At 41.8% G+C, this 60,948-nt stretch overlaps 1 protein-coding gene across 1 annotated transcript; it reads right to left on the bottom strand.

Annotated features, from left to right (window-relative positions):
- Window positions 1-224: 224 nt before the first annotated feature.
- Window positions 225-60,474, bottom strand: LOC310856322 (exostosin-1a-like). The gene is made up of 11 exons (XM_083761683.1): window positions 58,583-60,474; window positions 18,579-18,672; window positions 14,597-14,704; window positions 14,311-14,430; window positions 10,817-10,949; window positions 9,262-9,380; window positions 8,560-8,655; window positions 7,163-7,252; window positions 6,740-6,900; window positions 5,503-5,674; window positions 225-4,804 (listed from the first exon to the last, which is right to left on the bottom strand). Exons 1-11 carry the CDS (start codon window positions 59,533-59,535, stop codon window positions 4,619-4,621), a joined length of 2,232 nt encoding a protein of 743 aa, XP_083617809.1. The 5' UTR covers window positions 59,536-60,474; the 3' UTR covers window positions 225-4,618.
- Window positions 60,475-60,948: the final 474 nt, after the last annotated feature.

Below are 60,948 nucleotides of genomic sequence, written 5' to 3'. Positions count from 1 at the left end.
TAGAAGATCTACAAGCTCACAATGCATCACAGCAACACCACCATTCAACTACTATAAAGCAGGATAAAAGAGAAGACATGACTGAATGACACCATGAGAGCTATACTGTCCGCTGCATATAATTTCAATTATTTGCAGTAAAGTTCAAATCATTTATTGCAATAATGTATTCTCATTCAATTTGAATCAGAATTCAAAACCCAACTTACTCATTTGTTGCGCAAAAAAATACTTTAAACTTGAGATTCCATTTTTTTTAATACATAATTATCCAATCCATAAGAACAAAAACACAAAAACACAGCTAATTTATCAAATCTTTTATTTCTCTTTTTATAAACTTGTTTGTTTCTTAAATGGGGACCCCCCGCCCCTCTTGCTTTCCATAAAAATTAGGTCTGCACTTACATAGCAAAGTGAAGGAAGCAGGCAGAAATGAAGTCAACTGTATGATAAATACCAAGTTTGTAATTTTATTATCTTTATTTCTATGCTGTAAAGAGAAGTGAATGTTTTGGAACTTCTGAGGTGACTTTTGGACTGGTCCTGACAATGTACAGAAATACAAGCCAGTGCCCAGTGTGTATGAATGCATGCATGCTTGTAATGTATGTATTATTTGTATGTATGCATGCATGCTTGTAATGTATGTATTATTTGTATGTATGCATGTATGTCTGTCTCAGCCAAACAAGATCCCCAAAAATGTTACTACAACAGAAAGGTTTGGAATGTCAGTAACCGATGTGTGGTGGTTTAAGTCTCAGCATTCCAGTGTAAAACAATGTGTGCCATCTGCTAGAGGACAATGATAAAAAGACAACAGAATCTACTATAAAAATAATACAGGGACTTGTTTCATGCTCAAGGCTGATGAAAAAATAAACTAAACTCAGAAGTGTCTTTCTTTTAAAGGCACATCAAAACAGTATATCACCCAAAAAACAACAGAGGTGGGAAGGAGATAAAAAACACTTTGAAAAGCAAAGTAAAAACTTATATATTGCACCAGTATACAGTTTAAGACGTTCAGTTTTTGTGACCAAACTCGGTTGTTTTGATAGCCCTATTCTTAGTAAATACTGGGATTGTTTATCTGTTGCCACACATACTATACTACTGTGAAACTACCACGTAGCTTCCTTCTATATTCCTTTGTCGTGCATATGATCACATACATTCATACTCGCCTTGCCTTTGTGTCTTTTACAAACATACATTCTCTCACTCTCTCACACTCTCACACACACACACACACACAATAAATATGGGAATGCATAGCATTCATCATATTGGGATGAAAAACAAAGCAAATAGAAAGCAAACCATAAATGATCTATTGGCACAACTTGAGGAAAAAGGAACAGGAGCGATGCTCAGAGAAAAAAAAAATACAATTTCTAAAGTTTTCTTTTATCCTATGTAAATACACACGTCAGAACTACTGTACCAAAGGAAGTGACAGGAAGCCGTGGTAAGCTTTTATACAAATCTTGCTGGTTTTATAGGGATATTCCATTGGCAGTTATAGTTGAAACTTGAAGATGCTGGAACATTTTAAAACATGGGTGCACACTGCAGTTTAAAAAAAAAATCAAAAAAACTGATATGACATGACATATTAAGACGAGGGGGGGAAAGAGCTTGAATATTGAGGAAAACCAATGAAATAAGTTAAAACTCTGAAAAAGAAGATTCAGTAATGAAGTGGTGTAAGGCATTCAGAATACTGTAATTTGTTGCAACCTCTAATGAAATGCTGTCATACCATTGTATATATGATTTCTCAGGGATGCTAAAACCATGTTGCATATTATGAAAAATGTTGCCTTTTGAACATGACTTGCAAACATCTGTGCCAAATACTGAATATGAGGCACAGGGCATTTTTAAAACCCTATGGAAAAAAACAATATAATAAATGTAATTATAAATAAAATGCCCTGTATGCCTACTTGAAATCGAAGAGTTTACTTATTAAATATATCATATTTTCCAACTGCTGTATATTTTACTCCATTATCTTGAAAACTAGTAAGGTGCACTCAGTAGAGTGCAATTATCTTCCAGGAGCCATGCTCTAAAAGCCATGAAAGAGTAATGTGGCATGTGATAACCAGTTGTAAATAATAATAAAATAATACCGTCCTTCTCTCCTCTGTCTCATACATGTCTACCTTTCTCCATCTTTCCCTTTATCTGTGGCAATGTGGGGCTGGTCCCCGTTCTTCCTCCCAGAATGTTCCCATGCAGTGAGGGGTGGGAAGGGCGGCAGAGGGGCTGTGGAACTTGAAGGTACAACAGACGTGCACTTATGAGAAACGACAAAAATAAAACCTTTGGCAGAAACAGAAACGCAACATGAGGATAATGGAAACAGTCAGTCCAAATGTCCAGTTTGCTAATTCACAATAACTACTACTTTTACTACTTTGGTGTTGAAACTTTACATTTCTCTAACTATAAACCTTCACGACAGCAGACAGCCTATTGAGCTAGGTACAAACATAATTTATTAAAAGGCTACAACAGTGAAGTCGGTTCGCGGAAGTTGTTGTAGGCCATGTAGGGATTATCTAACAAGGTACCACTTGACTGGGTAAAACCTTACATATATACTAAATTGTTTATAGGGTCAATATAAGTAAAATAGCCGTTCCATAGCAGTATCTTTTTATATTTTTCCAAAAAGAATACAAACAGCAAAAGCCAATAGCATATTACAAGTTATGAATCTTGAACCTAAGGCAATGAATACAATTGTTAAGGTTGTTTGCTGTAGTACATAAATAAGGCATTGTTTTGAGGTGGAAAGCCTGGTGAGGTTAAAGGCAGTGTTTGAATCTGCATACAGGTCTCTCGTCTTGAAATTTGTTTAGTTGTTGACCGCTTTAAAAAATATTGAGAGAATTTAATTTGCATGTAGTTGTTGACCGCTTTAAAAATATTAAGATAATTGAATTTCCTGGCCTGCTGTTAGTGTGCACAAGAAATATGACACTGATTGGCCTAATTGTATGCGAGATTAGCTGCAGACCTAAACAGAGACAGACACAGGGCTGAATACATGATCTCCTGGTGGAGATAAAGTGAAGGACATGGAGATATTATACAGGCTTACTAGAAGTGGATAAAACATGATATATTGGTTGTCTGCCTGGTTATGACAACAATGTCTCTTTCTTCTAGTATATTATTTTCCATGTATGGGAACATTTGGAAGCCTTCATGCCCACAGCTAGTGGCTAGTGCTTGGGCTACAAGAAGATGCAGCACCTTACAACATGGCCCAAAGGACAGGTGGTGCCATCTTGTGAGGTTCGCTGCTATTACTTTCAATGGCGTGACTTCACGTTCTCTTTATAATAAAGTTGTTGTCAATGTCTATAGTTAGAATGGGATCTATAATATAAGGGGGGGAAATAGTGACCACGCAACTTTCTGAACATTGTTACTGGCACAGTGGCTCCTCAACAAGCAAGCTCCATCTCCCTCAGTCAAGGTAACTCATGGTGGTAGCCTACTTCATGTGACCCCACGTCCAAATACAGCTCAAACTGGTCACCCATATCCTTAAAACAAAACCCAAAAATAAATAAATACATTTACTGACATGATGCACATTAGTTGCTAGAAAGAAGCTTGTGAATGAGTTTTGACTAAACTTGTGGAAGGGATTCATCAAAGTGGTGGATAAGAGCAATAGTTGTTACAGTGTGTTCTGGTGGGAAAATAATATACATTTTAATCAGAATGGCAGTTAATTCATGTTTGTTTGTTTGAGAGTAAATAAAGATCGGGTGGGGGTGCAATCATTGATATGAAGAATTGAAAATGTCCTAGAATACCCAAATAATTCACTTATTATAAAGAAAAAATGGCAAGTCATGATCAAACAAAAATAAGTGTGTGGGAAGCAGCAAGATGAGTCACATTCAGGACTCCCAGATCCAAACATTATCTATTACTTGAGGCACTGTGAAATTCCTTTCAGATCATCATTGATCGTAGCTCAGTTCTGTGGCTGACGGGCTGACGTCCCTCTCATCACCTTCTCCGCCATTGGTTTATATTAAGACAATACAGAGAGAGTAGTGCTGGGCATTCATTCACTGTATAAAAAATAGCTAATCACATCCAAAATAGTGTTATCCTCATCATTATGATTATCATTAATATCCTGGCAGCAAATTCTCTCATGAATCTGTGCATAGTGTACAGTACAGAAAAGAACCGTCTTTTCTGGTCTGCTGCAGCCTCTATATCCACCTCCAAAACTTGACTACTTCAGTCATAACAGAGCCCCCCTCCCCCCACCCGGTTTATAGTCTTCTGGTCTCTGTCTGTGCCTGGCACACATTTGTGCATTACAGTATACAAACTATGTCTTTGCAGCAGCCTGCGAAGATCACATTTGACCCCGACCAGCGCACCTCAGTGGAGGGAGGCAACGGGAGCTTCGAGAGCAGTAGAGGTGATGTCCTCTAACTGTCTTCTCCCCTTCCACCTCGTCCGTTCCATGGATTTATGAATCCGGGTAGGAGCGTTCTACGTGTCTGTCCGCACACCCCCCTCGCTCCATGTCTGCTGTGTCCAGAGAGCGGGAGGGCTCAGCGGGCTATAGCCTCTCAATGTCCCTGTACTTCTTCCGTAGTATGGATACTTGGTCCTTGAAGAGGACCGGGTCGAGCCGCATCTGAGAGTGGACCAGGGGCATGCTGCCAAACCAGCTGGCAAACTTGTTCATGCAGTTCTGACGCTGAGCGAAATGGTCGGGGTCGGCCCATCGAGACGCTCGGGACGTCTAGGGACAGGAGACATGGAGACGAGTTAGAGATCGAGAGAATACAGGGGGGATAAACATGATGAATAATGCACTACAAAATTATTCTGACCTTTAAGAATCCAGTGTGATCATTCATGTGTTATTTATTGAAAGACACACAGCAGGAAAACAACTTTCATTTTCAATTCACCAAACACTGATGATTTCTGGTTGCTCACTGACATGCCCTACTAGTGAGGGGTTGCGTCACAAGCCATTACAACAAGTGTCACATGAACTCACCCTGAGGTATGATTGTGGGAAATAAAAAACATAATGTAGACGTCTATGACATTAATATGTGTAAGATATTTCCTTCAATACACTTGCCAAGATGACACTGGTTGTAGATGTTGCATTCAGACTTCATATATTGCATCCTTCAGTCCATTTCCCATTAATCACACTTACCAGCTGCTTTTCTTCTTTTAAATAATTATACATTACTAGGTTTTCATTAATTATATTAGGTCTTCATCCAAGTGTTTTGTTTAATTACACATTAGACATCAGAAACAGAAGTGGGCAACTTATCCCTCTTACATTTATAAATGCATGATTTTTACATTTGAGCATGATATACAGTAGCACAAGAGTATTGCTAACCATTGAAGCCAATACGACACCCTTAGACTTAGAGAACACAAAGTGAACCAGTTCAACATAAACCATCTCACCTGCCCCATCATGGTCTCCTTGTATTGTTTCTTCTGCGTGACCTTAATGGGCGGTAGCTTGGTTACGGCTGACACCAGGAAGTTCATTAGGATGTCTTCACAGTTGGACATCTGATCAACCATGCTCTTCAGACTGGCGGGAAGGTAGGTGGTGTACAAGTAGTGGTAATATCTATAGGTGGGAGAAGGAGAAGTGGAAAGAATATATGAAGCCAGATAGGATGAAGAAGGGGAGACTAGTGTTAAGACATTCGAGCTCTTTTAAAAGAAAGGCAGTCAAAGTAAGGGAACAGAACAGAACAGGATAGAACAACACAGAATATCTCCCGTTTTATGCATGAGCTTCTGGAAACTCATACTACACAGAATAGAATCAATTAGAACAGGATAGAACAGAACTGAACAGGATAGAACAGAACAGAACAAAAAAGAACATGATCATTGATTGATTGATTGATCATGATCCATGATTTAATTTCTATGATCCTCATTTGATACAATCCCAATCCAATGTAAAATCCTCAGTGCGTATTTAACTCAGTGTGCAAATGGAACCAAATTGACCCACACTATCAGAGTTACAGTACAGACCTAAGGCCCGGGCTAGCGGTCCGGGCACCTAGGCTGGTAAGCCGTGTCGCGGGTTCGAGTCTCGATCCAGACGACCTTTGCTGCGTGTCTCCCCCCCCCCCTGTTTCCTGTCAACCTACTGTAAAATCCATCAATAAAGGCAAAAAGCCCCCCAAAAATATATCTTTATATATCCATTTGGACACCTGAGAAACTGTGGGATAGATAATTGCGTATCCGTTATTTTACACGACTGGTTCTGTTATCTTCCAAGTACAATGTTCAGGTATTTGTACTTTATTTGAGTATTACCAATTTCCAATACTTTACCTTCTACAACACTACACCTCGGATCCAAATATTGTACTTTATTTTACTCCACCACATGTACTCCACTACATGTATTTAAATATTGTACTCTTTTACTCCACTACATGTATTTCAAAACTTTAGTTTCTAGTTACTTTGTAGATTTAGATTATTATTACAAAATTACACTTCAGTATTGGTACTATTACTTAAGTAAAAAATGTGAGTACTTTATCCACCACAGAACAGAACAGAACAGAACAGAATAGTGGAGAATACATGGAGAGAAGAGTATACGTGTGGTAGATAGAACAGAACAGAACAGAATAGTGGAGAATACATGGAGAGAAGAGTATACCTGTGGTAGATAGCGGCTCCAGTCAGTACCATGGAGTAGTCATTGGTCCATTTGGAGGTGTAGCCCCATCGCTGCTTGGCGCCGTCCCAGAAGTGACTGCGGGCTGGATAACCAACAATCCTATCGGGGAAACTCTGCCACACTGTGAAGGCAAAGTCCACCTATAGGCCCCGGGAATGGAAAGAGAGGTGGAAGAGAGACATGCAGAGAGACAGAGATAGATGGAGACAGTCAATTGATCATTACAAATTTGCAAATAGAAGCTTAGGGAAATTATAGACAGACACCCCCACCCTTTTTAAATGAAATAAACAGGACAAATATAATATCAATGGTTTATTTCATTGATATGAAAGATAGATTTTATCCATCAGATCAAGACTAAGATATTGTGTAATAAATACACTTTTGTAGCTTTCTGACCTCTGTGGTGGAGAGCACTGTGTCTTCATCCAGACTGAGCACAGCATCAGTGGGGATAGTATCATAGGGCAGGAACCGACTGCTCATGACCTGCAGCAATAAGACACACACACACACACACACACACACACACACACACACACACACACACACACACACACACACACACACACACACACACACACACACACACACACACACACACACACACACACACACACACACACACACACACAGGGGCTTTTTATGCTGAGGAGATGGGGAGTGACACTCAGCAAAGTTTGGCAGGATCGGGATTGGAACCAGCAACATGCTGTCAAGCTGGATAGCTTAGGTACCCAGACAAACCCACAGCAGCCGTCTAGGCCACTCGTAATATTTCTACAGTATGGAAATGTCAACATAACATATAATGATATGATATGACATGACAAATGTCCAAAACAAATAAAAAAAATAGCTAACAAAATATTTGGATATGAAATCTATAAGTGGAGTGAATGTGCAATTCCCTGGCATGTTTATTCCCATCAGCCCCAAGAAACCCGCCTCTCAATGTTTATCTATGCAAATAGCTTCAGATGAAACGGTCTTTCAGGGCAATATCCAATTTAAGCAAACTGCATACTAAATTTATCTTCTATTCAACTAACATTGGGTGGGTTTTCTATCCCTATAGTCAGACTCATTAATGTGTTTATTTCTACATGTTAATTAAGTGCTGCAACTCTCTGGGTCATTACGGGGGCCCAGCGTTTGTTGACTTCAGCGATTAACATGCCTCATCAATTCACCCATCTCTGATGTTTGCATCCATTAAATGCACGTCTATTTGTTTAATTGTTTTACAGTGACTTTGTGCTATGCACCCATTAACAATATTGTGCTCATTCAATCGGTCTTATTCTGGGTGGCTTATGAGCTTTTGCGACACTTTAAATTAGATTTTCTCCCTACGACTAGAAGTATCAATGTATCATTATCATGCACAATCATGCATGTTAAAACGGGGAGGCTTGTGGAGTTTTATTCACATCCTAATGGTGCTCACAGCACCCAGTGAGAGTTAAAGTGACAATCACACTAACACTGTATGTAACCAATGTCCACCACGTTTATCTTTAGTGGAGTTTGAAGGCAGTGGTGTCCTAGTTTGTTGTCATTGCTAAACAATCCAGAATATCAACATCCATGCACTCTTGGCAGCTTAAGAAGGAAATTCAGAAGGTCAAATGATTTCTCTATCCATTTGCACTTGCTAACTGCTGTTATTCAGAGATATATTCTTAATTGATTTGTAAACTCAAGAATTTAACTACTAAGTGTGAAGGACAGATGCAAAATGGCTCTTTCAGGCAAAAACAATGGGAAACAGGACCAAAAGCTGTTGTTTTTACCTTATTTTCACCCTCTATGACAATGACTGGGACTGAAGTGCCAGGCCAGCGGTGTTTGGCAGGAAGAGGCTTGTCACAGTTCCATAGCACTATCACCTGCACACAGGGAATTTTCAAAATCTTAGTTTTGGCGAACGATACCGCCAATAATATATAATATATTATGTATGAGTATGTCCACTGTACAAAGTAAAAGCTATGCATTGTGAAATATTTAATAATAGTGCCAGTCCACGATTTGCAATATACATTTAGATATACAATACGAACAATGAAAAGACTGAAATAGTTTGCTTCTTTGTGAGGAATGTGAAAAGAAAGGTTCTTCCTGTTAAAGTGACTATATCATTTTCAGACTCACCATGTAGAGAATACTAGAACAGCTAGAACTCGCCGCACCCTTAACAGCTTCAAGTAATAGAAAGAGAAAATATGGTTCTGGTTATGTGTATGTATGTGTGTGTGTGTGTGTGTGTGTGTGTGTGTGTGTGTGTGTGTGTGTGTGTGTGTGTGTGTGTGTGTGTGCGCGCGCGTGCGTGCGTGCGTGCGTGTGCATGTGCTGAAACATTTTAGAGTGACTACACCAAAAACGCATGTGGAGATCCACCTAACAATGACATCACACACACACACAGCAGGCACTGGCTTCCACACCCTTATCACCACAGACAGTATCCGCAGAGTTTGTGTGTGTTGCATCACCTGAGCGCAGTACTGGGATTTGGCCACGGCCACAAGCAGCTTGATAATTGGCTGGGACTGAGAGACCAGTGGTGTAACCACATGAATGACCGCTGTGAACTTGGGGTATGGCTTCATACCTGGAAGACAGTCAGGAATCAACAACAGAAAGAATCAGACAAACTGACTACGTTTTTGTTTCTCACGAGAAAAAAAATAAAGAAAGACAATTGGTCCTGCTGAATCAGCTTTAGTGACAAGATATATTTTGATGCACATTAACTGGACTAGGTGTAATGCCAATTATTAGAAAACACTGGGAAATGATTAAACCAGCATTATTCCAGTCAGAATTCGGCTAGTTTTGTACGTCTTCAATTTCATTAATCTCTCAAGCTTTTTTAGCAAAAGGCCGATGCACACCTCAGAAGGCTAGTAACAGGTGCGTAGGGCAATAGAGCATACATTAAAAAGGGTATCTTTGAAAAACAAAGAAAGGGTCCCGCACACTGTCAGACACTTGCCAAAATGTTGCTCTTTATTGGGTCGACGTTTCGGTCGATTAGACCTTCATCAGGACAGACAATCTGACCTTTTTTGTTTTTAAAATATATCCTTTTGAATGAATCTCTCAAGAACAGATACCGAGCTACGCTACTGAATCTGTCAGCATGGCCATTCAGAACGTGTGTACATTGTTGTTAGTGGAAATGAAAACATAGGGGCCCCACCCCTAAGGCAGAGCAAGTTCAAAGGAATACAGGGTGCTGATTCTTTCCTTTTATTGCCGATGGGTTCCCAGATTGTTAATCAGAAAATATTATGATATATAGTACGCATTATGATTAGAGGATTACATCACGTACATCACATAACGTCAAGGTCACAACTGTCAAATATCTCAGTAGTGCCAGCACTCCAACACTCCAACACCAAATCCATTTTACAGCAGCAATCTTGTTTTGGTTCACTGCAGAAACAGAAGACCAATTCTAATCACGCCTCTAGCTCCCCTCTGGCTATTCGTGTATCTGTGTGTGTGTGTGTGTGTGTGTGTGTGTGTGTGTGTGTGTGTGTGTGTAGTTGTGCTTATTTCAAGCTGTGCCTACTTTGTGTACACCTGCTCCATTTTAATTGGGGCTTGTTAAGCAATGGGTGCCAGTTCTAATGTCAACAACCAGCCACATATATAGGCAATTACCCTGGCAAATGTATGACATGGCAACATGGTAGAAATAATTGGTGTGCCTTTCTGTGGCAAATTATGAATAAATAAATATTAATTTAAATAATGAATTCCAATGTCAAAATACTTCACATGTTCGATTGACTAGCGTTCACGTGGCCATAAGCCAGCAGTGCTGATGTTGGCTAGTGAAAATCTCACTGTCAAGCTGTCAAATATTACTATTAATATTACCATGTGTCGTTATATGCAGAAGTATTAATTTCAGTGGTTAATTTGCGTGTGTGTATGTGTGCGTGTGTGTGTTGGGGACAGAATGTGAAACAAGACAGTACAGGACTATGCCCAAGTCCTTGAAAGTTCGAGAGCCAATGTTTTATGCACACTAACCCAGCCTGGCATAGTAGAAGGGGAAGTTTCCTAGATATGTGGAGTATTGAGGCAGGGTGAAGAGGCCTCCGGGTAGACTGTTCCACATGAGGTTACTTCTGGAGGTGTGCTGCAGTACCCGGTCCTGCATAATCTGTACCAACAGAGAGAGAGCGATCTTCTGTCACAAAAGCATTCAAATTAAGAGTCGTATGACGAACAGCAAAAATAGCAGATGTGACTTGTTGTGAGCTTGTAGCAAACAAGAAAAATGGAACCAGGCAATGAAAATATGTGTCCAGATGATGATGTATGATCAATGATCATCCAGCTGAATAATCTAAAGATTCTATATAATGCATATAAAGGCATTCTGCAACTGTTTTTGTTTAACATGGACAGACATTGCGGAACCTCTGCATGCATCCCAGTTAAACGCCTTGCTGGCAGGTGGATAAAAAAAGTGTACAGTAACACTGCGTATTAGTGTTGCGCGGGCCGGCTTTTTTGCATAACCCGCCTGTCCCGTACCGTCAATAACACTTTTGAAAATAATCTTCCTCTAACTGATGATTATGTTTTAGGGTGGAAAAAAATCACGGCACTCCATCTTTATGTTTGGTTGAACCTTGAGTTGGATAGCTACCTGGACAAGACAGAAAACACATTCTGCCAATGTAATCAGATCTGTGTGTATGCCATATATCAGTGATGTATGACCTGATCCAGACTGATCCAGTCCCCTTGACTTGCATTATGAAATTAAAGCTATACATTTCCAAAAGAATAAAACACATCTATTAAATATATAAATACATCTGTGAAGTTACTTCTATGGCCTAAAGGCAGTGTGGTGCTGATTGGTCCAGTGGTTTGCAAGATTATCTTCTGATTATCTCCAGACACAAAGACAAACAGACACTTAAAGACTGCTGGGCTCCTGCAGATCCACGGGATAAAAACTAGCCCTAGTAGGTAATTGAAAGTGAAATGGCCGTATTTATTTTACATTACCCATGACGGAAGCTCTCTAGTGAAACATAAATCACCAATATCGGTGTAACACGCACACACTATCACCACAGGCTACAAAAAGAAAACACGTACGTGTGTATATACACCAGAACTCGTCTTATTTATACAATATTGTCAGAATCAGCTTTGTTTGTGTTTGTCTGCTAAAAGTGTGATTCACTCTCACCAAACAATGTGTGAATGGAATTACAACTATAGAGTAAAAAAGCAATTCATAAAGCTGATGTATAAAAGTACTTCTAGCCAGGTAATTGTACAACCCAAGCCGATACCAAAGTTCAACCTTGCTCTAATAGAGCCAGGAGTGATTTGAGGTTTACTTTGTTGAGGTACTGAATATGTAATTGTAGAAGAACTTCCAGCTGGTAGCCAAATAAGGAGCCAATCTAAATTCAAAACACTGATCCCTAACATGCCATCTTTCTTATTGAACAAGGTCAAGATATTATGAGAGTAAACAGATCGAACATCAGCTCCTTGGCGGTGTAACTTTACCCTAGTGACTGTGAAATCCCAACCCTGCCTTCCGGCAGCCTGACTTCCTCTCCCCTGGGAGTCGGACCAGTCTGTGTAACATTATCCAGGGACAACATCATGCGGTGTACTGTAGTCAGTAAACACTAATAATGCTTAATTATGGCTTAACTTAAAATAACACTACTTTTACTACTGGCTGCTTACCCTACGTTATCCATTTGAATTGCTGTCTTAAGTTATATTCTCTTCTTAACTGTACTACATGAGTGAAATTACATTCAAATGTTAAAACGTCTGTGCCATTTATCTTCGCTGGCATGTGACAGGACAGAGTGTTGCCTAATTTATGCTCTGTCGTACACTAAAAATAGCTGATTTACAAGCTCACAATGTGTCGCATTCCGTGAAACATTATGGACATTATAGATCGGCTATTTTCAAAGCAGAGTACTTAAATAATTACTGACCTTATAGTTTTCTCTCTCTCTCCCTCTCCCCCTCTCTCCCCAGTGTGTAACTCTAGCCCAAGTGGGGTATGCGAGGCCAGAAATCACCAAGCAGAATAGAGTTAAATGGACTTTGACAGGGGGAAACCTCAAACCACTGACATGATTGATATGCAATCCACAGGGGGAATAAATGACAAACTAAAAAAAACATTACAACACAAGTCAACACTTTATTTTCCCCCTCTCAAATTTCAAATGTGCCCACATTAGTATCATTGTGGTTATCCCAAACGACAAGTGTAGAGTATGCACTTGCATGCTATTCCATGTACCGTCAAAATAAAAATAAATAAGAAATTAATTAATTTTGGATTGGGTGTGTGCACAAGTGTTAGGGCTGCTTGAAATTGTAAGCTTGAATTGAAAGTATGCATACTTTGCATAGCATCCAGCTACTTTTTTAATCACATACAAAATACTGAATGAAAAGTTTGTGAGCTTTATTCAGTGTGCAGACATTTTTTTAGATTTATTTTGGCTTTTTATGCCTTTATTGATAGGGAACAGTAAGTAAGAGAGAGATGGGGAGTGACACACGGCAAAGGCTGTCGAGCTCGGGAGTCGAACCCGCGGCACGCCGTCCGGCTGGTTTTGCAGCCTAGGTGCCCAGACGGTTGAGCTAACCGTCCAGGCCGTGCAGACACTTTGTTAAGTTGATTTGGTCCTGCACCTCTACCCAATTTGGATTGGATGTGCACGCTTGTAACATCTGTGCCCAGAGTCACATTGTTTATATGCATTTTTTCGTTTGCTATGCACTATTTTCATGTATGTTATTATTTTCCACCTATCTGCCACGCTATGCGTCTTTTCAAGTTATCTGCTGGACTATGCCATGAGAAACCAGCTAGATACATGTGTTGCTATGGTAACAGAACAGGCAGTGATTGTGAAGCCCCGCCCACAGCTCACCTGGCTGATGGGGTGAGGGGCAATCACATTGTTTGGGCCACCTGGAGAGATTGAGTCTGGCAGTCCAGGGTGGAGGTGGAGAGAGACAGACACACAGGCTATACTGAGAAGCAAGAGGATTTATCCCAAGTCTTGCTATAGTCGTTCGTTGGATCGTTTGGATTTATACCATTTGGAGAAGGAGAACTTTCTTTCCATTTTTGGATTATTTCCCTGGAGTTTGGATTACTAGGAGGACGGACTTTGCGTAACGGTTCCATTTTGGATTATTTTGTGGATATTTAAGTTAGCTTTGAACAGTGCCAGGACACTTGAACCTCACACCCATCCCTTTTGAGACAGTTTATTTTATTTTGATTTCATTTAAGTTGACTATTGTTATTGAAATTTTCATTTTGTTTTGAGTTTATTAAATCACAGTTAAGCTTATTTTCTGATTCCGATAGTGATTTTTATTCTGAGCTGGCCCACCACCTCCCTCATTTTTGCTATGATTGATTTATTTAATTGTTATTATTGTAATCGTTATACGCTATTCTACTCCTTTAATTCATCTTGATTAATTAGTGTGTGTGTGTGTACCTCCAGTGTAGAGAGCACTATAGTCTCCACAGAGTTGAAGTAGGCCTCCCAGAGGAACTGTGTCTGCTGTCTCAGAGACAGGATCTTATCTTGGTGGATGGAGCGCACCGTCGATGGGATCTGGGACAGATGACATCGTCAGGAAGGTTGTCGGGGGAAAGCAACAGAAACATGAAGTGAAGTCAGAAGCCAGTCAGTCTACCCATCAGCTGGCTAAAGGTTAAGATCTGCATCATCAGAATGTTGGCTCTCTTATCTTCAGCTTTGGGACACAGTTGTTCATTACCTGTAGTAGCAGTCTTTCGTCTCCAATCACTGCTGCGGTATTCCAGTCAATGATCTCTGAGAAGGGCAGCTCCCAGCCATTACTCAGCATCACTGGCACACATGCTGCCTGTATGACGAACACACACACACACACACACACACACACACACACACACACACACACACACACACACACACACACACACACACACACACACACACACACACACACACACACACACACACACACACACACACAGTTAAAAAAGCGATAAAATGTCTCAGAACATCTGTCGACTGAAATGACAGCCAGTGACATTTAACAATTCTATTCATAGACAACAAAAGTAAATCATTAGACATGTTAAATAAGTGGTCTGGAACGCTGGATGAAAGCGCTGTCTGCTTCCTGGTGATTCTCCGGTGCATGCAATGCATCTTAAAGCACTTCATTTCGACACAGATTGAGAAGCCACCACTCATGCGACATTTAATTTGTGTTCTTCCATACAGGTTGAAAAATTACAACAGATAGAACAAAGAAAAGTATGACATCACATGGAGTATGCTGTCGGAGCTGCAAAGCATGCAAATCAGACCATTCAGGGCTTTCTGTCCAGCTCATGTATTCAGCCTCTCCCAATGTACCACACACAAATCTAATCAACCAATCAGAAGCTTTGCTGAGTTTTCTGCAGGAGGCATAGGGTTAGACTGGAGTGGACCCACAGAAGCTAGTATGCAGCTAGAATAATGATGCCTTCATAAGTCTTTATTCAAGTTGTGCAGGAGATATCTTGGCATAATGACGTTTCTTCCTGCAAGTTTTGTGTGGTTCATATAGGCCAATTGTAATCTCTACAGACAGTAGGGATGGGTCAGAATAATGTATTATTAAAATAAGTTTTTGAGAATAGAAATGGTCATTATTAAATAAATGGGGGACGCAGGGGGGGATCGAAAATAGCGGTAGAATTAGATTTTGGTCAGTCATGCATGTCCATAACAGACTGGGTAATGTCAATCTGCTCTCACAGAGCAATCAACGCTACAAGAGGCTCATACTTAGTGCTGCTCTGTCAATACACAACGTACAACCACGTTATAATAACATGCATACGTCCACAAATGCAAGCATGAAATCGTAGGGTTGTTGCTAGATGCTAAGTGACAGTTCCTTATACCGTTTTAAACGGTGGGCGTCGAGCTAGGTGACAGGGTTGTAATAAACACAAATCACACATATCGCGAGGTGTTTGGCCAAGGCAAACTCTCCAGTGCCAGTTGATCTCTACACCATATCAGATGGATTGCAAATGTGTCTTCAGGCCAGAGACTGAAATGTGTAATTTTTTTGTGAAGCACATACTGGAACATTAGTTCAGTTCTTTGTAAGTATTAAGTTTGTTTTTGTGTGTGTCTGTTTAATGGAAGGCAGGGTAGCAAACCCTAGAATTTAACTTTAGCCAAATTATTTAAATATTTGGAGGGGATGTCCACTGTCCAGTTAGTAAGCATACACTCTGCATAGCCATTAGCCAACCTAAATGTGCAAGCATCAGGCTTCTCAATATCTATGGTGTTGATCTAGGATTACTGGCCAAATCCCATGATCAAATATTTAACCAGCTGAGAATCCTCTTAGTTTTTGCATAATGTAATTTGATGCCGATATAAAGCACTGCCATAAATTTGATTCATTGCTGTGACTGCTTTATGATTACCTGTTTGCATACCCAGATGGCCATTTGGGTACAATGAAATTCTATGAATAAATATGAGAGGCTTGGCACCGGACGGCTTGGGCAGTATCCATGAATAGAGTACAGGGTCTTTAGAATCTTCCAACTACAAAGTAGTTGGTTTTATTTAACTGCTAGTCTGCCAATACCTGCCACCCCACACAATCACACATATCTGTTCAGGCCGATGTGGCTGTATCGAATGCAGCAACAAGTGTCATTGGCTCCTCTCCTCCAGCAAGGTATGCTGAATCCAATTAATCTATTAATTATTCTACGGTCCCCAAGCATTATACCCACTAAAACCTGTACAAGTAGGTTAATTGCATATTAGAAAACCTGTCAAAACGTTAATATACTTTGACTGGGAGCAGTTTACGTTTACAGTGCGTGTGCGCGCGCTTGTGTGTGTGTGCATGTGTGTTTGTTTATGATCATGACAGAGAGAACTTGATCGTGTGAATGTTCAAGCAGCCACCAGGCAGAGAACTATGGAATCTTGCATTATCCGTCAGTGTATCAGTCAAAATCCCATACATGAGGAAAGCCCCCATATATGGTGCACACACAGGATTCGTGACATCATTGACATCATCAGGGATGGAAATCCTTCCTCTTCGATGTCAACCTTTTGACTGATACCTGTCCATTTAAACTAGACGGCCCCAATGTTATTTGTGCAGCCGCGCCCGGCAGCCGGCAAAAACTAGAGTTCTCAACAGTCCCGAAAATTAAGGCCCGGCTCGACCTGGGCCCTCATCAAACCCTGTACACTCAAGACACGCATGATGGATACAATTAGACAAGCACAAGGGCACCACATCAGACACAATTAGTGTTGTGGATAAATATATGAATACAGAACATATTGGTAGGGCTAGTAAATCAATTGCATGGCAATACTGAAACAACTCTCTTAGGATCATACCATAATACTAGGGATGGGCATAACTGACCAAAAATCAATTTGGAATATTCTACCGTCCTGGCGAATATTTTTGGAATACTCAATAGATAGGCACTTTAAATTAATCCTTCATAAAGCTGACTGGTTCAGTGGCTGGCAATAAATCAAAATACTGTATACTCCAGGACATGGTGATGGAAGATTTAGCCATGAGTGCTGTCCATGTGTCTGTGGTTAGAGCCAGCACAGAGGTTACAAGTAGGTTAAGCTTTTGCCGAGATCTGGCAGTCTCCTCATAGAGCCTTACTTATGTTTTATGTAAGGCTTATGGTTTATGAGATGGGGCAATATATCCATCTTTGTGGTTAGCACCGTGGTACCAAATGCATTGTCAACACAATGAGTTAACCCCACAGCTGTTTTTGTGATGTTTTGCTCACACATTTGCTGTGTATCAACATCTCATGTGAAAGTGTGCCATTCCAGTGCTTACTGATCTCACTGTGTATTACATTTCTGAAAAGATGCACTTCATCAAGTCATTTTCAGTGTTGCAAATACGGTGCGCTTTGGTAATCATAAAACAATCAAATCCATGTAGAAATCGTTGTAAAGTTAGACTTATACTTAGAGTTAGACTTTAATATATTAGCGCCCCTCACTTCACACGCGTGTGATTTTTTTCTCCCATATCATATAGCTCTGAAAGGTATATGATTGAATGTACTGGTCTTAAATTAAATCATACCCACCAGAGAAGAATAATTACATAAGTAAGTGGTGAAGACAAAAGTATGAATTGAAAAGAAGAGAGGAAGGGTGAAAGTGACAAACTACAGATCAGATGGCAGAGGGGGCATTGAAAACACAAAGTCAGGGACAGCTACTAATACTGGCTGCAAAACACCAGTGCAAGCTACCGAGAAAAGTCACTACATCATCATCACTTCACTATCCATCCCTCTGCAGCAGCACTGACCATCACTGACGTACAGAGAGCCACTGAAGCAGACCACAGTAATTCAGCAGAAGGGCACATCCCAACCAGAACTGCCAGTGGACTTTCAACCCCGTCTTCAAAATGCACTACTGACTACTGTATAACCATGCTGACACAGAGTCAAAACATTTCACATTTTCACATTCTAAGGGAATACACAAGTCAAAGTTAACTGATCTCTAATAATAGCACAGCAATGTGCCAAAATTGGATTCAGACTATTTATATCTTAACTATTAAGATTCAGGTGAGCCATCAGGAGCTTAATGATGGCCATTATTTAGGCCTACTTAAAATCATTGTGTGAATGTACATGCATTGTTTACAGTATTGTGGCAATTGTGGCACCGACCTGCAGGGCCTCCAGGAAGCGGAAGGAACCCAGCCGTCGTCCTCGGGGCACCAGACAAAACGTGGAGTTGTACAGCATCTCCCTGTAGTCGTACCTACAGGAGAATGGCAAAAGACAGGAGATCAGGAACACATCATCCAATGATTATGCAGAATATCTAATCTGGAATACAGTGTGGGACTTCAATGTGCTTTCAATTCCTCCAGTTAGAGTGAAGACCAAGACTCTTTGCAGGTTTGCCATCTAGTTTGAGGGTAAGCCTTAACCACTTTAACCCTTGATGTGTATACAGTAGCTGAACAATTGTGTGTAAAGGCCAGTCCAGTGACAGTCCAAAACAATACAACTACTCCTTGCAACAAAACCATTTAAGGCCAGTCCACACCAATGCAGCTCCTTGCAACTATGGTTGCTATGGATAATGGTTGCAAGTAGTTGCATGTTGCAAGGAGTTAGTTTGAGAATCATTGGTGTGCACTGGCCTTTAAAGAGAAATACCCCAGTAAGTGGTTTATGCACAATTGATGGAATAGCAAGTTAGACACAGTAGCGTGTTGGCAGTGCTAGCATTAAAGGACTAAAAATGTGGGGCTAATGGAAAACCCACCACTACTACATTGGCTTTTATAATTGTATTTAATATTTTTTATGAAATGCAAAATAATATTGCTATTTCATTTTCAGTCAGTGCTCCCTATCCAGTCTACATGATTTTCTAAATAAAGTGGAAGAGGCAGGACCGAGTAATATTATTTCCGATTGTCAGATATGGCTGGTTAAAGTTGCACATCATCAGCGGGATGTTGCTAACACACCCACATCAGAAACATCTGAGGCCTGTGATCATGTTCATATACAGTAGAGAAAAGAGAAGTGTTATGGTTTACACTAGGGATGTGTATGACTAGATAGATAGATAGATAGATAGATAGATAGATATAATTTTAATGCAGACCAAAGCATTTACACGATGACCTCAGTGTAGCTGACAACATAATTGAGGGGGTTCATCATACCTGGAAAGTACTTTCCACAAGTACTTTCATCTGGGCAGCTCCCTGTCCCCTCATGAGCCCCACCTGTCTCTAAACCCTCTGCCCCCTCACCTGTCCCCTCATGAGCCCCACCTGTCTCTAAACCCTCTGCCCCCTCACCTGTCCCCTCATGAGCCCCACCTGTCTCTAAACCCTCTGCCCCCTCACCTGTCCCCTCATGAGCCCCACCTGTCTCTAAACCCTCTGCCCCCTCACCTGTCCCCTCATGAGCCCCACCTGTCTCTAAACCCTCTGCCCCCTCACCTGTCCCCTCATGAGCCCCACCTGTCTCTAAACCCTCTGCCCCCTCACATGTCCTCATGAGCCCCACCTGTCTCTAAACCCTCTGCCCCCTCACCTGTCCCCTCATGAGCCCCACCTGTCTCTAAACCCTCTGCCCCCTCACCTGCACGTCTCAACATCTCTCCTTTCTTCCTCATGCCCTCCCTTCATCTCTCCACCACCATGCCTCAATCTAAGCCTCAGTCAGCGCTTGCATGGATTAAGGAGCTGCTTGGAATTCCTTCAGCACTGATTCTCTCTCTCTGTGTGTGTGTGTGTGTGTGTGTGTGTGTGTGTGTGTGTGTGTGTGTGTGTGTGTGTGTGTGTGTGCGCGCAAAAGAGAGAGATTAGTGTATATGAGTTTATAGGGACTTGGTACTGCAAGTTAATTTGTGAGTGTATGATTTTTTTTGCAAGTGTGTCTACAAATATCTGTATGAGCAAACAGATGTCTAGGTGCATCCAGACAAGAATGCTAATTTGACGGTAAAAGGTGAGTGTAACTGTGTTTGTGTACATTATGTGATACTTATGCTCAAGGCTGCACTACCTCAGCAACCATGGACCTGCACCTCTAAACAACTATACAGTCATCAAACTGAATTGCGTCATGTTTCAATCCTTTTAATTATACACATATACATTTCCCTTTTCTTCAATGATGATTGTAGTAATTAGTGAGTCATAAGCAGGAGCCACAACAGAGAATGATCTTGAGGACCTATAGGCATGCTGGAGTCCATTCAAAATCACATACAGGCCTTATCCACCATAATTACTCTACATTAAAGAACAACTAAGGAACACAAGCATGAATATGCTGAAGCCCATGGCGCAGTGGTGTGGGAAATCAGCCTTGGCATATTTTTGTGCATAAAATAATGCTGACTTGCGCAGGATGATAAGCCGTTGCAGTTCTATTTGCATAACTGCCGTGGCAAACCATCCATTCCTTTTAATTTATTTTATTTAAACATTCCTTTTAATTTATTTTATTTAAAGTATGCCCACGGCTTGCTGACCGCCGTGGGAAAAACTAAATGGTCAAAAAGTGCACACTACAGGGCACCGGTGGCCTAGTGGTTAAGGTGCATAACACACGCCACCGCTAAACCCCCTATCCCTAAACTTCTTTGCCTTTTTTTTTTTACTATTTTGCGAAACATTTTTGAATAGTTAAAAACTTAAAATGGCCAGTCTAGAAGCTCACAACGTGTCAATGTAGATTGCCTTTTTTTTATTACTATTTTTAAAAACATTTTTTAATAGTTCAACTAGCCAAAGAAGTTTAGGGATAAGGGGTTTAGCGGTGACGAAAATCGAGCCCCATAGGCTCTTAATGCAGCCTGACAGCGAGTCACAGGTTCGACTCCCAAGTCCGGCGACCTTTACCGCGTGTCACTCCCCAGTTTCCTGTCACTATCCAAATAAAAGCAGAAAAGCCCAAAATAACTTTAAAAAACTAAAAAGTACACACTACAATACATAGCTGAGGCTATTAAAGAGACATACATGTATCCAGCAGCAGTGCCAAAAGCAGTGAATGAATAGTACTGTATAGTTATTTCTGGCAGGACTACTTTATTAGAAAACATGAATTCAGTTTATCTTTATTTAAGTAGATAACTTAAGTATAAATTGTTGTACTATGGAGCCAGGTAAGCAGCATGCACAGTGCATGTCAGATAATAGGAAATCAATGAGCTTAGCAGCACTCATACCAGGTAAAATGTATTTCATAGTTGTAGCAGTGCATTAGTGGGAAAATGAAGCAAGGCCTAGACAAAATCAGCTGGCTACCATTTTATTGAAATATATATTACAGGTTTTACTCTTCTATCGTCAATGCATTAGAAATTGAATCTAGACGTTATATCATAACCTGATTCATCTAAATGGCTCCATCTCGGATACACTAGGCTATCATTAGGCACTACAAGCGAATAATCCAGCTGGAGGCATTTCAAAACTGTGACCATTTGTGCAGCCCCATAAAAAAAAAGTATAGGTCCATATCTGGACTGGCTGGGTGTGAATGTCCCATCCATCACAGGTCCTGTCAGTGGGAAGTCAGAGAGGACCAGATGTTCCTCTCCCTGCATACCTCTGCGGGTTACTTTCTACTCTTCCAGTTGGCTGTGTGTGGGGAGAGCAGTCTCATAGTAGGACACTGTAACTATGTCAGTGACAGTGACTAGTTAGAGCTAAAATTGCTGCCAATGTCAACTAATTCCTTCCTTGGTTTCTAGTTTTCTTTATGTTAATTTCATGTGTATGGGAGGTTACTGGGAAAGTTGTCGGTGTAATCAAAACAATTAGACAGGCAGGCACAATAGAACCATCCTCCAACAGAATGATCTAATGAAACAAAGATGGGGGCATTAAATGGAAACACTATGTAAGCAACTACTCCAGATGTCTAGCTATGGGTTGGCAGACATTTGTTCATACATGGAGATCACTCAGCACACAACAGCTGTCATCTCCGAGCCTAGATATTGATTGGATGTTTTCCACTCGAGTTCATAGGCAGAGCGCTGTAATGAGTCACTCCCTATTATAGACCTGAGTGTAACACCGGGGCTCCACCGGGCACGTCAGCGTCGCGTCTGTCAGGGAATGTTCCCTTTTTAATCAATGAAAGGAGACTAGCAAAAGGAGATAGGCCATACATTATAGATAATCACAAGGAATAAAAGCTCATAAAACCTGTAATAAACATGTAAAAAGGCCTAAATGGAAGGTAACAGGTAAATGGACTACCAATCCTGCCAGACAATCCAGATGTCTGGCTTTCAAGTGAATCCACTCAAAGTTAGTCAATAAACACAAAGTCTGCCGAAATGCATATTGCTGGCATACCAAACGCAAAGAATAAATGTTTCTATACCGGAAGGCCAGATGGAGCCAGGAATCGAACCAGGAACCTTCCTGCTACAAAAGAATCAGAGTCAGACCCTTCTGAAGTGAGTGGTGCTGTACTGTACTGTACTGTACTGTACTGTACTGTACTGTACTGTACTGTACTGTACAAGCCCTCCTCCCTGGCCTGTGTGTCTGTGTGTTAGGCTGTGCAACAGTGACACTTGGTGGTGAACAAACGCTATAACGCTATTTTCATGCTCGGACACAGGGATAGACCCAGCCACACACATGAAATAGCTGTCACACCACTCAAAAAGACATCATTCTACACAACTTGGTTGACCAACCATGCGGCATGCGGTCCCTAAAAAGTCTCCCTCGAAGGGTGGTGAGTGACGTTTCTGTTGTGTCGCGTGCACGCAGAACAAGGTGACGCCAGGCAGTATCACATGGAAAGTGCAACAACTTACTTCTGAGTAATTAGTTTCCTCAGTTATATAGAGGAAGTATGAACTACAGTAACTGAATTGTACTGAACCCAGAGCATCTTCTCAGCACAACTCAGATCAATAATGAAACACAGTTCCTGATCTGACACAAGAGAGACCTTTTATAACTAAAGACAGCAACCAAAAGCATAGACGATGGAAATAGGACAAAGTAAAGTTTAAAGGACAACTTTAGTTTTTTTCAACCAAGGTTCATGTTTTAGGTTGTTATTAGAGAAACTAAAAGATGAGTGTTAATTCTTTTTCATTTGCTGCTTTCTTTCGTTTTGGGGATTTTAGCTCTTTTTGACAGGGGGGCGGGGGCATTCGAGCATGGGGCTAAATATGTATTTTTTTACCAAAATGTATGGTGATTTATCTTTGTATTATTTACTATAGTCCTAATAAACCCCAGGAAGTTACATCTGGCCACAGAAGATCACAGGATCTACTGAATGTGAAGGTAGCCTACTGGGGGAAGGCTTATACTGTGTGTGTATAGGCTCAATATGTCAGTTTGTCACATTCAGTAGATCCTGTGATCTTTTGTGGCCAGATGTAATTTCTTGGGGTTTATTAGGACTATAGTAAATAATAAATAAAAAAATTGCCATATTATTTTGTAAAAAAATACATATTTAGCCCCATGCTCGAATGCCCCCGCCCCCCTGTCAAAAACTGCTAAAATTCCCAAAACGAGACAAAGCAGCAAATGAAAGAAAATTAACACTCACCTTTTAGTTTCTCTAATAACCTAAAACATGAACCTTGGTTGAAAAAAACTAAAGTTGTCCTTTAAGCCACTTTAATATTTTTTCCACTCATTTTTCGTTTCATCATTTTGTGTCACTCATTATCTTCTTCACCCACACTTATCTCTCTCTTATGTTTTCTGCTTCCTTTTGTTTCCTCTGGCAAAAGCTCTGTTTAAAAGATTATATATATTTTATCCCACAATTTTGCAAACCATTTTTTCACCCAGTGTCAATTATCTAATGTAATCCTTGGCGCTACACATCCTCTGCCAACCTGGGGGGGGCAGCGGACTGACCTCATGCTTCCTTCTATGCATGAGGAGTCCAAGCTGCTTCTTTTCACCTGACAGACAGGGATTTTCCCCGGCTGGACGTAGCACGTGGAAGGAACACGTTATTCCGACCAGTTCCTTTCCCCTCCATCAGTAGAATATGTACTGAAGAATAATGCTCCTTCTGACTCCGTTCCCATGCACTTCCTTGTGAATGAGGGAATAAGTGGATGAATTAATAATTGAAGGGATGATTTTGGTTATCTTCTTGAAATCTTGATGGGAGGGAATGAAACAGCAGGGAAATAATTGTCACTAATACTGCCATGATTAGATCACATGAGTGTAAATGTAGGACAACTAAATGAATCATTCAGGTTCTACTGAAGCCCAAACGAGAGACTCATAATGGGTGTTCTACACTCTGATGGACTTGTCTCTCTAAATTATCTTAAGTCTGATTTATATTATACTAGAGCGGGCCTCTACAGCGGTGCCAATTGGGCACTGGCCTACTTGGAACGATGCAAGTTGGAAATGCATGCCCCACCCAGAAATAATGTCTGTGTTCCTTTTATGCCCATATGTTCTTTGTCAGGCATGCCCAAATATGGAGTCTATGCAGACGTCAAAATGATGTCAGAACAGGCCAGCTCCATATATGGAGTTATGGACCCTGGGCAGGGGCCCTGTCCAGATCTCGGGCAGAGGACTTTTTGGGGAGGTTCTGGACAACCGTGGGTCGGCTGCACCCCCTGTGATGGTGTGGAACGTGTGTGTCGAATTTGAAGTCGGTGGGCCGAATTGTGTGGAGGAACACGTTATTCCAACCAGTTCCTTTCCCCTCCATCAGGCGCCCCGGCTGGCCAGGGGGAGGCAGTTTAGAGACCAGGATTACTGCATGTTTTTGTGAGTGTACCTACCCTAGGGGACACGGGGAGAACATGCAAACTCCACACAGAAAGGCCCTTTCGCCAACCCCGCCTTCGGGTATGGGCACTGATGACGCGGAGGAGGAAACACGCCACCAGCACCCACAGCGCCCCGAGCGGAAATCGAACCCAGGACCTTCTAGCTGTGAGGCGACAGCACTACCAACTGTGCCACCGTGCACCCTGAGCTACACTTCCTAACCGTCTGTCCACTGTACCAAGACAGAGACATGTACTTCCCACGGATTACAATCACCCAAGGACCAAATGTTTATATCCAAATAATTGCAAAAAACATTGAAATACTGCTGTCAACTTTCAAAAGTATAAAGCGTAGACCTCCTACATGGATGTATCTGACAGAAAATGCACAGTTTCACAATATAGTATTACTCAAGTGTTAATGTAACACAGCTCTGTTTACACGTTTATTCTATTGTTTTATCTTGATTGTTTTCTTCCACTTTTGCTTTGGTAATGTAAACGCGTATGTTTTCTCATGCCAATAAAGCTCCTTTGAATCTAATTGAGTGTGCAGGGGGCTACAGCCGTCCTCTCAAAGTGAACGCTAGAGGCACAGCTTAGCTACACTAATGCTGCCACCTAGAGGCACAGCTTAGCTACACTAATGCTGCCACCTAGAGGCACAGAAATAATTAATAGTTATATTCATGTTTTTGGCATGGGGCACCGTTATAAATTTGTCAAAGAAAATCACACACATGTGAACCGAGTGGTGAAACTCCCCTCTCTCTCATTAGCAGGCAACAATGCAGCACTATCTCTCTCTCTCTGTCACAACAGCGCCACTTTTGCCTCTACTGGTACTCTAAACATAGTAACATAGTCACGGACATTGCTGTTCCTTGGAGTGGTTGCACCACTCAAAAAATCACACTTGTGTGACGTGCTCTTATCATACATCATTGCATTCCGTGCTCAGCCAATCAAATCATCACATTCCATGCTCAGCCAATCAAATCATCACATTCCGTGCCACACACACACACACACGATACTTTACATCAAAAACAATGAACGAACAACAACAAAAAAACAACACATATTGGCCATTTTTACACATTACTTTCACACTCAGTGAACTCGTAGCGTAGGAAGTAGTGGGTGGAACATCTATACGCAGCCACAACGACTTGGTATGGGGCAGTATCTCTCTCACAGGCAAGACAGAACTTGTCATCATTGAAGGCAAAATCAATGCAGTGAGATATCAGGATGAGATTCTGGAACCAGTGGCGATCCTATATCTTCAGAACCTGGCCATCCTCCAGGATGACAACGCTCGCCCCGACAGAGCCAGGATCATCACATACCTCCAGAATTTGGGAGTTGAGAGGATGTATTGGTCTGCTGTGAGTCCAGACCTCAACCTTAATTGAAAACTTGTGGGATCAGCTTGGGCGTGCTGTATGTGCTAGAGTGACAAACATGTTGACTGACTTGCAACAAAACCTGCAAATTGTGGCTAGGTTGGTGACCAGCATAAGGAGGAGGTGCCAAGGTGTTGCGGCTGCGTTTGGATCTTCCGCCCAGTTCACTGTAAAATTAATAAAATGTAAAAATGGCCAATGTGTTTTTTTTATATTATTACTGTGTGAGAGTGCAATCATCCAATCCAATAAGAAACTCAAAGCAAGGGTGAACTAATTAACCCCTAATCAAAAAGGTGACTAATCAACGATTAAAATTATATAAATACAATACCATTTGGTATTATTAAAGTGGAGAAATAATGGACGAAATTTCAGTCTCAGAACTTTTGTTGCAGAGTTTACACATGATGAACACAGATGAATAACTGTCAAGATCACCAGGAAAGAAAAAGAAAGCACTTGTCTACAAAGCACTTAATCTGTGCAAGACAATCTGTATTCTGTACTGATAAGGAGAGTATGCAGGTAGTATCTGGGTACCAGTGGTTGTCTGACATAGGAAACCCAGCAACTAAAGCATCTGTACAAAAGTGTAGCATGTTATATACAAATTATTAATGTTTAAAATGGTAAATTCATGCTATACCCAATATAACTACAGTATGAAAAGCACATAGTTAAACCTTGACCTGCAGTCACCTTGTCCAGTGACCAAACATATAGTTGGATAAATATATAACTCATCTGCCAAGCTTAGTCCAAATCGGATTAGAATAGTTAAGTAAATTATAAATCATGAACTGTATAACCATAGGCAGAAAGCCATACATGTATAGAATATCCCCTGGAAGTAATTAGAGTATTATACTCAGACCATTTTTGCGTGTAGAGCCATAAACCATTGAGAACCTTTGAGTAGAAGAATTCAAACCATTCATTTAGATGGGGAAGAGTAGTTGTAAAATGTAATAGAGTAGATACTCAAGTCAAAAGGTACCTTATCGTACCTTTATCCAAGTAAATATTAAACCTTAACTTTATGGTATAATGTTAACCTTAGCCTTATAGAAAAATGTATACTATAGTAATAAACCTTTTAAGGATAGAAATACTTTGAGAAAAACTACTCAATACTTTAAAATGAGAGTATTAAAAGTACCAAAGTACAATCCACAAGTCCACAACCGTGACATAGGTTTTAAAATATATTCCATTCTATGGGGAGAAGGCATGGTACATCCATCACAGCGTTCAAAGTTTCTCCCACTGACACATCCTCAGTGGAAGCATTATATAGTAGACTCTACTATGCTCTACTAAGTAGAGCATTCAAAACAATCATTGTACATCAGGAAGTATACTATTCTGAGGTCAGAGGTTAACAAAAGTGAATAATAGCGACATCAGCACTTCTGCAGGATGGGAGATTTATTAGTGGTGAATGTCACAGCTCTTGTTATGAGAAATGCAAAGATTAACGGAGCCTGACTCCACACACATGTTATTCACAGAGAGAAGAGATAATGTAGGGCGCCACTCAAGGCTGAAAAATAAAGACGATTAGATATCTAACTAAGTGGGACAAGCGCCCAAGTCAACCTGACACGAAACATATGGTTAAATGGACATGGCATCATTCACAAACAACCAAAATTATCCATCAATAGTCAGCCTGATTCTTAAGAGTATATATTATATAATAGAGACGTCAACGAGAGCAAAAACTGAAGCGGAAAAGACATGGTGGCCGAAAGTGGTATTGCACTATGGGCCATGGCACTATGCATGGCACTATGGGCCATACGTGAACGCGCTATGCTCCATACGTGAACGCGTGCAATGCTATGAACGGCCCATCGCTTTCACGTATGGCCCATAACCAATCCCAGAATGCACTCTGTTCCAAGCCGGAAGAGCGCCTCATGCGCTGGGTGAGCAACTCAATGCAAGTGGATGAGAGGAGAAATCCAGTGACGTCTCTATTATAACTATGGCCTGATTGCTGTGACAGGTAAAACAAATTAAAAAAAATGTCCGACACCAGCAATTACAATACACTGACTCTAGTCTACTGTGCCGCATGGAGGTGTAGGCTTAATTTTTTTAACTTCCCAAATAGTAAATACACAGCTGAAAATTATCATATCTAAAAACTTTGTAGGCAAATGATTTTTTATTTATTTTTGCTTCCCCATAGTGACTTCATCGCTATCAGACAGCTTCAGAATACAAGATGGGTGGTATTTTGGAGTGGAAATCAAGGAAGCTGTGGTACTAATGTCCACCTCCTTCATTCCTCTCCTGTACGATAGTGACTTCATCTCTAACCATCTCGTTCTGTTTCCTCTTTGCTGTCAGGGTTGAGCAGTCAGTTGATGTATACTGTTGGTGGTTGCCAGGACCATGAGTTCAAGCCAAAGGAATGTCAGCCTCAAAAGGCACTGAGTGAAAGTGAGTGTCATCAGAAGTGAGAGAGAAGCGGGAGAAATAACAGTTGACAACCGTGCACACCAAGGGGGGAAACACCTATTTTCATAATACACACAGACAGACAAGCCCTGCAGAGAGGGAAACCAACACGGTTTACTTCAACATATACACCACCACAGCATCCATTGGAAACCATCATTAGGCTGGGGCATGCACCCGCCATGTTGACACTTGGGTATGTTGTGAGCACTCATTACATATTTGTTTTGAACATGATAAGACTTTCAAATCCCAGGCATGTTCTCACTGATGCTGGACTGCTGGTAAAGGAGTTAATGAGTGCATTGGAATTATACAGTGACACACATTATTACAAGGCAGGCTAGCCTCTGGTGAAGGGGGAGTCCACTAGGCTGGTGTAAGATAGAACTCTAAGGAATGTGGAAACATTAGACGGTAGCCGCGGTTTTATTGAGCTTGTAGAAATTTGGTACACTGAGTCTGTTTGTGAAATTTCCCCTGCAGGGAGTTAGTTGACCTTGACTCTCTCTCCGTCTGTGTGTGTGTGTGTGTGTGTGTGTGTGTGTGTGTGTGTGTGTGTGTGTGTGTGTGTGTGTGTGTGTGCGCTCACATGATATGCATGACTGAAAGAGGCGGCATTAAAATTACACGACGTTATGTGAGCCAGCAAAGCAAGGCCGTCAATCAATTAGTGAGAATTCCTAGCAGACACTCAGTGTCGGCAAAAAAAAAGAATTGGTTGAAGTGACAGACTGACAAATGTATGACATCAACTAGCCTACATTTAAAAGGAACAGAAACAGTGTTGCGATCACGGGGCAGAAAAACATAACCACAGATTAATGGCCGGCCCTATTCACCTTAAAATATCAGCACTCTTTTTAAACACCTAATAGTGAGCATGCCAAGCACGGGTGGTATCAAGTTATTACAGTATACACAAGATAGCCTATTTAGAAATGCCAGCGGTATGATTTCCAATGCTGTCAAAAATACAAAACTTATTAGCCACATGATTTCGTTCCACATTCTGCTGCCACCCATCCTGACCGGTTCTGTACATCATCTCTGTTCAGCCCAGCTGTGGGCTGTGGCAGTATCGATCTAGTGTAATGGGGTCCACCAAGGTATGCTGAATCTATGGACAAAAGGGTTTTACAGACAAGGAGAGACACATCGATTGCGTTCACAGTGTTGAGTACACATGGTGGCAATTGGCTTGTGATGTGAATAAAGAAAGAAAATCATGGAATACATACTGTCAGGACAGCAGAGATTCACTACTGGTAGCGAAATCTTCAGAATCACTGTTACCGCCCCATCCAAACAGAATAACTGTAACATAACATTAAATGCCATTGACAATGAAGGGAAAATTTACGTCATCTTGTCCCCACACGTCTCATATTTGCCAGACAATGAAAGGTCAAATGTCGATGATAAGAGCGCCCCTTAATGGTGGCAGGGAGAGACTGTAGCAGAGCCGTACGCCAAGATAATATATTGTATGCACACTTGTATTCTATAACAAATATTTGTTCCATCAATCGTGAGTTATCTAACTGAACTTCCTTTGAAGAACAAAACGTGATGCGTGATGACGTGTCAAGTCCTGCATGAATAAAAAGGAATCTTGATTTCATTCACCTGGTTTATTCCCTTTGCTGCGCCTTCCTCCAACACAGCTGGTTTTGATTACAGAACTACTCAGTTTTTAATCTCATTCAAGATGACATGACATCCAGAAAGTGTATTACTTGTTTTAAACGTAATCATCACGTTAAAATATTTATCTGAAAACATAAGTTAGAAATAAGCCATGAGCTCTGCTGCCTGTCTCTCTGTGACTTGTAAACAAACAAACTCAACGCATGCGTCACACACACGCATGTAGTGGAGCTACGCCCCATACCCTGAAGGGATGCAACGTTCTGATTGGTTCAAAAACACACTGCTTTCCATTTCAGAGAGAAACTACAAAATAAAATGCTCCAAAAAGCCATTTCACCCCGTCTTTAAGCTGTATACATGTTGATTGTTGATGATTCATGTGTCTTATATTTGCAGGGGGTCATGGTTTTTAAAAAGTTATAAGGTGCTTCTACACTTGCCTGCCTTGATAAAAAGTTAAAACATTAACCTTTAGAGAAAGCACTCATTAACTTCACCATTCCACTTCTCCCCCTCTGTCTCTCATTCCATCTCATCAAGACAATCAAAAATCACGTTTCATATCCGACAACCTCATTTGTAACAGCAACACATTTGCCTTCAAGTAAGTTCATTGTATGCGTGAAGATAACTTCACTAAAATTGATGCCAACGTATATGTGATAAAGCATTCACAGAATTGAAGAAAATCTGCAGGAATATTCCTAAATTCCATTAGACTGATTAAGAACTAAGAAGTCAACTTCAAGTGCTCACCCATATCCATAGCCCTAATCAGCAACATATCATCTCTCAGATCAGAGGTTGAGCAGAGGCATCCTTTGAAGTGCTCTCTGTACACCATAAACCAGCTTGAGGGAGTCAAAGATAATGAAATGAGTGGTGTTAACGGAACAGCCATTAGTACTGGAATGTAATGGCTGACTTATAACGTCTGGGAACATTAAAATGTCAGATCAGATGGGGCAAGTCAACCTATTTGACTACAGGAAGGATGGTCTCGTCTTCTCGATCTGCAGCGGAGAATAAGTGGCTCAGTCTCTGCTTTAACTCGTATTTCAGAGAAGAAAACTCAACCTAGGCAATATTGTCAATGCCACAAAAACACTTTACACACCCTGGGGCATTGGTTCTGCGGTCCCTTCAGAAAAGCTGTATGAGCCAGCATTTCTTTCAACGATGTAGTAGAAACCAAAATTGGCAGCAGACCTACATCTGTTGGGACCGAGTATAACAAGAGTAGCAATCCAGTTTTATGAGCCTGTGTTCCAGGACAAGATTCACATTTGGGCTCTGGGCCGAAAACCTTTAAGCCTCCAATGGTCTACTCTAGGTTATCGAACAAAATCTCCAAATGATAGAAGAAAGAAATAATGCATTTGAAAATGCACAGTCAGTGAGCGTATCCCATTAGGAACCCGGAGGGAAGTGGAGTGGAGTAGATAAATCAGCGAGGTCCCTGCTCTGGAAGGAATGCTGTGAAACTGCCAGTAGCCAACTTCCTGTTAGAGATAGAGCCTGGCTGCTGCTGTTGCAGTGGCTGCTCCACTGGAGAGATAAGTCCCTGTCAGGAATGTCTCTGTTCCTGGGCCAGGTGGGGACGGATGAAGGGAGAGGTGGAGGGAGGAGAGAGGAGAAGCAGAGAGGGATGACATGGGAGATACTAGGGATGGGTTGGGGTGATGATGAAGAAGTGGAAATGGAAGCATGGCTGGGAGAAGTGAAAGGGACATTAGAACATATAGAGGGAGGGACAGAAGGAGAGGGGGTAAGCTAAATATGACTGGGGCCTCCTCCAGGTGATAGACAGAAAATATTAAATAAGCAAGAAAAATCAGTGCTTATGTGCATGTTCTCACTGTATAGAAGTGTATTTGAAGTGTGAAGCCCAGAGTTTGCGGGTGAGGAGAGCTGCCAAGATGAGTGCGACTCCACAAACACATGGATAGTCTTTTTACAGACATCATCTTGTTTTTAATGAGGGTGAAAAATACTTTCAGTTCGCTGGTAGCCTCCTCCCTTTAATGTCAAAGTAACCGTGACAATAGCCTTGACAGGGGAAGAAGGCATTATATAGCCTCTTCTGTTAGGAATTTGCAATCCTATCAGCCAGATTTGCTCACAGTCACAGCGCCATCAGATGAGCCTGGCAGGCTGCATCTGATCTGATCCAATCGCTCTCATGACAGGAGAGGGATTTAGATGATGCCTACTTCTGCTCCGAGCTGTTGGAATTAACAACCGCTGCATTTGTGTGTATAGGAATGGTGACTGCATGTGATCGCCAACTTTGTTTCATGGCAGGGGATGCAATAGTGCATTTTTGGTCAAAGACTGAGTGTATGGTTTCACTGACGTTTTAACACTGTTTTTGCACTAAACGTTTTAAACTAAAAGGCTAGTTTAAAATTATGGTTATCCTACAAGACTTTAGAGAACAACCAATACCAGATTTTCAGGTCAGATTAATCCCTATTTTGTCCCTATATATTTGATTAAAGTTTCTATTTGAGAACATTTAACTAATAAGCTGAAGCCAACCTGAACATTTTCAAATATTTCTGAAATATATAATGGCATGCCCAAAAGAAGGACAGCAGTTTTAAAGTCATAACTGATGAACCTGATGTTGCTCACAGCACACTGAGCACAGCCAGTGAAAATGCGATGCCTTTCAAAAGCGAGTGAACATTATAAAAAAGTAGAAAACACACCAATGAACACATTCATATTAAGAATTGTGGCCCTAGGCTGTGCACTGGAAGACTGCTAAAAATCTCCATTTGATTAAGTGAGCCGACAGAGATAGAATGTATTGCTGACAGTAAAACAAATGTTGCTGTGGTGTCAGTGCAAGTGGCTGAAAATGTGAAGTAATGAGAAGGATTTCTTTATTCCGCCACAGACAGAGAGAAACTAAATTAGGGTTTCACTGGGCCCAGCTGCCAAAAAAACGAAGTGTAAACACAGCCTTTTAGCCCTCAAGTGGGAAAAGATGATTACCTCACAATTACCAGACCGCAATGGAGAGGGAAGCTCACTTCCTTCAGTGGGAACAGAGAGAGAAAGATTACAGGGTGGCAATAATTATGGCAATGATGGGGAGGGGAAATTAGAGTCTATCCTAGGTGATACAATACATTACAGCCAGATTGAGGCACTTGGATCAGAGATATTTTGGTAATGCCACTCAAACTGATGTTGGCAGAAGGAATCTCTTATTCACAGAGAATACTGCTTTGCAGAGTCGAATAGTCTGACAGGTGGACAAAAACACATTTTCCTCATATCAGTAACGAGTAAGATATCAACGAGAAGCACTTGATAGGTTTCCATGATGGTGTCTCTATACTATAGTATTATGGACCCTCCATCAAGGCTTAGCTGAATGGCAGCCCATGGTGTCTCTATACTATAATATTATGGACCCTCCATCAAGGCTTAGCTGAATGGCAGCCCATTGGTGTCTCTATACTATAGTATTATGGACCCTCCATCAAGGCTTAGCTGAATGGCAGCCCATGGTGTCTCTATACTATAGTATTATGGACCCTCCATCAAGGCTTAGCTGAATGGCAGCCCATGCTCGCCATATGACTGGGCGGCATGGGCGCCAACTCTCAAGGTTTTAAACCATCTAGTATTCTCGCACTCGCTATGCGGGGTGTGTGTGTGCATGTGTGCGTGTACTGATGCCAACGCACAACTGCAGGTTGCATCCAGAAGTTCCGACACCATATTGATTACAGAAATATCAAATAGATAAAAAGATTACAGGTATATGTAAAACAGGACACCCTCCCCATGCCCCTTAAAAACCACTGTGTAGTGTGTACCATCTGTGTTAAAATAGACAAACATAAGCAGGGACAATGAGCCAAACCTGTGTTATGGTCCTTTCAGACAAGCAGACCAGCGAAAAACGTCGAAACACCAAAATCTGAAAAACGCATCAGGGTGCGTTTTACACTTACACTGAATGAGAAGTAAGGTTTAAAGACAACTAACCATTTTAGATAATTAGTTACTTAATTAGCCATTTAATGAACTGGTGTCAAATGGGCCAATAGTCCTGACAGCTGAGCATAATCCTTTGGGGGAAACGGAAGGACAGGAGTGTGTGTGTGTGTGTGTGTGTGTGTGTGTGTGTGTCACACTCTGTCTATTCTGTAGAAAGAGCATTATATTAAGTCAAGGTTATTAATTTGCACACTGTGCATATGTGCACATATGCATGCTATTCAATAACATACACAAAACAATGGTATTGAGCTAAATGTGATATCCTGTATGAGGTTAATCCAATGCAGGGACATTGGACACCTAGTGAACTGAGCTGGAGTTACAACGATATGTTGGCCTAAATAATATGTTATATTTTGCATCCTGTTGCAAAGCTAATCTTTGACTTTTTTTAATTAATGTGCAATTAAAGACTATGAAACTATTACAAGATGTGAATTTGTGAAATGTTCCTTTGAAGAGTAATAATAACTCAAATGTATGGTAAAATACCATCTTCCAAAATGTCATGAACTTGACTGATTTAACGATATCATTTTATTGAGTTTTTATTTGAGTTATTTGATTTCCGTAGGTTTACGGAAGAAAATAAATAAATGGGTAAACCCTTTCTCCTTTATCATGAAATGTAAATTTCTGAAATGTATTTATTTTCATTTCTTAACTTTTGTAGGTGAACTATTGTCTGTTGTATGTACGACACGTTGTTGTGTATTTGGGTGTGACGGACCCCAGGAAGAAGGGCCATGCTTAGGCAAGTGCTAATGGGGATCAGTAAAGTATCTCATCATGACTCCAGAGAGTGTGTGTAGCGATTTGTGTGTGTTTTGAACTAAATCTGTAGTAATGGTAGTGTTTTGAAGAACATGCAAAATGCCAGACAATCTAGACACTGGCTAGTGGCCTACACGGGGAGTTGTATCATGAATCATGATCCAAGGAATTCAGGGTCAAATGTTTGTTCTACCCAACAGTTCAAGAGTTTCAGCCTGGCAGAGATAATTAATGCTATTTAGGGCCGATTCATACTCCTATTTTACCGCTGTTTCGGCGCTGTAGTGCCGAAATGATTTCGGCTCGTCAGAAATTTTCAGTAGCACCGAAGAGCCGACTTTAGGACGGTACCCGCCCCCCCGAACCTCAAATGACGTCAAATTGTAGGCTCTTCAGCACCGAACCGACTTTTATTCGGCTCTAAAATAGGAGTATGAATCGGCCCTTAGAATCAAAGTGTTTTGTTTGTGTTTGTGTGTTGTTAACTTCTTAGACCAATTGACTGCAACAGAGCTGTCACCATGAAATAATTCTCTGACCGAGGTGCCTGGTGGTGGTACATATGTATAGCATAGTAGTAAATATGTATAGTTTATATGTATAGTGTATGTATAGTTTCATTATATAGATATTCCACTGTTACTTTCTTAGCTTACGCATGTTTCATGATAAATGCTTTCATGTGATGTATTCCCATGCTTTTGTTCTTGCTTAAATGTAAATCGCTCTGCTAAATGCCTACTGTAAATTGTAAATTGTGGGTGACTCAGCCAGTTAGTGTACTTCGACCATTAGACCATTATTATACTCCCTGTGGGTCGCATGGACTCCAGTTTGAATCCAACTCCCTTTAGGTTCCTCATATCTCTAGTCTTACGTTTCTCGCAACACTCTCCAATTTAAATAAAGCAGAAAATAAAATAAAAAGGGGGGAAATAAATTCTGCAGGCAGTAATGCGTGCCACTGAGGGAGGGTAATTAGTTTGAACAGCGGGAAAGATCAAAAGGAACACTTCCTGCTTTGCCCTCTGGTTACGACCTCACAAGGGGAAGTCAGACATTTCACCAGGGTGGGAGAAGGCAGCACATATTTGCTATGAAGCCTGGCCAAATATCAGACTGATTGCATTAGATTTCCTGCTGGGGTAACAGTTCTGACATACTGGCCCACCATATAAAACATATATGTCAAACTCAAGGCCCGGGGGCCAAATCAGGCCCGTGAATGAATTATCTTTGGCCCGCGGGATGATATTTAATTAGTATTAGAACTGGCCCTCTGGTATATTGCATGGACCACCATAATACTACAAGTCCCACAATGCACTGCGAGTGCATTGTCACGCATCGAGGGCCCGCAAGCGCAAGCATGCATCTTCTCTTCACTATTGATCAGCAGTGAAAGTATATCAACTTGTGGTCAACTTTCAGCTACCCCTCTCCCCAGAAATGGCCCCGTGTGTTGACTTGAAACACAGTCCGGCCCTCGACTTGTACCAATTTCTTTATTTTGGCCCACTAGTGTATTTGAGTTTGACATCCCTGATATAAAATAACTAACCTCTCTACACAAAATGTACAAAACATTGTATACCCCCTTCCTTAAAAAAAATCAAGAGTTAGTACTCGTGGTAGTCGATCTACAATTTCATGTCACATGTTTTGACAATTGTCGTATATATGGCCAAAAAAGGAACACCAGGTTGGAAGTGGTCCTTGTGTTAACTATCTCTACCGCTAGCTGTTAGCATAAACCCCAGTTCCCAGTGCCAGCATACGCATTCACTTTAAAAGACGGTGTTTGCCCCCTCCAACTAAAAACTCCAGAACAAATGCATACGGTACATACACTGGTAGTACACTCAAGTACACTGGAGAAGAATACAAAATGATTTGCCCAAGCTCTTTCTGCATAACACGGATAGAATTGTCATGAAGTATAGATTACCACTTGTACAGTCAGTTCCCATTATCAAATTCAGGATTAACAGACACTCCAAGTCTGATTATTATTGTACTCTGATCGTTTTTTTGTTACAACAATACCAATTAAGCCCAGTGATGCAAAAGGTCAGGCACTATTGGGACTCAAGTCTGAGCCATAGCTGCTTTGCTTGCATATCACGCATGCTTATGTGTGTGTGCAGAGTCAATTTCATGTGTAGTATATTCAACTCCCTTAAGACCATAACAATCTTACGCATTAGGCTATTATGCTAATTCAGTAGACATTCACACCAACACATCAGGAGCAATTTGAGGTTCAGTGTCTTGCTCAAGGACACTTCGACACCAACTCTGGGGGAGCCCAGGTTCGAACTAGAAACCTTGCGGTTACCATACGGCCACTCTACCCCTGAGCCACCGCCACCGCCACTGCCACACTCATTGTCTTTGTTTAAACGCAAACTAAAAACCTACCCTATTTTCACTAGCTGTCAGCTAGATTGTGAAATGTGTTTTGCATTTTAATCATATGTAATTATCTTTTATGTATAATTATTGATTTCTGTACTCTTATTCTTATATGTATTTAAGCACATACATTTATGCACATTGAGTCCTCGCTTGTCGTGTGAAATGTGCTATACAAATAAACTTGACTTGAGCAAGGAGGAAGGAGCTGGGGAACGAACCGGGAACCTTGCAGCTCCCAAACGACAACTCTACCTCCTGAGCCACTGCCACAGTAAACCCTTCTAATGTCTTAAAATATCACTTGGGTTGCATTGCCTTTATACTGTATGTCACAACAATTTTACAAGAGTTTATTAGGCAGGTTGTTTTTCCGCCGAGTTGTATAGACCATGTTATTGTATCACATCTGTGCACGTGTGACTTTATATGATGGTGGAAAATGTCCTCATAGAATGGACCACAGCGAGTCTGGCATGAGGGCACTTCCATCCCTTTTCTGCTCTCCGCATTCCAAGTGGAGTATATCACCTGCATGGCTGCCAAGGACTACAGATACATCATCCTGTCAGGACAGGCGCAGAGACACAGAGGAGGCTGGGCAACCAAATGGCCAATATATTCCTTCCCTTGTACTGAAGAGTGCAGTGAAAAACAGAGAAGGAAGCAAGAAAGATCTACAATTTACAACCACACGCTTACACACTATCAAATACAAAAATAGCCAATGATTATTTTACTAGAGAGTAGCGGTCTTCTCTGGGAACATGCACGTTGGGAATGATGTAAAGCAAGAAAGATGCAAGTTGCCTACTTACAGTACCGGTTGTTGGAATACCCAGTGCAGTGCCCGCCACTTATACTGGCCCAGCGGCACAAACGTGACTCAAAGCTCATGCAATCCGTGTGAAGCCGATGGGTCAGGTTGGCCAATCAGGGAGGCCAATGCCTACACCCCCTAAACACACTAAGGTTGCTTTCTTTTCCTCCACAGATCCGCGGTCAGACAGATACAGATATTCGTGAGATATTCTAAATCAAATTCCCACTCGGCACTGCACACCCCCAGGCCATCGTCGGCACACATGCTAAGTTTGATGTCAATCAGTCAGATTGAGTTATGGCCGGGACAGACACACAGACAGACAGAGATGATTATTATTGTGTTTCCTTCGATGTAATCCCTCCATCTCATCCTTGGTCTGACTAGGGGTCTGTTCCCTCTGCCTACTGATCCCAACTAATTAGGGGGTGCTATTTTTAACGGTGCCAATGGAGCAGTTAAGTGGTTAAAAAGTGTCGTGCTCAGGCAGGGGCACTTCGACAAAAAGTCTAGAATGTCTGAAGATTGAACTGAGGCCCTTCCAATTCCCAGACGACCTCTCCTCTTTCTGAGCCACAGCATCCCAACTACACATTTTGGAATGACAACACAGACAAAACCAGTATTTTGCCTCCTTTCTCCCTGCAGCAAGGGAGCATATGTTACCATCAATGCTCAAGCTGTTTACACAAGAGACAAAGTCAGCCAATAAAACCAACAAGTCTGTCTGTTGTGGGGAGATGTCTCCAACGCTGCTGGTAACTGTTGAACGAGACAACTGAACATTGATGATATTACCGTCTGCTTCCCTCTCTATAAATCCTGGAGGTGAAAAATGACATGGCAATCAATTAAGAGGCGGGGGGTGGCAACCAGAGATTTTCTGGGAAACAATGATTTGCTTTTCCGCAGGTTCTAGATGTTCAAACAAAAATGCATGCATGCGAGCACGCACACAAGTAGACTGCAATTTATGATGATAAAACCACTAGGAAGGTGTTAACTTGCAATATGATAATATTACACACACACACACACACACACAGCTGGAGTGAATCAGCTTCATTTCTGTCAACCTAAACATGAGTCATGTTTTTAAACAATTCATCCTTTTTTGCATTTCTAGAGACTGTGAGCATGAAAGGCGGGACATTCAAAGTTTCAAACCTGGGCCAGCTGTGGCAAGAACTTTAGCCTTATTTAGCCTGCAGTGGTTCTCAATCTGTGGGTCAGGACCAGTGTTCATCTTTTCAGCAGATTTAGTCAAAATCTTAGTCTTTTAGTCTTAATTCAATGTTATATTTGCAAGAAAATATTTAGTCTTAGTCTTTTGAATAACACCATTTAGTCTTATTCCTATTTAGTCTTCGAAATTGTTTAGTCTAGTCTTTTTCGACTAAATATAAAAAACCTTTTTGCGAACGAAGTGAGCACTAAGTTAACTATAGAAGCCTACCAAAACTGTCTGTGTGTGTCACACTGTAACACCACCCGCCCGCCACCAGAGGGAAACTGAAATTGGAACGATACAGAGGTCTCTGTGTGTGTGTGTGTGTGTGTGTGTGACAGACTGCCACAACAGCTTTGTTCGCTTCCCGCATTTACACGTCTTACTTGTAGTCTTAGTCAACAAAAATAACACCGTGGCAGGTTAAAACTAGCCCATGGCTTCCTGTGAGGTTAGGTTTAGGGTTGGGTTTTGGGTAGGGTGTTGGCCTCATGACTGTAGGACTTTACGTGTTTGGTACGTCGGACCAAACACATGCGCCCACCCCAACCTGCGTCATTCTTCTTCACTAAGCAGTCAGAGTACAATTTGTTCTCATCAGCTGACAAACCACTCAATAAAAAAACACTACTCCCAAACAGTGGGGCTATTAAATGGACATGAATGTCTGAGACAGGGAGCTTTGGCACAAACTGAAAGGCAGCCGTTATCCAGAATGACGATGCAGGTCACTTGATAGCCTAGCTGCTCTTCTACATTTTCTCCATAACAATTTACCATAAGCCCTCTTGTGTGCAGTCTGTAATCCCCAGGTCATACAGCCCACTGTGCAACATCCATTTATTTTATCCATTCTAAGCCCACAACAAGCATTAAAACAAGAGTATCTGTGTAACTAGGCTGCATACTGTATATAGGGTAAAATACTGTAAACAATCTCAGACTGACCACTCAGAAGTCATTGTGCAAGTGAGTGGTTTTGACAATAAAAGTTAACCAATGAAAGAAAAGTGGCTGATAATTTGTGGACCTAAAGATGACAGATTAAGAGATTTGGAAAGAATGTGGCATTGCTCAGCGTCTATGATAACCGTCTGTTGACTCTGTTCTGAGCTCCAACATCATTACGAAATATGGACAACAGCTGAGATAGATATGAAACTCATCCCCTATCACATTGTCCTGAAAAGCTCAGCTCATAACTCACTGTAGTGGTGGCTTATTGTGCCAACATTTCCCCAAATTGGATTACCGTACATTTATTTACAGGCATACAGACAAGACTCAGGAAATGAACAGAATTACACTAAGTGAAGGGTGAATTGTGATAAAGGATGCTGTATTCAACAGAATCAACAAACTTGGTGTGAAATTTGAAACATAATGCTAAACTGCTTGTGCTGGTGTGATATTTAGTCAATCTAATGATGGAGCCAACCTAAGTCAATAGCATATGGTAGAAAACATGCCTAACACAGTGCTATTGATGTGCTGTATGCCTGCCCCCCCCTCTATGGCTTGCCAATGCCCATAGAATACATACAAGACCAAATTCATGGGCATACCAGAATAAACTAGAACTGCACTCTGTCGAGTGCATACTTGCTTGTTGCACACTAGTAGGCCATAAATGGCCAACTATTGCGCAAGCAGAGCGCGCATGTAATGTTTTCGCCCGCTGTAAACTGTCAAATCTCAGTATCTCTGTGAACGAACGTTTGAAATGATTAATGTTTAGATGTAATTATTTGCTACCTACTATACATGTAAACATTTAGTATTAAGTATGATTCTAGTTTCTATCTATATAAGAAATACTGTTTTATTGTTGTAGATATATTCTGGATCCCTTTTTTGTTTTTCAGAGACAAATAAATCATTTATATGTGTTGAAAAAAAAACGTATATAAACTGAATTAAAATATGTTATACAGTATACTTTTTCTGTAAACGGTGGAATCTCAATATCTCTGTGAAGGAACATTTGAAATGTGTAATTATTATTTACTATTTACTACCTATCTAATTTATGTATGTAAACGCCTATAAAAAAAAGTATATAAACTGAATTAAAAATGTAATTTTAATTTTAAATCTATTTCATGTTAGACTATAGTGATATTAATACTAAATCATGGTCAGAGTAATATGTGTCTCTAACTTCAATTTCTATAATAATACTTTCACATTTGTTAAAATATACATGATCTAAAATATTTCCGTAATCTGTAGTTGGATTTGTATTGAATTGTTTAAAGCCTAATTTTGACATGTAGGTCTTTATACTTCTTTCTATCTCAGTATTATGGTCTTCATTGAAATCTCCTATTATCAAAATTGCAGAAGTCGGAGATGATATATACTTTACCATGTTTTCGAGAAATGTGTTTAATTTTGAAAGGTCTGTTTTAGGTGATCTGTACATAAGAATGATATATAGATTTTTATCTTTCCAAAAACCGTGACAGCTGTTCTGCCATTTGAGGCTTACGCAGAAAAACATCAAATCTGTGCCCGTATTGCTGGATCAATGATGACGAAATGACCATATTTCTTACGTCATCATTTAGAGCTAGTCATACACGTATTTCTTACGTCATCATTTAGAGCTAGTCATACATCAAATCTGTACCCATATTGCTGGACCAATGATGACGAAATGACCATATTTCTTACATACACACCACGTACTCTAGTCCCAGCAGATCAGGCACAATTTGGTAAATTATTTTTTTATTGATTATGTATATAGTATACGTATGACTAGCTCTAAATGATGACGTAAGAAATATATATAGTATATATATAGTATACTGTATAAAGTGTGTAGTTGTAAGTTGATTAGCGGTATTCTGTGGTCACTTTGGTCCAAAAACCGTGACAGCCGTTCCGCCATTTCAGGACCCCCCAGAAAAACATCAAATCTGTGCCCGTATTGCTGGACCAATGATAACGAAATGACCATATTTCTTACGTCATCATTTAGAGCTAGTCATACACGTATTTCTTACGTCATCATTTAGAGCTAGTCATACACATACACACACATTTGAGGCTTACGCAGAAAAACATCAAATCTGTGTCCGTATTGCTGGATCAATGATGACGAAATGACCATATTTCTTACGTCATCATTTAGAGCTAGTCATACACGTATTTCTTACGTCATCATTTAGAGCTAGTCATACATCAAATCTGTGCCCGTATTGCTGGACCAATGATGACGAAATGAACATATTTCTTACATACACACCACGTACTCTGGTCCCAGCAGATCAGGCACAATTTGGTAAATTATTTTTTATTGATTATGTATATAGTATACGTATGACTAGCTCTAAATGATGACGTAAGAAATATATATAGTATATATATAGTATATAGGCATATACTATATACAGTATGTATACATATATACTCTATACTCTATACTGTATAAAGTGTGTAGTTGTAAGTTGATTAGCGGTATTCTGTGGTCACTTTGGTCCAAAAACCGTGACAGCCGTTCCGCCATTTCAGGACACCCCCAGAAAAACATCAAATCTGTGCCCGTATTGCTGGACCAATGATGACGAAATGACCATATTTCTTACGTCATCATTTAGAGCTAGTCATACACATACGTGTATGACTAGCTCTAAATGATGACGTAAGAAATACGTGTATGACTAGCTCTAAATGATGACGTAAGAAATATGGTCATTTCGTCATCATTGGTCCAGCAATACGGGCACAGATTTGATGTTTTTCTGGGGGGGTCCTGAAATGGCGGAACGGCTGTCACGACAAATGGACCAGGCCGATCACATTACTTGCGCGCTCTGCTTGCGCAAGTAATTCACTGTTGAAGCTTTTGTTTTTTTAATGGTTTAGTTACAATAATGTAAAAGATGCACATGTTTGTTTATATCTGGGGAAAAAAATGTTTATAGGTCAATGCAACGCTGTTATTGTAACCTAGGATGGCCAAAAACAAATACCCATAATTCTATGGGGAAAGTCACAAATATTTAACAGGCATGAGAAAGCCATATTTATAGAACCTCGAAAACACCAAATCGTAGCTGTTTGGATCTTGATCAAAGACTCAGACTTAGCACTGAACATTAGTTTAACAAACTGCAAAAATCATGTCTGAACACAAATGCACCCAGTTTCAGGTTTAGTTTATGAAGGGAATGTCAACAGTCAACTTTTCTAATCCCGTCAACAAATATTGGGCATAATTAACGACTGCAAATGTTTGCATTGGACAGCATGAAAATTAAGAATACAAATGTGTGCATAGTCTCTCACACACACATACAGCTGCGGATGTATTCACAAGGTGGCATTGAAGGATACAGACATGCAGATACCCGACAAACACTGCACTCAGAATGCAAACTCACTTCTCTATGGACCCATTTTGCTTCAACATCATTGATTATGTACTTTACGTCACAGCGTTAGCTGGAGGCAAAGCAAAGGAATATTGCATTGGAAGCAATAGGAATCACATCACAAATTCACAATATTAGGAAGGTTTTTGGCAGTAGGCTAGGCTGGCTACTCACCACCTGCACATGCCATCTAGCTGTGTTGTTGAGTTCCAAAATACAAAAGAGTATTCTGAGAAATTGTGAGAAAGGCTCCAACTTGAATAATTACACAATATATAAACTCGTCACCAGCCGTTTCCGTATCCGTCCTAGCCCCGGATCAGCAACATGCAAAGCCAATTGATCCCAGTCTAATCACATAAGAGCTGCCACTGGCAGTCAAATTAAATAATAATAATAATAATAACTTGGATTTATATAGCGCCTTTCAAGAAACCCAAGGACGCTTAACAAGACGAAAAACAAAAAACAAAACTAGTTGCCAAAAGCCAAAGTGAACAAATGTCTTTTCAATGCAGACTTGAAAGAGTTCAATGTGGGAGTCTGGCGGATCTCCAAGGGGAGAGAGTTCCAGAGGGCAGGGGCTGCCACGTAGAAGGCTCTATCGCAGAGAGTCCGCCGTTTTGCGTGACGGATGGTGAGGAGTTCCATGTCTGAAGACCTCAGGTTCCGCTCAGGGGTGTAGTCCTTGAGGTCAGTCAGGTACTGTGGGGAAAGGGCATGGAGGGATTTGTAGGTGAGGAGGAGCAGTTTGTAGTGAATGCGGAACTTAACCGGGAGCCAGTGGAGGTGTTTGAGGGTGGGGGTGATGTGCTGCCAGCGTTTTGTGCGGGTGAGCACTCTGGCAGCGGAGTTTTGCACGTACTGCAATCTGTCAAGGGACTTCTTGGGGAGGCCGAACAGAACACCGTTGCAGTAATCCAGCCGGGAGGAGATGAATGCATGGATTAGGGTCTCTGCAACAGAGTCCGGGAGTGAGGGGCGGAGTCTGGAAATGTTTTTGAGGTGGAAGAAGGCAGATTTAGTGACAGATTTGATGTGGGATTGAAAGGAGAGGGTAGAGTCCAGGATGACACCCAGGTTGCGTACTTCAGGGGATGAAGAGATGGAACAGCCATCCACCTGGAGAAGAAAATGTCCAATCTTCTCAAGCTGAGCCTTGGGACCCATCACCATGAGCTCGTTTTTTTTGCTGTTGAATTTGAGGAGGTTGGTGGTCATCCAGGTCTTTATTTCGAGGAGGCAGTTGACAATGGACTGTGGGGGGAGCAGAGCGGTTGGTGTAGTACTGAGATACAGCTGTGTGTCATCAGCATAGCAGTGGAACCGTAGATCATGTTGGCGGATGATCTGACCGAGCGGAAGCATGTAAATGGTGAAAAGGATGGGACCAAGTACAGAGCCTTGTGGCACTCCATGGTTTACTGGGGCATGGTGGGAGCTGGAACCGTTGGTGGAGACAAACTGCTGCCTGTCGGACAAATATGAGTGGAACCAGGAGAGAACGGATCCGGTGAGTCCAAGGTGGGTGGAAAGGCGGTTGAGGAGTATGGAATGGGAGACAGTGTCGAAGGCTGCTGAGAGATCCAGAAGAATCAGGAGACTGATGTTGCCTGAGTCAGCAGCCATGAGGAGATCGTTGGTGATCTTGATCAGGGCAGTCTCTGTGCTGTGGTGAGCTCTGTAGCCTGACTGGAGGGGTTCGAAGAGTTCATGATTGGACATGTGCTGATGGAGCTGTGCGGCAACTACTCTTTCCAGGGTCTTACTGAGGAAAGGCAGGTTGGGGATCGGCCGGTAGTTGGCAAGGTCATCAGGGTCCAAACCAGGCTTCTTCAGGATTGGGGTGACAGAGGCGATTTTGAGACTGGTGGGTACAGTGCCTGATTGCAGAGAGGAGTTAATGATGTTTGTCATGATGGGGCAGAGAGTAGGTAGGCAAGCCTTCACCAGTGCTGTGGGCATTGGGTCCAGGGAGCAGGTGGAGGCCTTGGCCTTGGTGACCAGTTCAGTGGTCAACGTAGCTTCCACCGGAGCAAAGAAGGCAAAGGGGGGACATGGAGGGTGCAACGTCCTGCAACTGAGGTGCCTGCAGAGAGGTGGAGGGTGTCTGCAGCTGCAGGTGGATGGTATCCACCTTCTCCTGGAAGAAATCCAGGAATCTGGTGCAGAGATCAGTGGCACCAGAGGGCGAGGGAGTGGGGGAGAGGGGGCTGAGCAGTTTGTTGATGGTGGAGAATAACTTCCTGGGGTGGTTTTGCTGAGACCCAATGAGGGTGGAGTAGTACTGGGTCATGGTCCGGGAGAGAGCCTCCTTGTAGGCCATTACGTGGTCTTTAAAAGCCAGCTGGTGGACAGTGAGGCCAGTTTTCTTATAGAGCCTCTCTAGGCGTCGACCAGCAGCCTTCATGACTGGAAGCTCAGTGGTGAACCAGGGGGCAGGGCGATTGAATGAGACAGTCCTGGTTTTGATGGGGGCAAGAGAGTCCAGGCTATGGGATAGTGCAGTGTTGTAGCTGGTTACCAGGTCATCAGTCATGGGGTCGGGTGAAACCCTAGCCATGTGGGCAGCTATCATGGTTGATAGGGCCTGAGCACTCACTGTCTTAGTGTTCCTGAATGTGACTGTACGCCTCGGACGCTGCCTGGGCAGGGAGGCCGGGACACTAAAGACAATTGTGTGGTGGTCGGATGCCTTCAGGTCGAGACACTGCAGATTGGTGGGAGGTGTACCAGTGGAGCACACCAAGTCCAACGTGTGACCTCTGTCGTGGGTGGGGCCATGCACATGTTGGGTAAAATCGAAACAATCCAACAGTGACAGAAATTCAATGGCAAACGTGCAACTGCTGGAGTCCACGTGCACATTGAGGTCGCCAAGCAGGAATGTGGATGGAGACATGGCACAGACAGGGGTGAGCAGCTCAGACAGCTCAGACAAAAAGGCAGTCCGGGCCGAGCTGGTGTTTTTAGGTTGGCGGTACACTAGGACGAACTGGTGTTGTAAGAATCCAGCTAGTGTGAACACACTCAAATGAGGTAGCAGTGGTTACTGTCACCTCTTTAATGAGGATGTCAGCTCGATGGATCACAGCCAGCCCACCACCACCCCCCTTCAAACGAAGCTTCTGTAAATATACATAGCCTGGGGGAGTGGCTGCATTGAGTGCTTTGAAGTCCTGTGGTGCCTGCCATGTTTCACACAGACAACAGATGTCAATGCGTCGTTCTTTGATGATGTCATGAATTAATCCAGGTTTATTGTTGAGAGATTGAAGAAATGAAGCTGCTAACATGAGCTGGATGGGAGGTGCTGAACTGTCAACACAGACCAGTGGGCGGAGATAGCGGGCGCGCACATGGGCTTTGTTGTGATGACGTAATGCACCAGAGTGAGACACAGACGTTATGGAGGGTATGGGTGAGCTGGAGTAAATAAACTTACGTCGCGAGCCCCTATGAATATAGCGAGGGCGACGCAAGAGTCCAAGAGCTTTAATGACCGTGATGGAGTTTGGAATGGAGTAGCTGACGAGGTCAAGAAGTTTCGCGGAGGAGTACTGGAATATACCCATCATTGACGACAGCAGAGGCTAACGGTGGCTAACGCTACCACTGGATGGAAAGAGTCAAGGAATCCAACTTTCCAAAGTAACACAGCAGACCCGTAATCCAAACGATCCAAGCACAGAAGTGTCCTACAACCAAGGAGTCATAGAAAGTGGGCAAACAGGCGATTGCCGTTTACCAGGCTGGAAAACCTGACAGCCGTCAGATAACAGCCGCTCGATGACAAACAAGTAAACAACCGCAGATCAACCTGCAGGTAAGTCCCAAAACTGTGCAATCCTTGTATTGTAGCGACAATCCAGGTATAGTGTACTGATTGCTGTTTTGTAAAGGCACTGAAAACACACTTAAACTTGACTTTTGTCTCCGATTGAGCAGCGGCGACAGAAACGCCAGCGTCCTCTCACACCGGAAAGATGGCCAGTGTTGATGGCCTCTCGTAGCAAGACTTGTGAATCCATAACTGAAGTGATCAATGAAGACAGAGAAAACTAATACATGAAAGGATGGGACTGAGACAAACAAACTGTCTTCTATAGCTATGAGTTATGGCCATTATATAGCCTATCCCCCAGGATGCACGGGGAGGGACACACGTTAACAGGTCCGCTCCACTCGCGGAGCGACTGCCTCAACTATAGGCCGCCTCTATAATCAATGAAACCAGCTACACAAAGCGCCAGAACGACATGAAGGTTGCACATAAGCTCCGTAGAGTTCTGCATGACAAACGCTAAATTATGGAAGTCTTATACTTTTGTGCATGTGTGCAGCCCTTTTAGTTGTGCTATGAAATGTAAATAAATGGTTTTGTGAAGGTATTAAAACGTTGTCAATATATGTGTGGATAATTGCCCAGCCCTACAGTGTACATGAATTATAGAGGCTGATATAGCAGTATATGTAAATAATTGAATATTAGATTATTGCAGATAAGATGTTGATGAGTGTATGCACACACTTCACAGAGCCAAGTAGCTATAATGCACTTACACATACATGTTGTAATAAGTAAACATTTTGTGCTTATCAGTTAGGCTAAATTAACCCAAAATGGTATGCACAGCAGTCAAACACTTTGTTGTAAGCGGCACATAACAGAGATGTTTGCATGATGCTCCACTGGACTAGACCAATTATTAGATTTATTGTATTCAATACTGTGTGAATCCCTACTACTTCACATAATTACAGATGGATTATATTGGCGAACACAATCTCAGTGCAAAGTGACCTAACATAAAAAACTGTGCATTAGGATGTGTACATAACTGTAGTCCTGGGTTTCCAGAAGGCCTCATAAACGTTTCCTGTTACAGTTCAGTTTCCGATAGCTTTGTTTGATTGGCTCGGCAGAATTGAACTAAAAAACATGGCTCATTATTCATGTCATTTCGGTTCAAATCTGCTGCTGAACCAATCAAACAAAGTCAGCAAAAGGGAAATGGCAAATATACACATATGATATGACGGATCAATAATTTAAAAATAAAAAATAAAAAGGCAATTGAATTGAAGTAAACTTTAAGTAAACATAAATATGTGTAAAATATATGGCCAGTGTTGAAAATAGGTAGAACATACAGTGACACCATTCTTTAAAGAAAAGAAAATCCTCCTAAGAGTGACTGTAAGTAACATTGATGCATTGCACGATATTTCTGACTTGACAGTTATTACAATGTTGAGGATAAACATTGCAGTAATTCTTTTGCTAAATGACACCAGGCATGAGGCATCCGTACAGGAAATGCAGCTACTGTATCGTATGAAAGCTCAGTGGTCTACCAAAATCCCGCGATGGACACGATTTTCTCAATCTCTGCATCACATATTCAGCAGCCCACTGCCATGGGCTTCAGCCAATACGCAGGATTATAACCCTATATCTATAAATACACCTAGCAGACCAATGTCAGTGGCCAGGCGGCCACTACACTCACATCTCTGTACTGGATGGCTGGTGTCTCTCTCCTCTCTCTCTTTCTTCTTAGCGTTCTCATTTTTCAGTCACGTTCTTTGTCTAGATTCTCTCTCTGCTTTAATTTATATTCTTTGTCTCTCTAGGCTTACATATTTCTTCATCTCACTCTCCCTTTACTTGCCAATGCCTCTTAATTGGAAGCAAGCTGTGAGAGCTTTCAACCCGAGGTAGAATCCTCCTGCGTCCTTCCTGCTTTCTTGGTTCATTACCGGCTTGAACACAGTAGCTACCTTTATATATATATATATATATATATATAAATGACCATGTGTGGTGAGAAATGTACCAGGTGACAGTACACAGGGTTATGACAGAAGACAGATAGACTAAAAAGCAGACAGTTAAGAGAGCAAGTTAATCGTTAAATCATACAAAATGACCTGTTCTCTGTTCCATCAAGCTTAGATCTTAATACTTTTCAAATTATGTGGTAGTAGGCAAGAGCCACAACACTGCAGCATAGTTGTTTGTTAGCCTTCTTTCTTGCCAAAAACCCAAGCGTATGTTGATGTTTTGCCTTATAAGACAGTAATTTAGCCTGATCCATCTTTCCCATTCCACACATTCCTAACAGTTCCCTGCTGCTGGTAATGTAGATGTGTAATTCCACCTCATCAAGTTTATATATATATATATATATATATATATATATATATATATATATATATATATATATATATATATTTCTTATGCACCAACTTTAGGAATAAGAAAAGCAATGAACTAAATGGTAGTAGTGCTGGTTTCACTGGTAACAAAATAAAACAATGTTTAACACTTTAATTAGCATACATTGAGTAGACAATGACTAGTATGTTCTGGCTGATATAGATGGCATTTATAATAACCTGGGCCATTTATTCTGTCATAACTATTAGACCGCCACCTACCTACCTACCTACCTACCAAGAAAACATCATCCATTGAAAATGGATGATGGATGATATTTAAAAGTTGAGAAATACAGATACAAAGCGACACAATAAAAGAACAAGCTAGCCTTCCTTGGATAAAGTACAATACAATTTATTGTACGTCACATTTTCCTCACAGCGCCCACACATGATGCTCTAACAACCCACATACAGGCTTCAGCCTGGAGAATAAAATCTCAACTATTGCACACAAGAATTACATGATCATTAGATGGTAATTATGTTTAGCGGCAGTATTCAGTCAGTCACAACTTCCTTGTTGTCAGTGGGAGAGGATAAGGGGGATTTGTTGTACAATGGGTGAGAGCCAGGCAGAGAAACTATTACTTCCACCCAGTTAGACCACAGACTGCACTGTCTGACCTAGCCTTGCGTAGCGATACAAATATCACTGCCTGGTTATTAGCCTCGTCTCTCTCAGTATTAGATATTTTTCTGCAATGTCCCGCGGCTCCCGCCCCATATTTGCATACTATTACTGGGCCCTTGTTGGTATAGCCTGGTTCCAGAATCCAGACGAATCTGGTTGGCTCATCACCACTTCGGCCATGAAGTTCTCCCACAATTGAGAGGGGCCAGACTTAATCAGCCTGGGGCAATATGCATAATGCATCGCAAGGCTGGCTACAGGAGGCTGTCTGACCTACAGGCTAGTTAACAGGAGCATGAAACACAATGTCACAATCACACAGATCAGATTTTTCATATGTGAAATCAACTCATCAGTAGCCAACTTAATGGCACATTCGTTTTCAATGGCAAACCATCGCCTTGATTAGTACTTATTACATAAAGTTATAGAAGAAATTATTTCTTCAACAAACAATACAAATTTAAATTTAAATAAAATCTAGAAATGCACTCTGTTGGGGTGCCAACATCATGCCGTGGAGCCAATTGCCAGATGCCAACAGGCACTCACTCCATCAGGCAATCACCCCACCACCACCCACACTTATGTACACAAATATGGAATCAAATTAGCAAGATATTACAATAAAAAGCATATTAATTACATACATTACAATTGCATTACCTTATAGAAGTGAAGCCAAAAGTATATGGAAATGTCCACACAATTTTGGTTCCTGTATAAAATAAATTACAGGGTTGTGTCAGTATTTGAAGACTATTAGTACTTTCACAAAGGAAGTTACAGGAGTGCTACTGGTATCCCTCAAACTACAGGTGCTCATGGAAGGGAATAATATTCAGGGGCGAGGAAGAGGTAAAGATATACCTTTATTACATTTGGGAGAGACATTAATGTCTCTACTCTCTAGTCCAAATGTTATATAGGCCTTTTACTTATATAAATCCATCTTGAGTGCCTGTACCTGGATTTTTAATGGCTTTTTTACATACTTTTTTGACTCTCGACTATTAGTTCTTGGTTGATAAATTGTTTAATCATCAATCAGGGGCAAATTCAACTTATATCAGCCTACAGACAAAACTAAAACCAACAACCAGGTGGTGGAGTCCTTTCGAGAGCTACACTCAGCTATTTAGACTGCTACCGTTACAGTAATACTTCATGCTGCTTCTTCCTCCTATCATCTGGTTTACTGCAGACTCACAGCACACCTCCAGACACACTATTCATCTGGAAAGTGGAATCCTAACCCACCCAACAACAAATATTGATTTCCTTGGCAACTGACTCCCTCGAAAACTGGCCGACCCATACCTCAAATCTCTTCAGGTTTCATTCCCATGGTAACTGCTGCACAGCTTGGTATCGGTCACTGAATACACAACATTCAGCACCTAAGTGTGTTTACCATTTAAAAATGATTCAATTTCTTTCGGTGGAATTGATGGAAGAATCTTGTCAAGCAAAATGTAACCATTTGGATATCCCCATGCGTTTTAAAACGTGCACCATCTGAGCTGAGGCTAACAGCCATAGCCATCTTGACAAATGTGATGAGGTCAGCACAAATGTGATGAGGTCGGTCAGCACATTTTGGGCACATTTGGGCAAGTGGTTATGGCAAGTGGTTATTTTGTGCAAAACGAATGCTTGGAATGGATTCAGAATCATGAAATCCCCCTAGTTTGACATGTCACATCATCACATGCTACTTGGCCTATACAGGATGTTAATGGGAGGGTCACAAGAAACCCCTATAAAATAATTGCTCAACACCGACAGCCGGTCAGCAAGTGGATTCATGAATGTATGTACATAAAACAATATTTAGGCCAATAAAAAAATACTATATACCAAATGTCCCACCCGTCCACCTCGGCTGCCAGACTATCAAGACTCAATACTGTACCTTCTGTTCTAAGCATGCTTGAACCTAACTTGGGATGTGATGCAAGGATTGAGGAACATTTAAACTGATTAGACTTGTAGGTGCCCTGTTGTCAAGGTCAATCAATTCTACGGGCAATTCATTGCATGAACTCATTTACTGCCAGATTTTTTTCTCACTGCGTTTAGCCCTTGCCACGTCTTTTCAGAGCAATCTTATTTTGAAGACCAAAGCCAATGAGTTAAATCAGCCCAATATAACTGCTTTGCTCATAGCTTAAAGCTTATGGATGAAGTAGATATGCCTAGATTATGAGGGAATAGCCTACTCCACAAAAAGGATTTAGTTTGGCAATTTGTGACATTAACTTTGGCTATGCCAGGGGCCCGCTGGCCAAGTGGTCCAGGTGCATGCCACATATATAGGCTTTGGCCTGTAACAACGTGTTGCGTGTTCGAGTCCCGTTCATGACGACCTTTGCTGCGTGTCTCTCTCCTTCTCTCTCTCCCTCTTTCCTGTCTATCTTGGACTTGATACTATCAATAAAGGTAGAAAAGCCTAAAACAAATCTTGGCTATGCAAAAATGCTTTGAATATGTACGCAATATTAGCTGAGAAAAAATGCACATTTCTGTCCCATTCTTGAAAGGGCATCTTGTTCTCCACCCGTTGTGGCAGTGGGGAGAATTTGGTGTCAGCTGTGTGACATAATGCTTTCGATTGCTGCTCTGGCGATACAGAGAGGACATGACACCATGTACTGATCATTACTCCTACCATAAAGACAGGTTGATAAACACTGGACTGGAGTAGGATGTACTTTAAAAGTGTACAGAAATACTACGTCAGTTTTTGTTTTGTTAGAAAATACTACATTTCCTTTAACTGGGTTGGCGGGCTGAGCGTGCCGGCGAGGAGTATTATGGGTTTGCTTGCGTATACTTTCGGTTTTGGTGTAGAGGGAAGCGGTCGCTCGATTCAGAGGAAGATATATTATTTTGATTGTTTGCTACAGAATTAGAACCCTGGCTGATCACGTTTGTTCTTTTGAATTATTTTTGTTTATTAAATCACCAGTTCTGCAACACACTCCTTTTTCTTTATAGCATAGAAAGAAAGCATAAGGATTACTCTGGAGAGGAGACACAGTGGTTATACCCTGTACAGACTTACTTATTTTTTATTAATATAGGTGGTTCACTGGTTCCACAATTAAGTAAATTAAAATGTATATTTTAACACATTTATGTTGAATTATTAAGAATAATCAAAATCTAAACGCTATATTCTTTGTAAAGTTGATTATATTGATTTCAGCATCAATGATAGTTGACATTACACTTACACCGAAAAAAGACGGATCCAAAACCCTGCAACGCGTTGAGAGCTTGTAGATCTGTCTGTTAATGACAACGTGAACTAACCCCGATACCAGCGCTGCAAAAACAAACGCGTGACAGTCTCTGCAGCCCCGTTTGCAACACGTTGAGAGCTTGTAGATCTGTCTGTTTTTGCAGCGCTGGTGATCATTCACGTTGTCAAGCTTAGCTTATTGCTAATGATTTGTCACTGTGAAAAATGTCCACAACACAAACATTAAATGCCATTGACAATGAAGGGAAAATTTACGTCATCTTGTCCACACACATCTCATATTTGCCATTGACAATGAAAGGAGACATTAGGTCAAATGTCCGCCAAAATTTGTGGCAACAAGCAACAGGCATTCCGATTGGCCAGTATGAGATGATGCATGATGATGTACGATGATAAGAGCGCCCCTCACTTCACACAGGTGTGATATATCTTTCTACACAGATTTAGAGGAATATCTCATTTTAAACACTAAACAACTTTAAACAATTAAAGTGCCCTGCAGCCCAAATTACTGGTTATCAAAGTAAAATGAGCAGTTATGAGCTTACTTTTCCGTTATTAATATTAAGTATAACATAATTGCATTTGCCTGTTTGCCTAGAGGTGCCTGACTGCCTGTCAGTCAGAAAGTTTATGTGGTCAAAAATTGTGAAATGACAGAGAGACAGAGAGAAAGAGGTGACGGTCCCTCGTTCCTGCGCGAGTGTAACAAATTATTTGAATGAACAGTAGGCCTATAAAACTTACACATGCTGTACGTGACCTGACACGATCTGTCTCGGACCGGTTCACTTCACTCTCATTTGTTTTGTGTGCGCACTGCAGCAGTGCAGCCCTCCGCTCGAGATGAATGAATGTCACACCCAAAATAGCCACTCTACAAGCTCACAACGTGTCGCCTGCGACGTGTTGTGAGCATGTAGATCTGCTATAATTCTGTGTACACACTTCCCAGTTCCCACGCCTGCACAGCACCGCGCTCAACTTCTTCATGAATTAATTTGTCAACTTATGTTATTATCTTTTCCATGATACAATGTTTAAAAAAAAACTCTCTCACAAAGCCCTGACCTGAATTAAAACAGTTGCACCGTGTTTAGAAAAGCTGATTTGCTGGTCCACATATGACGTAAATTCTCCATTCATTGTCAATGGCAAATGTGACACGAGTTAAGGACATAAAGCTGTATATAGGAGGGAAGGGGCTAGCCCCCCTCAATAATAGGACTTCTGCACCACAGTGGACTGGGGAATCTGGGGCTCAAACCAAACTGACTGACAGTGAGGTGGCTTAGTGAGGAGCTACTGAAAGAGAAGAGGACCACTGCACACCACCTCATAGCGAAACTAAGCCGACAGGGGCCAGTCCGATACCCACAGAGAAAAGCCGGCCTCTTCTCTCCATGCTACTTAATGACAGCAGGATTATTCTTTCCTTTGGGTTGTGGTTGTTATTCCACCCATCTTACTGTGTGCTATCACTCCAAGACAGAGCCTGGCAGTGAGTACAGAGCTGGCATAAAAGGGAGGAGAGAGATAGAGGGAGACAGAGGGGGAAAGAAGAGAGCAAGAGAAAAAGATCTGATAGTAACAGTGATGAGAATTTTATTCAGACCAGCCAATAAATGAGCCTCATAAGCCGATGCGTAGCACTAGGTCATTTCACACGGGTGGGATTTTTTATTTATTCTGCGCACAGACTACGACTCCGTAGGAAGCCATTACTGAATTCCCTATCAATCGCATACACTGGTGAATGGTCTATTACCTCAACTGACAACATTGGTTAAAGCAACAACACTGTAACACACAGTAAAGGGTTGACACAGGGGTCATTCACTACAGCCCACCCCCCTAACAACAGCGAGGTCACACAGGACATGGATTGGGGCCAGGGGATTCCAGGCTGATGGGTCTGTCTGGGAAATGACTGAGAAAACAGGGCCAGAGTGGCTTCCCCTACTGGCACCAGTGCTTTGTCCAGATTAATCCACCCTAAAAAGCCACAGTCAAACACCAAGCGCCATACTGTCACCAGTAACAACACAGCACAGTCTGGGACCACATGAAATGAATCCCACTGGTCGAACCAAGAAGACAGATGCCACTTTGTTCATTAGGTTGTCAACTAAAGCCTGGATTTAGGAATAGGCGATACTACATAAGGTGTACATTGGTGCCTTACTGCCTTTAGGGGTGTATCAGTCTTTAGAATGCCTTTTGAAAGTGTGAGTTTCCATTTTCATAATAACAGAGAGGGTTTTATTTTGACGTCCGGCCAGATAAGGTCGGGATTATGAAATATTACATAAGTAGACAAGAAGTGGGATTTTGAGATGTAATCCTGGGCACTACAATTCCTCTGCCAACCTGGGGGGGCAGCGGACTGGTCTCATGCTTCCTTCTATGCATGAGGAGTCCATGCTGCTTCTTTTCACCTGACAGGGGAGAGTTTCCCCGGCCGGACGTAGCGCGTGGAAGGAACACGTTATTCCGACCCGTTCATTTCCTCTCCATCAGGCTCCCCGGCTGGCCAGGGGGAGGTAGTTTTAGAGACCAGGATTACGGCATGTTTTTTGTGAGGGTACCTACCCTAGGGGACACGGGGAGAACATGCAAACTCCACACAGAAAGGCCGGGATTTCTTAATGATGCTGCTAAAGAGAAGGGAATTAAACCTATCCACAGTTAAATGGTTTGCAGAGACAAACAGGAAAATCTATTGAATTACACTAACAGTGTGTCCTCCCAGTAAATCTACTTATGTTTCCCACGTGACAAACAATTGGCCAAAAAGTCATACAAGGACAATTCAATATATGAATAATACTTTTATAAGTAAGCTAATCAACTAGATTAGTATTGCTGTAACGGTAATTGGGGTCTTTTATAAAACAGCCTTAAAACTGTCTGAGTAGTATTAGTCTCAGACAATTAGAAAGCAGTTTGATAAACCATTATGCTCATGAAATGCATACTTTTTAACTCCATGTAGGAGGGCAAATATTTTCAGCTCAAGAAAAAAAAAACAGAAAGACAGGGTGATATAATCACACACAGGAACCGAGTAAAGTTCCAGTAGAAAGAAATGAGAAAAAGTGCTCATCGGAGCACAGGTCTCCGTCAGGTCAGGTAGGTTGTGGGCCAGCAATGTTTGGAATTCAGGATTCCAAATAAGGATTATGGATCAGGATCAGGAATCAGGATTATGGCCTCTAGGGAGTGTGCATGTGTTATAGCGCAACCATGAGGTTGATTTGAACACTGTCAAGTTGCATTTCTTCCGCTGCCTAGTGGCAATGTGCATGCAAATTCTCATGGCAATTGCACGCTGTCTTCATAATTTGAGGCATTCTGCTCAAAACGGAGCACTTTGAACGCAGATTTTAGCCAATCCGGATAGAATATAAAAAAATCACACTACGCACAATAGTCAAACGTAGAGATGTCCCGATTACGTTTTCTTTTGCTCCTGATCAGATTCAGATCATTTGATTTTGACTTTTGAGTATTTGCCGATACTGATATATTTATATTTTTAGAGAACACTTACGCCATATCACAATAGTATGCCATATCGCAATAGTACAATATCCCAAATCACAGATGATATCCAGTCTAATATCATGATATGGATATAATATTGACACTAGGAAGTAGGGATGTCCCGATGAAGGTTTTTTGCTCCTGTTCTGATTCCGATCATTTGCACATCAAGTGGGGGGCACAAAGCCAGGCATTGGGGGCTAGCGCCCCTCAAAGATCTATAAGACCTGTTTCGTTTAATGACTATAGAGATGCTGTGTAACGATTTGTGTGATGTTTGGACAAAATCTGTATGAGTGCTGTAAAAAGAAATCTGCCTATTGGTGGCACTATAAGAGGCCTATGTAAAAGAAAATAGTGAAGAGATTTAGCTCTGGCATCCAGGGAGTGTGTATGCACAGTTTCACTTCCAGAGAGAGAAAGCATGTAAAGCAAGCAAAATCAGTACTGTTTCTGGTGGAGCCACAACAAATGACCAAACACTAATTTGCCAGAATTCCCAGTTGTACATAAACAGGTTTTAATGCAATATTACTTACTTGTCATATTCTGTGTTGTCCTTATCACAGCGTGCATCCTTATGCTTCTGCCAGTCTTTACCGTGCTTACAGGTGGTGAGGAGCACCACATCTTCAGCATTATGAACATGATATAAGGCATTCCGAGTGTCCGAACCTATTCCAGTTAGGTACCTCTTTCCCTTGAAAACAAGCATATACTTCCTATAGGGGGGGATGGAGTTGTGTTTCAGGTACCCTCTCTCCCCACCTGTCCTAGGGTGATCTTTGGAGAAAAGGGGGATGGAGACATCAAAGTTGGGCCTAAAGTTCTCTGTGCCAATACTGGCTTTGGCCAACATTGCTAGGCCAATATCAAAGCCCAGATCTTCTGTGTAATCTGGCCATGTTCCAGAGTACAGGTTAAATATGATGTGGTTTTTACCCCCATTCCACAGGGGGAGGTTCTGGATTTTTACTCTCAGGTTGTGTACATATTGGGGCGAAAGCTGATCCCGATCCAAAGTGTCCAAACTCAGGATGAACAGACATGCCTGTCCTGGGTCAGAAGTATAGAACCTGGACCCCTCAATGGAGGACAAGATGTTCTGATAACTCTCCGATATCTTCTCCCCCTTCTGCTGGGGATAGACGTAAACTTTGAAACCAGTTCTTTTACACGTGGAGAAATCAAAGCACGAGTCCATCCTGCAGCGCTTGCCATTGTAAACGCCAGAGACAGCTTCCCTCTTCTGCCGTGGCGATATGTGAACATTATAGTCGTCGGTCTCCACTTGGTCCAAGGGGTTGAACGGCTGCAGCGGGCCCGAGAAACGAGGCCACTGCGAGCCGGGGTGATACCCGTTAAAGCTGCGGTCATCACGCCGGCTTTGACCCCGCCTGGCGAGTGGCACTTGTAAGCCCCCAAAGCAAAACAAGAGAATGAGACACACACCGGCAGAGAACAGAATTAAGTACCGTTTTTTGGCCTGCATGTGTCCTACGGTCTGAGTTGAGATGTCCAGAGATAAATCCGATAAGTTCCGAAGTTTTGATTTCACCACCTCCAACGGGAACGCTCCGCCATCTTCCCCCGGGCAGCAAGGCGTCTGCGCTCACGTATCCCACCTTCTGCTTCAGTTGCCTTTCACAAGTCCCGGGCTTGATCCAGTTCATGTGGGCGATTTAAAATGACCATCCAGCCCTATTCTCGTCAATGTAGGCTGTGGTTTCAATCGGCTAACTTACAGCATCAAAAGTGGCAGGCTCCTTTTCTTTGTTTACCTTTGCTTAACCGTGGGGTTTCACCTTCGGGCTTTCAGCGTTTCAAATGGCTTAAACAGAAATGTAAACTCGACGAAACCGCGTGTACTCGTCAGAATCATTACAAACTTTTACAAAATATATAAAGAAGATATATCATACGGGTGCCGAGTTGTGGAATTTATCGAACGAGGGAGCAGCGTTACGACACAGTTATCTACCTGACCGTACAACACTCCACCACCTGAGCACAGCTCTCTCTCTGCACACGTCCAAACTGAAAAGCACCGTTCATTGTAGGAGCTTTACAACGTCCAGTCCATGTGTGCAGCTGTAGCCAGCAGTCAAGCTAGCTGGGGCCAGCAGTATAACGAAAACAATCCCCGTTAGCTCGTTAGCTAAGTTGTCGCATCAAAGTGGCTGCATTGGGTTGCAAAATGCATGTCGACTCGGCATTCGGCAACCAGCAAAAAGCGCAATCTTCTTCTTCGTCCAGAATATCTCTTCTTCTCTACGTCGTGGGGTTATTTGCTGGATATTCGACCCCGAGGTCAGGGAGACGAGATCATTTCCCCTTGAGTTGCAGCGTGTTAAAGTGTTTAAAACTGTTAGTTTTTACCAGGTAGAGGCATTTATCAGAGATTGCAAAGCAAACAGCACATCCAGGTCCCACCACGACGATGGTGGTGATGATGTGACGTGACTCCACCACGTACGGTCTGATTCCATTGGTTGCTCGTCACGTCCGAAGGGGCGGGGCTTCCGATGCACCCATTCACAACCATGGGGGAGTGAGACGGGGAGTGAGAGAGAGAGAGAGAGAGAGAGAGAGAGAGAGAGAGAGAGAGCTCACCAGCAGGGCCCTGGTTGTGACTGGGGTCAGCGGGCTGCCCAACGGCAGTGCACAGAGCAGGCACTCACTGCCCCAGGACCCAGATCACTTGTTTAAAACATACCGGTAAGTAAAGCTTGTAATGCAAGAAAGAGCATTCAAAGACAAAAAAAAATAGTGGCATATGTGTGTTTTAGTAGCAAAGTTAGGTAAACTTTTTGTGAACAGCTTCACAGTAGGTTATGTTCCATACAACAAAATGTAGTTTAGAAAGGTTCAGTTTGAGAAGAGGGGGCGGGGGGGCTAGCATTTT

This window comes from Protomyctophum parallelum (assembly GCF_964188405.1).
Source record: "Protomyctophum parallelum genome assembly, chromosome: 3".
Lineage (NCBI taxonomy): Eukaryota > Metazoa > Chordata > Actinopteri > Myctophiformes > Myctophidae > Protomyctophum > Protomyctophum parallelum.
This window is presented reverse-complemented; position numbering and strand designations above follow the sequence as displayed.

What these genes read in the sequence shown, in the direction of transcription:
- LOC310856322 (XM_083761683.1), bottom strand. Translation starts at nt 59,535, where the DNA reads ATGCAGGCCAAAAAACGGTACTTAATTCTGTTCTCTGCCGGTGTGTGT. An exon ending in TAGTGCTCTCTACACTGGAG is followed by an intron (nt 10,950 to 14,310) that starts GTACACACACAC and finishes CTGTTGGTACAG; the next exon opens with ATTATGCAGGACCGGGTACT. An exon ending in GGAGCCGCTATCTACCACAG is followed by an intron (nt 5,675 to 6,739) that starts GTATACTCTTCT and finishes TCCCACCTATAG; the next exon opens with ATATTACCACTACTTGTACA.